General features: G+C 36.4%; 2 protein-coding genes across 4 annotated transcripts; one reads left to right on the forward strand and one right to left on the reverse strand.

The window, feature by feature from the left end:
* Positions 1–12,340: 12,340 nt before the first annotated feature.
* On the forward strand, positions 12,341–27,737 carry Cyp303a1 (Probable cytochrome P450 303a1). 2 transcript variants are annotated; one of them, XM_028322516.1, is made up of 4 exons: positions 12,341–12,407; positions 19,436–20,493; positions 21,358–21,475; positions 26,487–27,737. In XM_028322516.1, the coding sequence occupies exons 2-4, from the start codon at positions 19,436–19,438 to the stop codon at positions 26,805–26,807; spliced, it is 1,497 nt and encodes a 498-aa protein (XP_028178317.1). In that variant the 5' UTR covers positions 12,341–12,407; the 3' UTR covers positions 26,808–27,737. The 2 variants fall into 2 exon arrangements, with proteins under 2 accessions (XP_028178317.1, XP_028178318.1); XM_028322517.1 differs by lacking the exon at positions 12,341–12,407 and adding an exon at positions 18,668–18,694.
* A 1,411-nt stretch (positions 27,738–29,148) lies between these two features.
* Positions 29,149–47,846, reverse strand: LOC114365831 (alpha-1,3-mannosyl-glycoprotein 4-beta-N-acetylglucosaminyltransferase A-like). Of its 2 annotated transcripts, XM_028322512.1 has the most exons (12): positions 47,644–47,846; positions 46,536–46,667; positions 45,149–45,231; positions 44,916–45,018; positions 42,139–42,341; positions 40,001–40,110; positions 37,988–38,216; positions 37,379–37,594; positions 33,622–33,729; positions 31,326–31,522; positions 30,856–31,084; positions 29,149–29,234 (listed from the first exon to the last, which is right to left on the reverse strand). In XM_028322512.1, the coding sequence occupies exons 2-12, from the start codon at positions 46,645–46,647 to the stop codon at positions 29,196–29,198; spliced, it is 1,629 nt and encodes a 542-aa protein (XP_028178313.1). In that variant the 5' UTR covers positions 46,648–46,667; positions 47,644–47,846; the 3' UTR covers positions 29,149–29,195. The 2 variants fall into 2 exon arrangements, with proteins under 2 accessions (XP_028178313.1, XP_028178314.1); XM_028322513.1 differs by lacking the exon at positions 33,622–33,729.
* Positions 47,847–60,595: the final 12,749 nt, after the last annotated feature.

Here is a 60,595-nt window from a genome sequence, read left to right on the forward strand (position 1 = left end):
TCCACGCTTGGCAGGCGGGTTGGAGATCGCAGTTTAAAAGATTGATGTTTTTCAGAGAGCGCTGCTGCCCATTCTCTGTTTGATGTGTAGTCCCTAAGTCGCCTCTTACGACACCCGCGGGAAGAGTAGGGGTTGGTGACAAATGTATTCTACTCTGCCGTCACCGTCACATGTTAAGTGTATTTCACGCAAAACAAATTAACTGAATTTAATAATAATAATTTGTAATAGCTACTATTTTGCAACATTTACAAATCTGATGTATGTAACCTGAAATTTTGTTCGACCTAAAGCTTTAACTACACCAACGCGTGCAGATCGCTATCGCCGGCGCGATCACGGCACGATCATAGGTCAATGACATAAATCGCGCGGACTGTCATTGGTCGCGCGACCTGTCATTGGCTTTTGATAGCGCCGGCGATGTCAACCTGTTTTTTTTTTTAATCCTTCCTGGCCTGGAGTACCATTGGCCGAATACTTGTAAGTTGTCAATATATTCTTTCATGTCGTTAAAATAAAATGTTTGCTTCCAGTTTGCTTCTGTGGTTTGCTTCTTCTTACACAGTTTTAAAGTTGTCCTTTTTATAAATGTCCAACTGTAGTGATTACATATTTATATAAATATTCATAAGTACTAGGTTTTGATGTGGCGGGGTATTACATTAACTTCTGTAGGTATCTGCTTCTGATCTGCACGCGTTGGTGTGGCCTACGAAATTCGTAGGCAACTGCACGCAGCAGCAGCATACGACGTGGTGTAGCCGCGACACGTCAGTCACTTTAAGTAATTTTATGAAATACTTCCAGTCGCTTACTATGAATGGTATTTCATAGAAATACATATTATAGACACCAGTAGTGTCGCGGCGTAATGTCGTCTGCTGCTGCTGTGTGCAGTCGGCTACGATTACGAACTTGCACCGTAATAAGTTATGGCGAGAGCGGGTGATGGAACCATTTTGTAAATCGCGGCCACATATCGCAGTGTGAATGTATTTTACGCCAACTTCAAAAAAGGAGGTTATCAATTGGACTGTGTTTTTTTTTTCGATTAACATGTCCAATGGACAATAATGTCCATAGCAATCAAACCCGGCAATCAATTCCTATAAACAAATTAATATCCATGTGGATAAACGTTTCAAAGTCGCTAGAAATGTTTAAAAGTCATATTTTAAAAAAATATAGAAACTAAACTTCTCGTTTCATAATTAAACAAACCCGCAATTCCAGAAACTGAGTTTTTCTCGGAAAAGCTAACTCATATTTAATATTTACAGTTTTCACCAGTAAAACTATTTCCCGAATTGAATCAGTTAATTCAAATATCAGTTTCACCTGTTTTAGACACCCGCAATTTGGTCAGCTGAAATATCCTAGATTTTTGGTTTAAATAATTTTAACAGCATAATTATGGCACGATTTAACAACCAAATTACCTCGAACTGTTATTTTTCAACTTCGGTATTTCGATTAACTACGAGGGCTGCACTAAAAGTATCGGGAATTGAATATTTCCACTGTTCCTGTCATATTAAAATCTATTTAATTGCAAACTCCAGGGTTTTTAAAATCGTATACCATTAATTTATTTAAAAAAAGATTCTCGGTCGTATCACAAGGTCTTGTCAAACTTGTTTAGTCGTTGAGAAAATGGATTGACTCGAGAAAATTCAAGAGCGATGATTTATTATGACTTTTGAAGTGGTTTAACACAAAAACAGTGTGTTGACCGGATGATTTCTGCATTTGGTAATGAAGCCCCATCCAAAACCACAATTTATCGCTGGTTTCCTGAATTTCAACGTGGACGTGTCAAGTTCAGTGATGATCCCCGTCAAGGTCGTCCAAAAACTGCAGTCAACTAAGAAAACGTTGATGCTGTGCGTAAGCTGATTGAAGAAGATCGACATGTGATATACCGCGAAATTCAGGCAACTTTAGACATTGGCATGAGTCAAATACAAATAATCTTGCATGAACAATTAGGTGTAAAAAAGTTGTTTTCCCGATGGATACCGCATTCGCTCTGTGAAGAGCAAAAAGCGGCTCGCGTTACTTGGTGCGTCAGAACTCTCGGGAGATTACATGCAGGATCCTCAAATGCTGTATACAACATCGTATCAGGTGACGAATCCTGGATATACGCGTACGAACCCGAAACAAAAAACCAGTCACGAGTTTGGGTGTTCGAAAATGAGTTAAAGCCAACAAAAATTGTTCGTTCATGGAGTGTTGCAAAAAAAATGGTGGCCACGTTTGTCTCCAAAACCGGCCATGTTGCGACTATTCCTCTTGGGGGACAAAGAACGGTTAATGCAGATTAGTATGCTAGCATTTGTTTGCCACAGGTCGTTTCTGAACTCCGTAAAGAGAACTGCAACCGCCGCATCATCCTCCATCACGACAATGCGAGTTCTCACACCGCGCACTGAACAAAAGAGTTTTTAGAGCAAGAAAACATAGAATTATTAGTCCATCCGCCGTACAGCCCCGACCTAAGCCCTAATGATTTCTATACTTTCCCTAAAATAAAGAATAAATTGCGTGGTCAGAGATTTTCATCACCTGAAGAAGCTGTGGACGCCTACAAAACGGTCATTTTGGAGACCCAAACTTCCGAATGCAATGGTTGCTTCAATAATTGGTTTCGTGTATGGAAAAAATGTGTCAAATTTCGCGGAGAATACTTTAAAAAGCAATAAATACATTTTTAAATAGTAATGTTGTTTCACTTCCTTGATTCCCGAAATTTTCAGTGCCGCCCTCGTACTGATTTAGGCAGGCCTACTTATCTAAATGGCGAACTTTTAGACATTAAATACTTACCTTACTTGTAAATTGAGCTAAAATCATAATTTCTCTAGAATTTATCCTTATTTCTCTTGCCTTTGTAATAATCTTAATAAGGACGTAAAGGGGTGTTTTTTCCAATTACTTCCAACAGTCCTTTCACTGGTAGATTTCCTAGTTTCCTACCCTTTGTGTTATCAAAGTAGTATCTACATAATATAACTTTGAAGTATCTACATAATATAACTGTAAATGCAGTGCTCAATTTTCAATATCAATGCCTAGTCACGTCGCCATTAATTTAGGCAACCTGGAAAATGGAAAATTGATTGTTCTCTGATTGAGTATAGTGGTTTTATACGAATCGATGTTCATGTTCGTAGGCAAAACTGGGGCTTGTGGTATAGTTCACAAAGAAGGAACAGTTTTACTTATTCTTTTATTAAACTCGTAGATTTAACGGCATCTTTGATCGTTAAGCTGCTATTTTTTCCGATCGTAGAATATTGATCTTAATTTTGGTTCTCCTAGTTATTTGTTTTAAATGAGTATTCGTTTTTTTTTTTTACCTTTAAATCACGATTTTTTGTGTGATCATCCGGTATTTTCATTTAGTAGTACCTACGAAAAAAAAGAGAGCAAAAAGGCTTAAGGCGATTAGAGTCCTCAATCCGCGCCAAATGGGCATTTTGTAACGCCTACTCCTCTTTTACTGCTGGATAGAAATAGTTGAAAAAAATATATGTTATACAACAGTTCAAGGACTACATTTGTGACGTTTGAATTTTCGCTACGTCTCTTTGTTTTGGATTAAAAAAATAAATACGGGACATCGATTTTTTACTTAAATTCCCTACTCCTCCAAAACGGCTATGTTAATTTAAAAGATTTTTGCACGAATAGATTAGGAATTCTTTAATCTTTAAATGACACGTTGCGTTTTTCAATCGAACATTACTTTCATTCATAAATTTTACTTTTGATAAATTCCGAACGTTTTGCTGTTGAGGGGGCCTTCGCGGGGTGCGGGCGGCAGTCGGCCGCTGGCCTTCAGACGGGGAGGTTGTGTCACTCGCTACAAACTGACATTAGCGATCAAAATGAATTTTTTCTTTGGATGAGTTGCACCACCTGATGTGACCTAACTTTGACCGTAGCTTTGGCGATAACCGGTGTTTTTTGTATGGAGTTAGACAGACTTTTGACGCTTGTCAAAGTTGAAGTAAGATGGTGCAACCCAGCTTTTCTTCGACAATAGATTTTATGTCAGAATTGTTCATAGAGTACGTGAAGTCAGACGATACAATTGAATTATGACGCGCTCAGACGCTATTTTCTACCTGAATAGAATCTATTAGTGTAAAAAAACTATAATTGACTCCAAAACAACTGCACTAGATAAATACAAGTAGAAAAATTATTACGTTATTTATTTACTAGGCCTTTGCAATCAGTATCCAAATTAGGAGCTAGTCAGAATCTGTAACTTAATCGATTTACGTGAAGAAAACAATTTATATTTTTCATACTTATTAGAATTAGATTTTAAATATGTTTCTTCGCGAAAATACCACAATTAAAAATAACACCTGTAACGCCCCTGGGTCTGCGGGTGTCTATGGGTGACGGTAATCATTTACCAACAGGTGATCCGTTTGCTCGTTTGCCTCCTGTCAGCGGACAAATAATTGAAATTTTGTCATCTAGCCTAGTTGTCGTCAGGAAGTTGGTCTAACTAATTCAGCTTGCAAGATTCCACCCGAACAAACATTTATGTAATTACCTACATACAACATAAATTGCAAGCTAAATAAAAGCTTGTAATAAAGTCGGGTTTGTTCAAATTTCGAGAACGACTGAACCGACAAAAGCATTAGAAAACTTACGAAAAATAAAATACAATTTTATCCCGTACAAAATCTTCATGGATTTTGTTATTTTTATTAAATACCTTTACGCCTGAGTTAAATGACACCGACATCAAGGTTCATCAATTTAAGTTTAAAATAATAGGCAGTAATGTATGAAGAAAAAGCTTCTATTCTGTATCTACCTATGCCCGTGTATTTTTGATCGGTGTCAAATCGGAGTTTTTGGTGCGGGGTACGCGGGTGTTGCTCGCGGCGTGAAGGTCAAACGCCCAAGGTCATTGAGGACTCTAATCGCCTTAAATTTAATGAAAGCCGCAATTGCTCTTTCACAGCAAATACATAGTACTTATTTAATTTACCACTGATGATCGACACAACATTATAAAACAAAGCCCTCTCACTCATTTGTCTATCCAAAACAATTACTACTGGATTTTCGTGGGGTTTTCATCAATAGTAGTCTACTTCGTATCTACTTTTTCCTGCTCCTGCACCAATAGTTAAATTAGCTCTCGAGTTCAGTTTTTGGTGCAATCGCCACTAAGATCTGAATATTCATTATTCTGGCACATTAATCGTGGTAAATAAATCAAAGCAATATTTTGAGAAATATTTTGTTGTTTTTATATTATTGTAACAGCAAGTTTCTAATTTACATTGTAAAAAAATATATTTAAAATTAATACAAAAATATAAATAAAGAAATAATAATAGCCTTTAATCAGACAGTAACAAATGTTACAATAACACTACACAGAACGCTTTCATGCACGCATCGAATAGTCGATTCCATAGAGATGAACTACACCGTGTGCTTTCCATGAGTTTACGTTAGGTGTGCTCGCTAGCGAGTACGTCAAAAAATCTATGAACATTTTATTTCTCAGCAGCGCCCCTAACGGCTACTTTCATCGTTATGTCATACATTTAATGTAATTTTTTTACGCAGTCACTAGCGAGCACACCTAACGACTCATGGTTAGCACACTGAACTGTCCCACCAAACTCATTGACAGAGAGGCGCCACCATCCTTCAACTTTATAGTTTTCAACATGGCAAAAATCGGAACCAGCGATCCGGTATTGACGGTGGCGCCCCCCTGTCACTGATGGGACGGTTCGTTGTATTAGGTACAGTCTAATTTTTTAGAAATCAGCAGAAATGTCATCAAAAATGGCCAACTGACATAAAAATATTTTTAGTCTGTGAACTAGTGATGCGACAAAACCTCTCGTTAATCGCGAGGTGAAATTATTGTAGTACTTGCGTATCATCGCCGGGTGATCGTCAAAATACCTACTAAAAATATGCAACAAGGTCGCAACATTGAATGTGAACTGATTATGAAATTTTCGAGAACAGGAAACAAACTGTATGCACAGATGTAATCAAAAAACACACTGGACAGTAAAACAATCAATGATATCCGTAAAGTTATTAAACTTCAAATAGTTGCAAAAAGTTCTGTTTGACAGTGTTGCTACTAGTGACATCTCGCTCGCTTAGTTCTTTGTTGCTCTATTCCGCTAGGGAGCTAATTTAAGATGCTATCAATGAGGGGTTTCGCGATTAAAAAATCCGCCAGATGGCAATACGTAGACGCGAGGTCCAAATGCTGCATGGTTATTTTTGACATGACATTGACAGATATTTTATGTCAAAATCCAATAATCACGCAGCATTTGGACCTCGCGTCTACGTATTGCCATCTGGCGGATTTTTCAATCGCGAAAACCCTCATTGAAAGAAGATTTTTATTTTCTTTTATTTTATTTACTTATATAGGAAAATAAGCAATGGAACAATACGTAAGCATAATTGCATAAATAAGTAAAATAATTTCGTTTAAATAAAACCGACTAAAAATTAAACTGACTCCGAAAAAGTAGAAAAATATTTTTTACGTTATCTCCAATATCGTCGAAGTTATCGCTGGAAAACTAAACAAAGTATCGTATATTTTTTTATTTAAAATTAATCAGTAATCGAGATAAGTGAATACTTAAAATAATATCGATTAAATTTACATATTATTGTCTATGACTCACAGGTTACAGCACTGATGTGTCAGATACAAGTCATAGACAATATGGAGATAACACATGATTTTAAACGTCAAGTCAATTTGACAAGTCTCACAAATTTTCATCGTCCACGTATTTTGCTAAAATAATTTGTTTCAAAGATTGATTTCAAACTTGTATAAACGTGAAAATAAAGTTGGTTTCATGGGCTTGTTAAATAATGTGTATGATATTATGAAGACGTAAGTGATTATGGTGTAATTGTGTATGAAAGTGTATGTTTACATCTCTGCTGGATTCTAAAAAATCAAGGTATAGTACTTATTATTATTCTGTGGTATTAGTTCCAAAATACTGAACTGTCCTATCCATGACATTGACAGTGGGGCGCCACCGTCAATACCGGATCGCTGGTTCCGATTTTTGCCATGTTGGAAACCATATATGTAGTTGAACGATGGTAGCGCCCCCCTGTCATTGAGTTTGGTGGGAAAGTTCAGCGTGGATCATCTATAGTCTTGTAGTTGTTGGACAATACTTCTGTATGTCACTCATTTGACAACTGGCCTCATCCAACTGCCGCCATAGTTTAGTGTCAATCAAATAGTAGGTAAATGGATACTGTACTGATTCTAGATGTCTCCATTTCAGACGAGCTTACTGTTCTTTTGCGACTAAGTGCACTGAACTGAAGCATTCGTAATTGGCATTATTTGCAATCGCCATTTAATCCGTGTAAACACACTGACCCCATTGTGATAACAGTGCACAGTCGCTATCGATCCCCTTTCATAACTCCTGATAACATTGTACGCGAATTCAAATGCAAAACATCCAATTTTGATTCCTATGTTGTTGAATATAAGGGTATTATTACAAATTAAACTGAAAGTCGCAAATGTGTAATGCTTTTAAAATATTAAGTGGCATGCAACCCACGCACGCGCAGGGCTGAAATAATTAAGAAAATGAGGTTATAAAAGTTTGACGCCTGATATTATCTTTCAGCAAAATTCCCTTTGATGAGTAATTGCTCAGTCAGTTTTCTTTATTGAAAAATGCTGCGTCAAAATTCCTTCGTGTATCTTTTTTGTAGCCACTATCTCGTTATTAATTAATGATATGAGGCGATAATGTTTCCTTATAATGAATAGAAAGGTGTTGATGGAGATTTCTACCGCAGTTAATGGTAGCTAAAACCACAGCAAAATATTACAAGCTGGCAAAATTGTTGCCAAGAGAATTAAAATATTAAGTTCTACTTTTAGTGCCGCTGCCAATTTAGTGGGCTTAAGTGATTTTATAAGTGGTCCTGTGGTTTGAGACATGGATGAGAAGTAGATTGACCGAAAGAAAAAACTGTGCTCTGAAGTTTTGGGAATAGCATTATTTAAAGGATCTACATAATAAAAATGGATGCGGGCAGCGCAGGACCGTTCATTGTGGAAAACCTTGGGGGAGGCCTTTGTCCAGCTGTGGACGTCATTTGGCTGAAACGAACGAACGAACGAACATAATAATGGGGGCCTGAGGCAGAGGGAAAGAACCCACTAGGTACTTATAGCTTAAGGGTTTCATGTTGTTCTTTATTTTATTACAAACGATACCCGATTGATAAAGAAGTTCTTCAACTCTTAAACATTTATTTAATTGAGTAATCATACAACCGTGGCAGTGACTTAAATCTTTACAGCTCACATTTTAATAAATACGAGCATTTTTGCAAACTCTCTTTGAAAAGGTTTTTCAATAAGTTATAAAAGCAGTTGATTCATTCATTCACTTTTCAATGGGAAATTCATGCCGAAGTTGAATAATTGAAAGTTCAGACTTTATTTCGAAAGTTGGGAGCAAGTAGCTTGAACTTTGTTACGGAGCACAAAGTTTCGAATGCAGGAGGTGCAACCGTGTAGGTTGCCAGATTTCTGCAGCTGATATTTATTTTAAGAGTTTAAAAGACGTAAGTATCCCTCCTTACCTTTTTGGTAATTGGGACTAAGATCATTTTTGAATGTGCAATAGATTGGTTAACCCTAACCTATTAGGTATTAATAGCATTTCTATCTACGTTCTATAGTACTTATTATTATTCTGGTTCTACTTCAAAAATTGACACTGTATTCCAAGAATTGTTCACATTTAGTGTTTTAAAAGGTTAGGTACCAAAAGATAGACTTTTAGTTAATAGACAAGTTTCGTGATGTTGAAAACATTAGATTTCACCTAATAGGATTAAAATATAGACCAAAACTAAAAAGCTGGTGAAGTTATTTTTGAAATCCATCAAGAAATGGCTGATAAATTAATTATTTAAATTACCTCCGTATTTTCGCGTGGAATTTAAGGTGGTGCCGTAACGTCTGGCCACCTGTTCAAGTTTCAATCACAATGCTTATAGTTCCAAAATACTGGACTGTCCTGTCGATGACATTGACAGTGGGGCGCCACCGTCAATACCGGATCGCTGGTTCAGATTTTTGTCATGTTGGAAACCATATAGTTGAACGATGGTAGCGCCCCCCTGTCATTGAGTTTGGTGGGACAGTTCAGCGTGGGTCATCTATACCACCCCTAACGCATTGTCGAGAATGACACTATAATGTCAAAGTCTTCTTTTTCTTTTCAAATATGGTCAGGTCTTGGATATGTCAAAAAAGATTACACAATTTTACCAGGCCTGTTCATCTCCGCGAGTTTACATCGAAAACAAAACACGCACGATGGCCCACCTACAGGATACTATTCGACAAGGCCTCACATTGACTCACGCACGCGTATTCTTGTGTATGATGGAACAAAATAAAGAAAATGGTGTACTAAATACTGTGCAGTATTTAACTGCCTAAATAATAATAAAAACACAGAATGTTCTTTTTTAAGTTGCCTCAAGACACTGAGAGGTAAATAAGTAGTTAATATTATTCATGATAATTAATTTTCAATCATGTATTTCCTCCGCCATTTTCCGCAGTTTGGCACCTCACGTCACATCATTTTACCGAAGTCAGCCCTATAGCTTCGGCGCAGTGCCGATCACTGACGTTTGTCAACAAAATGGTGCTTGACTCTTGAGACAGGCTAAATTACACCATATTGTTAATGACATTGAGCATACATTTTTTTAAATACCTTCGCGAAGTAAAACTTCTGTACGTAGTATAGCCTGACCAGGAACATAAAAACCCTCGCCATGTTGCGGAAAACTAATGGTACTAATTTCTTTTAATGGCAACAGTAACTGAAAACTTCATTGACATGTCACCTTGCATGTCAGTCTATTGTTGTCAAAGTGTAAACAAACTTTATTTTAAATGTGTGCAATTGATTTTGTGAATTAAATTGCTAAAATATTTTTATAGTCGTGAAAGAAAAGTGGTTCACAATGTGTTAATGTATTTGTCGAAGAGAAATACTAACGGTTCGGACAATATTTTCATTGAATAATGTTTCCGACAAAGGTTGTCAAATTGACTGACATGTTTATCGTATAGTACAGTCCACTATGAAAATTAGCTGTAGTCTGTTTCAACTACCTATTTTAAAGTTTTTTGTCACTTTCTAAGTTTTGAATTTTATGGAATTGGGAAAGAAGTACCGAGTTTGAAGCGTTCATGAGCAGACATTGCAGTTGAATATTCAAGTTCTGAATTTGATTATTGATGAATAATAAAATAAATCCTACTAGCTCGATTGATGGTTTCATTTAATTTATTTAAACCAGGTTACCTTTAATAATATTTTTTCGGTAATTTATGAAAATATCAAATTAGCCCGTAATCCTGAATCCTGATACATAAATTTAGCCTATTAATTTAACACATGTACGACTGTACTTAGTGTTGCACTATCAAATGCAATTGAGGCGCCTCTATGCCAGGGTTTTTATGTTCCTGGTCAGGCTATACTTATTATTATTCTGTGATTTTACTAAGAAAGAATATTGAGTGACCCTGGCTGAAAAATTAAAAACACTAGATTAAAAAAAATGGATCTGTCAACAGCACTGGACCAGCCCCCCTAGACAAAATTCACTTTTTGATCGAATCGAAAATCGAATCCGTCAAAACTCCATACAAAAAAGGGGCTTTTCGACCACTTTTCGACTGGTTTGCGATTATAATTTGCACTTTGTCTAGACCCACAGGGGTGATTTACTGTTTGTACTTCGAATGACTGTCGTGACTATTTCGAATCAAAATGGCGCGAATTTTGTTATGCACAACTTTAGGGCCCTGTAACCTTTGTATTTGTAGACATATTTTCATACTTCTTTCACAATTATTATTAGTTTTACTTATATTTTCAAGTTTTATTAAAAGAAAAAAATTGGAAACTTGTCCATTGAAATGTAAAGGATTTTTAAGTAGGTACCTAAATGATAAAATTTTACATTAAATGTCAAGTCAAAAAAGTCAAGGACGTGACATTTAATTTTAGTTACCATTAAGTAGGTATTTTAATTTCTATTTCACATTCATTTGTGATTTACGTTAAGCTTGCTGACATTTACACAGGTTGCAGTGTCCCCAAATAGACAATGTTTAAAGTTTGACCTGTTTTGAGCATATTATTATCTCATGTTACTGTGTGTACAAATTATTTTTCTTGTCAAATGCTCTCTTTTCCGTAATTTATCACGTTCTTTTTGGGACAACCTGTATAATATCGACATGTGAACCTTTATGTCGAGTGTTTTTATTTATTGTACAGTATATTGTCTTAATGATAATTGCATGATCATCACATCGTTCGTTCGGTCGTTCGTTTCAGCCGAAAGACGTCCACTGCTGGACAAAGGCCTCCCCCAAGGATTTCCACAAACACCGGTCCTGCGCCGCTCGCATCCAGGTGCTTCCCGCGACGATCATCACATAAAATTAAAATAATTGTGGCACATGCAATGCGCTTGCGACAGAATTTAGAATCAGTGCTTTTTTTTCCTGTGTATGTGACGCGTGCGAATCTGATCCGCATGCGGGCTGCCCGCAAATCATTATTTATTTTGATACATGTTTTTCCTATTATGCGGGCTACACGCACGTAAATTACACAAATATTATTATTAATAATTAGTTTTATTGGCATAGGTACTACTTGTATTTCTAGCAGGCATTATAAACTTTCTGTATTAGCTATCTTAAGAAACGAGCTGTTTAATTGTATTATTACAATGTAACCAACTTAAGTACCTACCTACCTACACAAACAAAATCTTTTAAGCATAAATCCTCAAAGACACCGAAGTGAATGTGCAGTAACTTTGCTCGATGACGGACTACTGTTCTGTAACATTACAATGAAAATTATTATTTTACTAATAACAACCAAAGCTCTAATGACGTTTGACACATGTAAAAGGTTAAAAAAAAAGAAATAACATCTCGCTTGATTGTCATTTATTTATTTATATTACGGAGTAAGGTTAACTTAAGTATAGCTACAAATGTGCACACAATTTTCAAATTCTTAGCATTATGTAAAATTATTCACTAATTTGTAAATCACTTTCCATTTCGGTGCAATATTTTTGATTTTATGCAGTCGCGGTGTGAGCAAGCAAAGCTCATTCATGCGAGCACAGTTCGCAACCGCGTGGTTACGCAGCAGTGTATATGGCGGCCAGACCGACTTCGCGATGGCGGGGCTCCGATATTATGCCCAGCACTTCCGGACCCTCGCCAGTGAGAGCAGCCGCCGCGGACGCGACTATCAAAGGTGAATATTGTTAATTATTACGCGACCGTGTGATGGGAGGACTTTCCCTTTTCGCTTGTGTTTATAGTGCGCTCTTATGGCGAAATCATTTGTGCCCTATATTTCTACTCACACTTTATTGATGAACTTTAGTTTTTGTTAACTAATGTGAATCTTCATCAATTATTTCACAAACAAACCTTTTTACATACTGGTCTTGCTATATTTTTATGCAATGTGAAAATACTTTTAAATATTACCTCCTCCTTTTTTGGAAATAAATAAATCAACAGATTATTCATTTTGTTAATAATTGGAAAATTAAATTAATATCATTAATTAACCTTAAATCTGTCGTATTACAGAGTTAAAAATCAAGTTACTGTTTATATTTTATATATTTTAAGAATTATATTTTATCAGCATATTAAGTGTGAGTAGAAATACCTACGGCACTATTTTGTTGAAAGTTTTGACCGACTAGAATTAAAATTCTCAATTTTCCAAAAAACTAACCCTGATCATACTTTTTATATAATATTTTAACTGTCAAGTCCTTTAATTGGAGAGTCCATTTTCGTCACAGAAACATTTTAAAGTGAGATTAGACTCGTTATTTATATTTATGTATTTGTAATGTACCTATAAATTACTGCTTTGCGAACTGCATGCGTTTATTTGTAGTAGAGCTACGTGCTCGCGACTCTACACAATAACTAACTGTTTCTCTTTACATTTATTTCAGGTTAAGTGTCATTAACGAGCTAAAAAATAATTTAATTGTGAAATATATTATATTAGCAATTCCTTAAACAAATCGTACTTATGACCCCAATGCTAACTCATAATAACAGAATACCTGTTTCGGTCTGCAATACATAATAAGGTCTATTACGAAATGTGGGTATAATTTTATCATTTTCGGCCCGCGAACGAGCTGTAGGCAAAAAGTTAAGAACGTATATGAATATTTTGTAACGCATGTCCATTCGTGCACAAAGTTATTCAATGGTTGTGTAATGTGTTACCTAACAGTTGCTCGCCGGCTCCGCAAAGCGTTGAACTGAAAGCCGGGTTCACATTATTTGTATAAGTATTGTTTAATAATGATATTTTGTAGATATTGCAAATGTACTTATCTTTATCTTTTTCAAACTAAGCTAGGCCACTTTGCCGTCGCGTGTGAAGGCTCCTTATGGTCAACCCATTGATATGTACTTTAGTATTTGTAAGTACTTCTTCAGTGCCTTTTTTCATTTGGAGTCGGTCTTCAAGTCACCAAGACAGTCTTTCTCGGCAGATATTTCAGATTATTCTTTTTAATAACTAAGCTAGGTCCGTTTTTCGCCGCGTGTAAAAGTTCCTGAAGGCCAAACCCATAATTTGATGTATTTTTTAAGTTCCTGTTCTGCGTTTTTTCCCTTTCGGGGTCGCTCCTCCTCGTCCAAGCGCCAAGATACTTTGTCTTAGGTTGTCTGGCCGTTGATCTGAGCTCGTTCCAAATCCCTTGAAACTTTATAGTTATACAGGGTGGCCAGGGAGTTGACGTTCAAAGCCTAAATTTAGATTTCTTACATCAAGGTGTATCTAAATCACCACCATGTTCTACAATTTTGCTTAGTTTAGGAGATAGAGTTAATTTTGTATTTTTTTCCTTTCACCTATGTATGGTTTTTAATGTTTTTCTCACTCTGGCGAGAACTTGTAGTTTGTTATTATTAACTTAAGTTAGGGAAATTTCCAGTGAAGATCAACTTTCAAAGCTTCACGGTTGTTTCTCACCAAGTTCTAAATCACAAAATTTACTGTATCTCCTAAATTAAGCTGTATCGTAGAACATACATGGGGGTGATTTAGATACACCTTAATGTAAGAAATCCAAATTTTAGCTTTGGACGTCAACTCCCTGGCCATCCTGTATTTACTTTTTAACATCTATGTATAAACTTAGTGACATCCAATTTAAATAGGTATCATTTTTAACGAGACAGATTTAACATAAGCATAACTTAGGTAAATATTCATAAACTGTTTCACTTTCTCAAGTGTCAAGTCTTGATATTTTGTAACTACCAAACTATGTGTGATTCCTTGAACGCACTTGATCGCAAGCGCAGTTACAAACTTCCAAACTTAACACCCTACGTGAGTTCCTGTAGTAAACGCTTAGTTTGCGGCACCAAGTTACTTGTATGTATATTATATGAGAACGTCACATTTAAAGTTATCTAAGCCTTATTAAGTTGTAATAGGGACCATTTTGTGTGGCTTGAGCGCCCGCACGGGTACCTACCTCTCCTTCCGTTTCGTGCAGGTATTGACCGGGCACGGATGCTTCGGCTCATACCTGCACCGCATCGGAAGGGAGGACACGCCGTCCTGCCACGAGTGTCGCAGAGGACACGGCGCACCATACCATTGCGGTGTGTTAGGGCGTGGGCATCGCAGAGCAGTACACTAATCGCGGTAGTGGGCCAGGACCTGGTGTTGCCCAGTATAGTTGAAGCTATGCTGGACAGCAGCGAGGCCTGGGCGGCAATGGCCTCCTTCTGCGAAGATGTGATATCACAGAAGGAGGCCGCGGAGCGAGAGCGCGAAGATGATCCAAACGCGCCCTCGCTCCGGCGACGGCGGAGGGGTCAGAAGAGGCGACAGTATGATCGCCTCCAGTTTCCTCTCCTCGGTGATGGCCAGCGGGCCGGGGGCGTGGGGGCGCCCTCGCCTGCATTGCACAGGCCACCACCACCGTCGGACGGGAACAGCTGTGTGCTCCCAGCTGCTCCCGTCGCTCCCCGTCCTGGGGGGCCTTGTAGGCCCCTCATCCTGGGGGGTCTGTAGGGCCCGCCGTGTAGGCGGGCAATCGCCGGAAGGGACTGTGGTAGTGAAGGCTTTGTCCGGAATCCCACACAGTTTCTTCCTACTTAAGGCGAATGACGGAGCACCGGGGCCGGTCTTTTTAGTGGGTATGCCTTTGTCCTTCTGAATTTCTCTCTAGAGAAGTTGCAGTGAGAATGGGAAATACGAATTAATGTAAGGGACAATACCTCTAAGAAATAAATACTTTTTTACTTTACTTAAATAGTATTTTATTATTTTCACGATGTTTAGTCGTGATACACGTATGGGGTACGTAAATACTTAATCATTATTTTATTTCAGTCACGACATTTTAATGTAAGTAGTTATGTACGAATAAATACATTGTTTTTTTCCTCGATATTTGCACTTTAAACACAATGCAATACACACGTTTTAATGTAATTATTAGGCATTTTTTATAACTTAAAACAATAATAGTGACGAGTTTAGAGACCTTACAGTAAATAAATTAAGAGACAAGTCTAAATCCTATTAGCGGTAGTGTTGCCACAGGAAAAAAGCAGCGAGTTATTTTTTTAAAACAGCAAACATTTTTAGTCCAGTCAATGAATGCCTTAACGACGGTGTAGAGAGAAATCCGTGGAACACAATTTCTGACCTCGGGACTTTATTTAGCCTAGTTAGGTAGTGAACATTGCAAAAGTCCCCGCCCTTAGCCCTTGAGCCGGCGGGGAGAGGGGGTTTTAAAGGTACCACTTTTCGGTTTTTCGCTTAATCCTCGGAAACTATGCGTCCTAGTGACATGACTACTATGAACCAAAAAAAGCTTATTCAATTTGATACAGATGAGACCGTCAAGTTTTGCTATATCTTGTATAGTTTTCGTGGCATCTGCTCTAGAAGGTCTGTAATATTGGAAATTTTATTTTTGTCTTACATGTTCCTTTCAGGAGAAAATCGACTAAATCAATATTGAGCAAACACTATAGACATGCGGGAGCATGATAAGCCTAGTTCCATGGAGGGGACTGCACCGTGCGTATATTTAGACGAACCACTTTGAGCCACTTTTGACTCCTCATCACTCAAAAACTACTGTGCATTAACACTTCAACATTGGCTCATGTATTGAGACTTGCAAGATATATATCAACTTCAAATTTCATAAATATACCTCAAACGGTTATTTAGGTATTGACGTTCAATGGACTATTTAGACAAACTGTGATAGAAACTTGTACAAAATCCACATAATATTAGTACGAAAATGTTACTACCGACATTCATTTATGAGTTCAACTGTTTACTGTGAAATTTTGATGTTTGTTACGTTAATGTTTGTTTTCGACCATGAATGGGTTTGGAGCTTTCGTTAATTATTTGCCACACGTTATTCATTAGTGGACAAAATTACAGCTCAAATCATTGCATACTAGACACGTTTGAGTTTAATTTTCCACCATTACAAATACCAAACTAAATTCTAAACTGATAACGAATATCGGCTAATTGCGAGCCCATACATGTTACATCTTCTTCTTCGTCGCTACACTCTTGCCAGAGTGGTCGTGGTCGTCAAATCTGGTGAGGTGGCAAGCTTCATAATTCGTCGCCATTCCTCCCACATTGCAGCCTTTCTTGAACTCTCGTGGAGTGGACCATTGAGTGCGGTTTTGACCTGATCAGTCAAGCGCACGGGCGACCTGCCGCGCGCTCTTGTGCCTTCAACCTTCTTCTCACTCTTCGTGATCTTAATAACTCAGAAAATAAAGCTGTTATCAATTTTAAGTCTTCAAATTAAATATTAATTTATGGAATTTCCCCTTTAGCTCCTTATGTTGTACGCTTGTTTCGTACTAGATTTCGATTGTAGGGCTGAGTAGTTAATAATTAAACTTTAAAGCTCCACAGGCTCACGAGAAAAAGGGTCTTGATAGACATAGACACAAACAGACATGACCTAAAAGGGCTCGTTTCGAGTTACGGAATTCCAAACAGAACTAATTACGAGAGCGGTATTATTTGATCGTCGTCGTATTTGCATGAGCAGCTTCAATGAGAGCCTCGGTAGTTCTATCCCGGTAGCATAGCCTGGAATTCCCGGAGTTCAGAAAATTGCCCTTGTTACGTTACGAACTGGCGCCGTAAACTTTCCAGCGCTCTCTCGTATGCTTAAACTAGTGATTTTACAAAACAGGTTAACTACTTCATAAAGTATTGGATTTTCTCCCGTTCGACAGAGGAGTGCAAACGTGCAACCTACTTGAGAAAATACGTCAGAGTTAAAATTATTAAGGAGTTGTGAGGCAAAGTTACGAAGTAGTAAATTAAAGTTCAAAGAATTAATGTAGTAGACTATCAGCTAGGATACAATTCCCAAGTCTACCTCATACCTACTTACTACATACTTGTTATGATCTACTAATGGTCTACAGAGACATTATGTAGATCTATTAATCAAAAACTGTTTGATATTGAAGAAGGCAGTCACTGGTACTTAATCATTCTTTTGCTGTCACTATTTTGGTAAGGCTTACCTCAGGTGACCCTGTACCCCCTCTTTGTATAAAAATAATAAATACCAATGAATATAAATGTAATAAAATTCCATCCCATAAAAGTAAATCTATTGAAAAATGAAAAACAAATTAGAGCATGATCAGAAATAAATTTTAATACGATTAACGTTTTAAATATTCATGGATTCTATATTCATTTTAAATTGCTTCGTTTTTAATTTTCCTGCGTCCAATCCAAATCAAATTAATTTTCAATAATTTAGTTTGTTCAGAATAGTCACTTGCGCGTGGGCTGTGGTTCAAAGCAAAAGCTTATTTCTATTTTAGTGTTTTCCAATTTGAACAAATATTGGAACAGTTCAATCATGTAAAGCTCCAAAGCTTTTAACTAACTAGTAGCGTAAACAATTTAGAAGATGAAGCTATTACTGTTGCTATTTATTACGCTTTTAACTTTTGACGCTGAACTCGGAATCTGAGGGTTGTTCCAACTGTTTTGTGACGTAACACAAAGCAATATCGTGGCAGAAGTTTAGTGACACACTTTTGATTATGGAAAGTTACCTGTAGGTAACTCCCATTTCCCATTTTAATGTTTTAAAATCTGAGGTGTACCTACCAAAAACTACCCGCTGAGATTGTCACCGTTCGTTTGCTGTTACAAAAACTTAATCATAAAAATTCAAACCTACCTTGTAAACTGAAAAACTACGCAACCTTTTTAACCGCAAACCTTTATATATATTTCCAAAATACTGGACTGTCCTGTCGATGACATTGACAGTGGGGCGCCACCGTCAATACCGGATCGCTGGTTCAGATTTTTGCCATGTTGGAAACCATATAGTTGAACGATGGTAGCGCCCCCCTGTCATTGAGTTTGGTGGGACAGTTCAGCGTGGGTCATCTATACCTTGCATCTTACATCGCATTATACGTCTGCATACCTCAAGATATTTCATCTATAATGTTAGTTACTTTATTACTTATACTTGTATTCGAATAGGTACTTAGTCTAACTCTTCATTCGTCCATCGTTAATATCGATTAGAAACTCAATACAGTTCCATCCACGTTTGCAGCGTCAAGATCTATTAGCTCATCGATAATTAGATCCTGGAGCTGGGAATATTGTACAAGTAATTCAATAACGTTAATCGATATACCTTAATAGTGTTACATATTATGCGTACCTATGTGCTAGCTAAACCAGGCACGTCGAGATCTCCCCACCGCGCTGCAGGATGAACAATTATCCTGCCATGGCTGGACGCCATAATCCTATTACGACATTACGTCCACTTGCGCAGTTTAGGATTAGCCTAATTATGCTTGAAACATCGCTTTGTCTCTATAAATTTCAAAGCGTCCATGGAATTGTGGTTGTGTAACATGACGCATGAAACTTGGAGAGGTATTTGGAACAGGTAGAGCGAACGAGATCAATTCTTTGTCAATGTAAACATCAACAAGACTTTTGTAACCGTTAGACTAGATTTTTAATATTATGGCTATATTTATTGCCTTTCTTTTCAAGATATGGGTCGTATGCATAATTCTCGATTGGCATCAAATGGAAACAGGAATAAAATGATTGACTTTGCTTTGCAAATTTTGCCCAAGTTTTTTGTAATTGTGACACTACCTATCTACATATTGTACCAAGATATCTCGCGTGCTTATTCACAATACATTTTCTTTTTGTTTCAGATGTGGTTAGCAGTACTAGCCGCAGTGCTAGTGGTCTGCATTCTACTTTATCTGGACACCATAAAGCCAAAAAAATTCCCACCAGGCCCCAAGTGGGTACCAATTTTGGGTAGCGCAGCCGAAGTGTATAAACTTCGAGAAAAAACTGGATACCTGTATAAAGCAGTAAAGGAACTATCAAGAACTTACTGCAAAGATGGAGCTGCACTTGGTCTCAAGATAGGAAAAGACAGAATAGTAATGGTCAATACCCTAGAAGCCAACAAAGAAATGTTGTACAATGAAGACTTGGACGGAAGGCCTAAAGGGATCTTCTACCAGACCCGAACTTGGGGAGAGAGACGCGGTGTTCTTTTGACAGATGGAGAACTTTGGAAAGAACAAAGACGTTTTTTGGTAAAACATTTGAAAGAATTTGGCTTCGGAAGGAAGGGTATGGGTAACACAGCTTGTTCTGAAGCTGCACACATGATCAATGATGTTCTGATTACATTAGGCGATAGTAGGCAAGGTGTAATACAGATGCATAATTTCTTCAACACGTACATATTGAATACTCTGTGGTCTATGATGGCAGGAATAAGGTATAACCCGAAGGAACCTCAAATGCAGGTACTCCAAGACCTTCTTTTTGACTTATTCTCTGCTATTGATATGGTAGGTACGGCTTTCAGTCATTTTCCAATATTGACTATCTTAGCTCCAACTATGTCTGGGTACAGAGGCTTCGTGAGAACTCACAAAAGAATCTGGAAGTTCTTGCGGGAAGAAATTGGAAGGCACGAAGAGAGTTTCGACCCTGAGAGAGAGGATAGAGACTTCATGGATGTGTACATTAGGATACTGAGGGAACATGGTGAAGTGAATACATACTCAAAGGGACAGTTGGTCGCAATGTGTATGGACATGTTCATGGCTGGAACAGAGACGACTAGCAAGAGTATGAGCTTCGCATTCAGTTATTTGGTGAGGGAGCAAGAAGTCCAAAAGAAGGCACAAGAGGAGATTGACCGCGTCGTTGGGAGGGATCGCATGCCGTGTTTGGATGACCGGGATCAGTAAGTGTTTGATCATAATTACTGTTTTCCATTAATACTATTGTGCATATTTCAATACCGGTAATCAGTTTTTTGATGTGGGTCAATTCCTTCTACGTACGGTGTGTACACTTATCATAATATTGTTACGATATCCGTCACAGTACGCCGGGCAATTGGACCTAGGAATAAATTGTTTCAAATCAACTTCACATAGTGGAAACGGTTCAAGAGCCGCGTAAACACATTAAGTGGCGGTTTTAGTCCAACGTTCGAGTTTAGAGTGGACGTTTGAAATCCAACTAACTAATACGTTCTGGATCGACCAATTAAGGCAGTTCTGTTCCGACGGAATTTCAACGGAAAAGCACCGTTATTGCCTTATTGCGACGTCTCTATTGCTTTCAAATGGATATATTGAATGGCGAATTAGTTAAATATTGACGATTTGATATTTGAATAATATTAAGTTAGTTAATTTGGGTTTAATCAATAGGTATGATAAATGAAGAAACTTGAGATAGAAGAAAATAGAAAGTAATTTATAATTAACTAGCTTTTTGCCCGCGGTTTCGCCCGCGTGGAATTTTGTTTGTCACAGAAAAACTTTATCGCACGCGTCTATCAACTATCCTATGCCCTTTCCCGGGACTCAAACTATCTCTATGCCAAATTTCATCAAAATCGGTTGAGTGGTTTAGGCGTGAAAGCAAAACAGACAGACAGACAGACAGAGTAACTTTCGCATTTATAATATTAATATAGATAGATTGCAGAGCTTAAAGATATTAATTGTTCATGTGGCTCACACTTCTTTTAAGAGCCTGACTCGCTCTTGACAAATAAGTATGAAATCTTAATTTTTTAATTTTTTACTTTTTTCAGAATGCCGTACTGCAGTGCCATTGTCCACGAGAGCGTCCGACACTTCATGGGACGTACATTCGGTGTCCCACATCGGGCTCTAAGGGACACCACGCTTCAGGGCTACAGGATACCAGAGGTAAGGACAAGTTAACAAAACATTCTCATATCCATACCGCCCGCCTCCATTTCCTTAATAAACGGAAGTGCAGGCAGAGCTGTCTGCGCACAAACGAGTTACATTTTCTCTGATAGTGGAGCAAATATTGTTTACCCGCAATTTCTATTTACTGCCTTGCTTCTAAATTAGAAAATTTTTTTCGCAAAAAGATTAATAATACTAGTCCGTTCCAGTAGTAGGTAGAAAGTTTGATCTCCGATCCGACGGTACAAGGATCTGTCTATGGTCAAAAGTTACCGGAACTAATAATTAGATTTGTTCCAATTCAAAAAACCATTCATCATCATCATTATTTATTAAGGTACAGCAACAGATTGCAAATCATGGCTTAAAAATAAAGTACATTGAACAAAGATTAACAATTAATTTGCACTCCGATTGTAGCTGAACACAACATTCGTTTTAGTCTAGCTTTGATTTAAGTGATACAGTAATTCTAATAAATACATGCATGTTAATTTACAATTTGCACCTACACAATTTAAGAAAAGATGCACGAGAAAGTGAGAAAACATCTAGATCCTTGCTAATTTCATTGTAAGCTCTACACATTCGGAACACTGGATTGTTGTACCTTACATTATTCTGACATTTTGGCAGGGAAAAAAGTTTTTGCGTTCTTTTACTACCACCTATCTTAAGTGAAAAATGGCTCAACAGTTCACTGCAGTCACATTCGGAATTCAAGATCTTATAGAGCGTAGCCATGCCAGCAATGCCTCTCCTAGATTGAAGGGTGCTCACCCTAAAAAAGTCGAGTCTGGACTCGTAGGTACCCAGCCTACGCCTCAGACCGAATTTTGCACTCAGACAACGGAGGAAACGTCTCTGCACAGCCTCTATTCTATCTATGTGGACATCATAATATGGTGACCACACCACCGAGCAGTATTCCAAAACACTTCTGACCAAGGCGTAGAATCATCGTCCTTTATTCTCGTCACATGAACGTACTTCAATCACTAGATATGACACTTGATACACGCTGGCTGAATCTTATATTTCGCCCGTTCTCTTCCAACCAGAAGCAACATAGAATCATTAAAAAAATATTTTGTTTACGGATCCACAGAAAATTATCCTGTTTCCTTGTCCTGCAAAAATCACTCACAATCATGGCTCACAATCCTTCACGACCGGAGCAATAAAGTGTCGATAAAACGGAAATAATTTCGCACAATGCCAGGTACGCTCCCGGTATTGACGGAGAAATGCACGCTCTATTCTATAGCATTGCAGCTTCGTTCGTCGGGGATCGTTGCGAGACATGCGACACAGTTCGGTTTGTGGACATACCCGAGCCGGTATTTGGTCAATTGAATCGCTTGTAACTTTAGAATGGTAGATATTTTATCTTCGGCTGTTTACTATTTGTATTTAGACAATTTTGAAAGAAACTAAAAACCATATTATTAAATGAAAAGCAAATGTGATTCACTAGGTTTCCGTTTATAAATATCAATAATTTTCAGTCGCGATGTTAATAAGTTCCTAAGAACCGTATTAAGTAAGCGTAAAAATACTTAAGTATGAATCTAAGACATGAGAATAAACTCATGCTAACATGGTCGTGGCTAGTCTGTAATCAGTCTAAAAATTTTCAACATGAAATGCTTAAACGAATTTTGAGCGCTATTTGAAAATATAAATACGCCGGTAAGAGCACTTTTATGCACACAAAACTTTGCTCGGGGCGTGTAGCAGTTAGCAAAATCGTACGTATGAAATGTTATGTTTATAGTAAAAAATAGTTCGCAACACGTCTTTGTTACAATTTTTTTTTTAAATATTTTTACCAATTTGTATTGCCCAAATTACTAATAGTCCCATTAGCCCCTCGTGTTAAGCTAAATAAGCTTGTGTTAAGAGTGGGCTCACCACAATAGTCGAGCGGCGGTGGGATTCGAACCCGCGTTCCTCGTATCTCGAGTCGGCCACTCCGACCCCTTCACCGTTCGGCTATCGTGGCTATAATTGGAATCAGGTTGTGTTGTCAACTTTTTGGCCACTTAGGGTGTCACGGACTAAGTATTTATTTGACTGTACACGACTCAGTATTTCACAGACTAAGTATTTATTTTGCTGACTGTACACGAACGTATATTTTATAGATAATATCTCTCTATAATTTCATAGTCAAAATTGGCGTCGAATAGTTTCATCTCTATACTTCACACCATTCCAACGAGAAAACCCTATTAATTCGGTATTTCGAGAAATATCACCAACCGACCAAGCTGACCAAGGAAATTCTTATGAAAGCCACAACTGTGTTTGTATTCACAGTGCAGTTCTAGAAACACCATTTTAGATTTTAATTCTCTACACTGCAATTATTAGAAAAATCACTTTCTGAATCTTTTCCTGCTTATACTTAGTGCTTTTATAAAAGAGGCCTTTACTAAGAGCGGTTTGTTCAAGTAGCTTTACCCTGACTCCTATTTAGTGCTACATTAAACACAATCTAACTTCTCGGAATTCACTTTGTGAAAAGTTTTTTTTCCTAGACGTAAATTGACATAGTTTAAATAACATTTTAAAGTAATAAATTTAATGTATTCAAAGTTGTATGCCGTAATTTCGGTGTATTTAAAATTCAGGGAAATTGAGTTATAGCCTGACCAGGAACATAAAAACCCTGGCATAGAGGCGCGTCAATTGCATTTGATAGTGCAACACTGAGTACAGTCGTACCTGTGTTAAATTAATAGGCTAACTTTATGTATCAGGATTCAGGATTACGGGCAAATTTGATATTTTCATAAATTAACCAAAAAATATTATTATAGGTAACCTAAATTAAATGAAACCATCAATCGAGCTAGTAGAATTTATTTTATTATTCATCAATAATCAAATTCAGAACTTGAATATTCAACTGCAATGTCTGCTCATGAACGCTTCAAACTCGGTACTTCTTTCCCAATCCCATAAAATTCAACACTTAGAAAGTGACAAAAAATTTTAAAATAGGTAGTTGAAACAAACCACAGCTAATTTTCATAGTGGACTGTACTATACGATAAACATGTCAGTCAATTTGACAACCTTTGTCGGAAACATTATTCAATGAAAATATTGTCCGAACTAGGGCATGCAAACCGGTTAACCGGATAACCGAAAAACCGGATAACCGACACAATTTGGAACTCGGTTTTTGTCAGTTATAAAACCGGGTTTTTCGGTTATTTCGGTTTTTCTTCTACGATTTTAGATAATTTAATAACTCATACAAGAACATGCTTCTTTAGTCATATCAATAAAAACAATTATTGTAATGCAATGTGAATGAGTAGAGTATAGTCTATGACTATGGTATTGAACTAAAGTACCATGTATCTTCTAGCTAAAGCTACACTTGCGAGCAAAAGTATGGAATCACTTACATGAAGTTGTTTCCACGCGATCTTGTGTACTAACCAATTTGTTAGTAACAAAAAAAGTAGCACCATTTTAAAGATTAAACTTTTAACTTTAAATTGATACCAAATTCATTTAAATCACACCAGTATTTAAAAAGATATCCCGGCTGATGTGAAGAAGTAAGGAAAAAGACATGTATCAACTGTTTGATACGTCGCGAGTTGCGGCCTATTTACCCCCCATAAAAGCAAGTGTTNTTTAATTAAGCATAACTATTACCAAATGTTCTTCTTCTTTTTTGATGATGTTGGCAATACACGTCGAGGTCGACTTGATTTGTGCCATTTTCCAGTATATAAGTGATACGAGTTACAAAATGAGATCAAGTAATGATATAATGAAGGATGATAGATGATACCCTTTCCCACCCTTTGAGTCTCAGTAAAGTTGTGGTGCTTTACTGAGACCTCCTATGGACAACTTGAGAGAACCAGAAGAATCACGATGCACTGTTTTGCTTCACTTGCCCACACCCATGGACGTTCACGAACACTCAATGGTTAATAATCCACCATTATTACACATAAATAGTCGCCCACACACGAATTTGAGAAAATAAAACAAAATCTTGTCAAACTAGAATATAAAAGAAATAAAATGATTTTTATTATAATTTGCAGCATTTTTATTTACTTACAAACAGTCGCCCCAAAAAACCCGAAAAAACCGGTTTAGTTCGGTTTTTAAAAATAAAAACCGAAAAAACCGGTTTTTCCAAACCGCTCGGTTTTTGCATGCCCTAGTCCGAACCCTTAGTATTTCTCTTCGACAAATACTTTAACACATTGTGAACCACTTTTCTTTCACGACTATAAAAATATTTTAGCAATTTAATTCATAAAACCAATTGCGCACATTTAAAATAAAGTTTGTTTACACTTTGACAGCAATAAACTGACATGCAAGGTGACATGTCAATGAAGTTTTCAGTTACTGTTGCCATTAAAAGAAATTAGTACCATTAGTTTTCCGCAACATGGCGAGGGTTTTTATGTTCGTGGTCAGGCTATAATAGCCTCGTTAGTGGTAAATTTTATTTAATGCAATGCAAGGAATTATGAATTATTTGATGATAATGGAATATTTGATCATAATAAATTGAGTCATATTCACATAATCACATTTTCAACTGAGTGGCCTTTTTGTACAAAATTATCAGTTATTATTAAACTTTAATTAAAATTATAATTCGTGCAATTATGGGAATATGCGAGTATTTCGAAGAATACAATAATTCAAGTTTTCCGTTTTATTTGCTACTTGTTTATATGAAAATTTGTTAAATGCTGGGATTCATAATACATATTATTATCTCTGTCTGTCTGTCTTGTCTTCACGCCTAAACCACTGAACCGATTTTAATTAAATTAGGCACAGTTTGGGTCCCGGGAAAGGACATGGGATAGTTTTTATCCCGACTTTTGAAACAGGGACGCGCGCAATAAAGTTTTTCTGTGACAGACAAAATTACACGCGGGCGAAGCTCCGGGCGGAAAGCTAGTTTATAATAATAGGAACCGAGGTAATCTTATTAACTTTTTTTCAGGACACGATGATAGTCTCCAACTACACCAACATATTGATGGACGAGAACCTTTATCCGGACCCGTATGCTTTCAAGCCTGAGCGATTCATGTGCGAGGGCAAAGTCAAGCTGCCCGACCATTACTTCCCATTCGGCCTCTTCAAGCACAGATGCATGGGAGATGTGTTGGCCAAGTGCAACATATTTATATTCTCCACAACAATGCTGCAGAGGTTCTCGTTCTTGCCAGTTCCAGGGGAACCTTTGCCCTCATTGGATCATGTTGACGGTGCAACGCCGTCTGCTGCACCCTTCAAAGCATTAGTGGTACCACGGCAGTGATTGACTTTTTTGTTTTTATCAGCATACTTAAAGCGTAATACACATTGAGCCCGCCGGGCCGCCGACATATGTCGGCAACTTTTTGTCGGCGGTCTAGTTGGCGGCTTCACTTATTACAAGTCGAAAAATTTGGTCGGCGGCATGTCGGCGGCTTGAGATGAGAAATTTATTTGGAAGTCAGCATACAAGCACGTCACTACAGGTCGAGAGTCGCCGGGCAACTGAGCGCAGGCGTACCCAAGCCGCCAACATGTCGGCGGGTAACACGCGCGGGCGCATGTTGCCGACATAATTCTTTTCATACAGGCTGCCGGGTTGTGTAGCCGGGCTTTGTCGGCGGCCCGGCGGGCATAGTGTGTATTGCGCTTAAGTACTTAAGTGCGTGTTTTAAGTTTCAACCATCCAGTCGATGCCTTTAAAGGACCGTGTAGGTAGAGTTTCTATCATTTACCAGAATCGTAAGTACTATTAAATCAATTTGTTAATTGTAAATAATAGGTAGGTGGAAACACTTGGCTTTTCGATTCGAGTTACCTATTCAGTTTTTCATTCATGCTAGTTTAATCAAAATTATAGTGGATTGATCCTGTTTAGGTAATTGAAGACAATTTTAAATAATGATATTCAACTCAAAACTATGTATAATAGCATGAAAACTATGTATAATAGCACGAAAATGAAAAGTAATTGGTATTGAATTTAGTATGTTAATTTACCTTATGACGCAAACGCTAAGGCTTTTCATCAATTTATAAATAGGAGCAATGTTGGATTCGATTTTCCTCTCAATTGGATGAGTTGCTTCGGCGTAAATACAAGTTAGTTGTAGATATTAAGCATACATATATCAAAATAGAAAACACTTTGATGTCTACATCTTGCTAATGTGGGAGAGATGTACCAAACTGAACTTTAAACATCAAACAAAATTGTCACAAAATAAGTGAATCAAGCGCATTTGAGTTACGTAATATCTAACCTTTTGTGAGTAGTCCTTAAGTTTTTAGACTGATTCGTTTTAATCACATCATTACCTGATATTGTAAAAGTAGTTCGCATATGTGGTGTATTGAATAAAAATCTGTTGTAACCTTATAAAAGTGTTTTAATCTGCTTTGTAACTTTATTCCATATTGCTCATACGATGTTTACTGGCTTAAAATATAATTATACCATAATCACTCCTTTTGATCGTCAACTTATTCCCTGGAGTACCTACCAAAATACTAATTATGATCTTACCTTGAAAAGCAAGGTTAAAAATAGATTTCGATAGCCAAATGAAGAAAACACTTGAAAGCTTTTCTCTTCTTGGAAAGTCATTTTAATTGGCATGTAAACATCCCACTTACCTAATAATTATTTTGTAAGACTCGTATCATGAAACGAAGTTTAAATTTAGACTCTGAATTAAGGATAGAGACAATCTTGTGATTTCCATTATCAAAACATTCTCAGTCGTTTCGGTTTTTAATCATCATCAGTTTTTCTTCTCAGTCTTAATTGACCAGAGTAAAATGGAAAATTTGGCCTACACACCACGTCGGTCAGATGGGTTGGGGAGGACAGAGGCATTCTGTACTTAGGAACACAAATCCGAAAAAAATATTGAAAGGAGCCGAATGAAGGATAGGTATTCTTATAAAAAATATTTGTCTAAGTTCTAACTGAAAAATTACAAAAAAAAAAATAAAGTCAGGCGATTATCACACTGCGCCGCGCGCGGTCCGCGTGATTTCATTTAAAAAATCCCGCGCGCAGACGCGTAGTCTGTGTGTTGTGCCGCGCGTGTTTTCTATACAAACTGAGGTACTTGCATACAATGATTAAATCTGTCGTCTCGCGTACCGCGGCGGAGCGCGGCGCACTGTGATAATCGCCATAATGTCCTACCAGAATAATTTACATTGGTGTCGCACATGATTAATTTATTAATCACCCAATAATTAATGCGTGTCATAGTAATTACGGCCGATTAGATTAGCACCTCACATCTTATGTAGGTATGCAACTGGCTACAGTAGTGTCATGACCAATATTTCCGTATTGTCACTAATCGAATATTAAGCTGTGTGGCTTGATTGAAGGTAATCTTAATTGGAGCGATGTTACATAAAGCAATAACATAAGCTGAAAACTTACCTACTTTTATAATTTTCGTTATCAAACGTTAATAAAGATTTTAAGTAGGTATATTGGATTAGGTTATTTTAGCTATAAGAGATGAATTCCAAATTTATATTGACTACAATACCTATACACTTTTTGCCTATATTTAGGTCTATTTCAAAAACTAGCAATATCTAAAATGAAAAGCATACGTATTTGGTGCAATCACCGTTTTATTAGTATTTTTATTACTCTATTTATTTCTAAAATTTTATACTTTCAGACGAAATCTTTGTCATCCAAAGGCACGAGCATGATCTGTAATAAAAAAGTGAATGTTTTATTTGATGCTTGGTTATTTATTAGTTACTAGCAGCCGCCCGCGACTTCGTACGCGTGGATCCCGTTTTACCCCCTTCATCGATCTTACGTGGTTTAGATTTTTTCATACAAATGTTTTGTCCCGCTAACTCCCGTTCCTGTGAGAATTTTGCAATATCCTGTTGTAACTAAGCTTTAAGTTTACTAAGGTACCTGCATACCAAATTTCAAGCGTTTAACTTAAGCGGTTTAGATTTTTCATACAAAAGGATTTTCCCGCTAATTCCCGTTCCCGTGGGAATTTTGCAATATCCTGTTGTAACTAAGCTTTAAGTTTACTAAGGTACCTGCATGCCAAATTTCAAGCGTCTAACTTAAGCGGTTAAGATTTTTAATACATAAGGATTTTCCCGCTCATTCCCGTTCCCGTGGGAATTCCTAAGTATATTATAATCTGCCCAGGAGTATGAAGAATAATTGTACCAAGTTTCGTTAAAATCCATCGAGTAGTTTTTGTTTCTATAAGGAACATACAGACAGACAGACAGACAAAAATTTTACTGATTTCATTTTTAGGGTTCCGTACCTCAAAAGGAAAAAACGGAACCCTTATAGGATCACTTTGTTGTCCGTCCGTCCGTCTGTCAAGACCCTTTATCTCAAGAACGCGTGAACGTATCAAGCTGAAATTCACATGAAATACTCAGGTCTATTGTCCCTTTAAGCTGTGAAAATATCAAACTTCTAAGCCAAGCCAATCAAAAGATACAGCCGATTATATATTACGATACAAATTTTCGACACTCGCAAAGGAATCAAAACCTACAGGATACTTCCCGTAAACTCAGAATCTTGAAATTTGGCATAAAGCATTGTCATATAATGCAAATATAGGAAAAATTGCGAAAATTACATTTTTTTAGTTATATAATATAATTCGGTGCGCGAGTCCGACTCGCACTTGGCCGGTTTTTGGCATCAGTATCGATCACTAATCACCCCCTGATAGTTATTTTGAAAATATATTTCATGTACAGAATTGACCTCTCTACAGATTTATTATAAGTATAGATTAGCGTGAAAGCCTTAAAGATCTCCTACAGGAGATGGCGTTAAGATTTACTTGGTTGCCACACAAGTTTAGTTTGTCTGTGTGATACAAACTAATACAAGCTGAAACTATCTGGTTCAAGTGACTGATACCAAACCAAAAACCACAGTGTTTCGCCCGCTTTTGACAGACTAAGTGTTCGCAGCGAGCGATTGTGCAGTTTCAAACGAACACTCGCGAACATACTAGAATTTCGTTACTGTATCTGGTTAGTTACAGTTACAACTTGCTAATGAGTGCAAGCGAAATTGCGCCCCGTGTTCACAGAGAGCTGAGATCATTTGAGGCGTATAGACTGAAACTTTGTTAGTATGTAGTGAGTACATTTTGCTCGCGTGTGCTTAGCTTGATATTTAGTCATTAAAACATAGGCATTAAAGTTAACAAATAAGGAGTTATTCACGAAAAAAGTTTTCTGTTTTGTTAGTATAAATTCATTGTTTAAATGACTGAATATCAACATATTTTTCTTTTTTTTCGGGAAAACGTAAGCAAATTGCGACTTACCTCACTAATCACTACTCTCCCTGTATCTGTGGGTCCATAATCAATGACTTTCAGCCTTATTGCTTCAAGTGGACCAAATCTTGCCAAATCCCCTTTTACGTAGCCGAATTCGTCAAAACTACCAACTTTAGTAAAATTGTACATCAGTCCACCAAGCGGCAATACTTCCACATCTGCTTTTTTCAGCAAGTCCTTTGTATTCTGATAGTTACCACTTTGAAATACGAAGCTGAAATTCGTCAAAGACTAGAATAAATAAATAAGATTATTTATTTCATTATCTTGTCTTGTAAGGAAATAATCACGTGAAAACTAAGTACTTACTAGTCAAAACAGGGATTTAAATGTAAGCTGTAAGTCGTATTTAAAAATATTTGCAACACTACTACGACCTAAACAATATCAATTAATATTAAGCATAGGTACATCAAAGTTCTTTACGTATATACTGTTTTTGAAAATGCTGGTACCTTTTTAAAACAGTAGGTTTTGCAAACCAATACTCAATGGTGTCGCCAGGTTTCGGATTTACACCTAAAAATAAGTATTCTCCGTTGTAGGCCATCTTCGCTGTATGGAATGGGACCTCTAGTATGTCACAATAAACTCGTTTTAGGGGTGGATTTTTATGGGGGAAGAATGCGCTGCCTGCGAATGCTGAAGCTTCCTGTAACAAAAATATATTTGGAACTTTATTTTGTATTTACAAATAACGTTCAGTCAACTTACAGTGTAAAAGGGCAATAATGTTTTCTATGGAGTGGGCACAACGAAAAGGAGTCATCAACAGACAGGTACCATGAATAGATTTTATTTTGCAAATATTGTGTATTTTCACAGAAAAATCGACTGTAAAATAATTTTCTGTTGGTACACTCGGGTCTGAAAATTCCCTGCAGCTTTAGTTCCAGCACAGATAATAATATAATACTAGTTCTAGTAAAATATTTTTTCTAAAGGATACCACTGCATTCGTTTCTCTGAATAGAGCCACAGCACAGCACACATGCTACTTTATCATAGGCGATTTAGGCGCTTTTTAGAAACTGAATGTAGCGACCACACATTCTACACCGCACACTAAGGCTGAGTTGCACCAAGTTACTTTAACAATAACCGGTGTTTTTGTATGGAGTTAGACAGATTTTTGACATTGGTTAAAGTGAAAGATGGTGCAACTCTGCATTAAAAACGCCAAATTCAGCGATAGAGTCGCTAAAACGCGCGATTCCTATACCGCGTCCGAACGGAGGAAGTCGCTAAATCGCGATGCTGAATCGGTACACTCGCAAAATAGCCGATAGCCAATGCTAAAAGTAGTATATCTACTGTGGTCCTTAAATGCTCACGATATAACCTCCTCCTTTTTTGAAGTCGGTTAAAAAGCAAAGCTGTTACTAACGAAGGGATTTTAACTATTAATATTCTGATAAAAGTGCGGTACACTGATTATCCCTGTGAGGTAACAGAAACTCTAATTAATGTGAAATTCATATAAAAGTGTATATTTTTGTGATTAAAAATTGAGCACATTGTTGACAAAAGTTGTCCAACAGGTATAGCTGTGGTAGGAATAGTGGCTTTAACCCTTAACCACTGACGTACGTACGTGGTACGTCGGTCAAACGGTTTTTCATTCAAAACTTCATTTTGTGCGGGAATTTTTCCGTGTCCTTTTTGGTAGTTTCCTAGTGGCCAGAGATGCGTGTGCGACGGGAGAAAATTGATAGGTAGCACGTCCCTAAGTAGGAGAGCTAGACCACCCGACGTATGTGGTACGTAACGTCAGTGTTAGTGTAACTTTTTCAACATCGCTTTTGTATGTTGGTACATAGATAAAATTAATTGTTAGCAGTCTAATTTATTTACTTGGCCGTCTGTATATAAAAAACCTTATTTACGCCAAAAAAATATTACAAATGACGAAGAAATTAGCAAAAAATCCAGTGGATGAAAATTTTTATACTAGTTGCTGTTTTCGAGGATAATCATCATGATGGTGAAGGAGCTTTAGTTCGTGGCTTTGGATTTGACTTCTTCTGAAGATTGTATAGGTACCGTATTTTCATATTTCCTAGCTAGTTTGAAGCACGGCAAACTTTTGACCAGGTCATCAAACAAAGAAAGACTATAGAAAATAGCCTTCCTAAATGAACTGTATTAAAAAGTGACTTAATTTGTGAATTATTGCTATTGTGATTTTTTTCTGATTAAAACTGTTATTTATCTTTAATATGGCCAAAATAGAAGTTCCTAGTGTTATCGGATATTTTTGTGTTGATTTTTTAAAAATGCCTGTGGAACTTTTATTACGTCTGGAGGATTTCACCAATATCATACTATTCTATTAATGTTACTATGTTTTTTTTTACTATCTCTGTTTAATATAAACATGTGTTAATAATTTAAATTCAAATATCACCAAAGTTACACTCTATTGATACATCAGGAGGTCTTCAAAGTTACGTACGTATGCCGTACGTACGTCAGTGTTAGTGTAACAAAATGACACGTCAGTGGTTAAGGGTTAAATAATTTAAATTAATAATGAAGAAGAGAAAACATCACTACAAAATTTTACATGAAATGAAAATAAAGGTGTGAATTTTTAATGTGAGTAAGTAAAACGCGTCTGTTTAGAAATAAAATGCCACGAAAATTTACTTCACAATATCAGGATATTGCAAAATTTCACAGGTAAAAGCGTCGACAATTTATTATAAACACGATTAAGGTTCTAAGTTCTAATTAGTTAAAAAACCGTACCTCTACTTTCATAATTTTTCCAGGGAGAGAAGAATATAGCCCGACGTGCAAAAACAAGGAAACTGGATACTTAAGTCTGATTTTATTCACACTGATGAAACAACTTTCCTGAAAATTTATAAGTGTTGATGTAATATAGAATAAAGAGGCTGGATTCTGAGATGTAATCCAACTCTCTCAAAAATATTAATAAACTATCGAAGCTGCTAAGTACTCAAAGTTTTTTTTAATTTTCCGTTTGTTTTACAGAACTAACTTAGTTAGGTGTCAGGTAACAAAAATTATTCAAAACATTTCTACGGATAGGTACTTCGTTGCGATAATATTGATAGAAATATCTTTTTTCAGCTGTACTTACGAGTTCAGGGCCCCAATTGCGGTAAAAAATTTCAACTGCAATGCGATATTCGAAAACGAAAATCAGCTGTTAGAATGAATCCGAATCGCGGGGTCGTTTTCACAGCTAGTTCAAATGAAGCGCCTTTGCGTAAAAGCTGTCAGAAAGTTACTTTTATTCAAACGCTTTTCAAACATTTGCTGTGTTTTATTAATTTTAGTTTAAAAATTATGATGATCCGATTTAATGAAAAGTACATTATCCGTCGTATTGTCTTTGTTTGCGTATGAAGTTTACCGCAATACCGAATTGTATATCTGCTGGAATGAAAATGGAGCGTGACTGGAGATGAAGCGCAAATGAATTGATATTACAAATTACCGCAATCGGGGCCCTGTTATCTCCGGCATTTTCCGGAAATATGCAGCAGCCTGGAAAGGCTAGCTTTTTGGAATGGCAGGGTTGGTTGGAGTTCCAAGAAATACAAGTCACGTACCTACAATGACCTAATCAAGTATAAGTGCGGTACATGCCCAGCTAAACTTAACTAATACTAAACTATAGGTATAAATAGGGTACAATCTCAGAATCGTGCCCGTAATCATATTTCTTGGATATTATGGGTACTATTTACAGTGTGTCATCACTAATAGCACAGTGTATAAGTATCCAGCTAGCCAACTAACTCCCTTGGTTTCGCGGAAGTCGTCCTGACTGACCATTTTAGGGTAATTTAAGGAACACTGCTGGTGGCATTTTGAAGCGGTTTTAACTGTCTGTATACATTGTAAGTGATTTTTTGGTATTCTAAGGCGGTTATCACACTGCGCCGCGCTCCGCCGCGGAGCGCGGGGCGACAGATTTAATTATTGTATGCAAGTACCTCAGTTTGTATAGAAAACACGCGCGGCACTTCACACTGACAACGCGTCCGCGCGCGTGATTTTTTATATGAAAACGCGACGCAGTGTGATAACCGCCTAAATGCAAGCTAAAAGTAAAATTGAATATAGATAAATGCGCTCTAATTATGTAAACTCGGACGGAGTCGGATTGGTAATTAATGAATTTTAGTTTTTGTCAAAAAATTCAGTTTTGGCGGGCACGTTTTTGGGTGCATTTTTGTCGATAAAATTGACATAATAACATCGTCATAAATTATCGCTAGCCCTATCCTAAACACACTGTATAACATTCACAAGATTGTTATACAGGGTGTTTGGCGGAAGGTTAAACATACTTCATGGGTGTATAGGTAAGGTCATTTTAAGAATACAAGTTCGCCCATTTGACCCCAAGTGAGCTACTTTTTTTTAATTGATGTTTTTGTTTTTATTTAATATTTTTCCGAAATTTGACCTAAAAACTGCTTAATTTTTGTTTCTCGCTTGATTTCAACCGATGTTTATATTTGATACTAGTATCGAATAAGCCTTTAGTCAAATAAAATAAATTTCAGATCCTGATAATGATCGGATAGCTAGTTACGAGCCGCCAAAGTCTAACAAAAGTACAAACCACGATAAAAAATTCAACTTAGAATTCGATTTAAAAAATAAATAATGGTGAAAATGGATTGCCAATGATCTTAAAAACATCTCTAGCTTCTCTTCTTTCCAATGATATATCACTCGTAGTAATTAGATATTCAATGTATTTCAAAGGCTTCTTAGTAAGATCGCTCGTTGAAAGTTTTGAAAATACAGAAATATTTCCTTTCAAGTTTCTACGAATAAGATTCATGACAATCCTTTTGTCGGTGCATTTGTGGTCGTCAAATAAATATTGTAGAAAATTCTTCGGGAACTGAAATTTTCAGATAAAAGAATAAGGTAGCCTTTGACCGTAAATAGTGGAGCTTTATGTGGAGAAAATAATTCGAAATCGGATCAGTGGCTCGAAGCGAACTAGCCTTTCCCCTGAGCACCAAAAGCATACTTAGTCTTGGTTTTGTCACTCTTCCTAATTCACTAGGGGGTGGGTATTTTCGTATTTTCAGGATAAAAACTAACGGATCCAATAACATTTGGCTACCATTTGGCTTTTTATCAGTGAAATACATTTCAGAATCAGGGAAGAGTTTCCAGAAATTCCCTCTGTTACCTGCACTCACACACACACAATAAATATTAATAAATCCAAATAAAATCATAGATGTATGTTTTAGTCTGTAGTACGTATTAGTCCATTAAATAGTCAAGTCAAATTACATAAGATGTTACAGTGTGCTGTAGTAAGTACTTTGTGCAATAACCTTTAAATAAATATACAAATTCTTAGAGTTGACCACCGGACAGTTGAATGAAAACAGTCGATTTCACCGCAAACATTGACCTCGTTTAGACGAGTTTATTTACTTAAACGCGCCTACCTACACATTTACTCGATTTTCGACTATCGTAGTTGTGACTCGATAGTATTCGGTGTCAGTCCCTCAGCTATTAAGAGATTAGCTTGATCTTTAATTACTCTCTTTAATTAAAATCATTGTTAAAATAAATTACAAAGTCAGCTGTTCTTTTTATCGATATAATTGCAGTATAAGTAATTCTATGATCGATAAAACTACTAACAGCGGCAAAAAACGATGATCGTACATGTTAACTCGATTGTTGACGGTTAAAATCGAGTAAAACTCGTATTTACGATATGACGTAAGTTAACTCGCTCGACAGAATCGAGTGCAGCGTGGTGCTCGTGTTAACTAATTGGTTTAGTTGACGTGCCATATAAAAAGTGTTTTGTGAAAAATATCAGCGAACTCAAAAAAGGATTAAAAGGTCGATGGTATTTTTTCAATATCCCCAAACAATAATGATATCTCATAAAAAACTGAACATTATTTTTCTTATTTTGTCAATTTGAAACCTTGTGTATAAATAAATATGTACTTACGCCCGTATTCACAAACATTACTATGAGGTCTCACAGTGCGCGTGGACGTACAGGGCACCCTGCAGGGTGACACACGAACCAATCACAGAGCTCTATTCAACGCTGTGCGTTCTATTTTCTGCTTCACTTAAGCAAGCATCGTTTGAGAATACGGCCGTGAGTTTACTCGTATACATTTAGCGGTAATCTAACTGGACTTTTAAAAAATGTTGGTACATCACTGTCTGGGCATTCAAAAATTGATAACTTTCAAAAATCGTACTCCGGAATTTCAGACGGAGATGAAATAAAATCCGCTCAGCAGATTTCAAGTCATAATGTAAATAAATCAAGACAAAAATTCTTATGGTATATTTTAGCGATGGAAACGCCGTCAGCTAACTGTTAACTTAATAACAAACTGTGCTACAGGTGATAACATTTTGTAAAAAAGAACAAAACCAAGTCGGCAACTTCTAATGCAGCACCAATCGAGTTAAAATCAACTGGGAACTTTAAAAAGTTTTAAATGCAAATTATTCTCACCGTATTCTTCAATCTGCCGCAGGCCTTGTCTTCCAGGTAGTTTTCAAGGAGGAAGTCAAGAGGCATATTGTAGTAGAACAGTTGCAGATAAATAATGAAATGCCCGACATCTGTGGATCTGAATAGTTTTCCGAGACTCCCGAAATAGTGGGAGAATTCTATGACAAGCCAGTCCGGGTGGTTTTTCGTACAAAACGAGATATACGACTTGACGCCCTGAAAATACAGTGAATAGATTGTGACAGGGTCCCTAAAAAGTAAATACCTACCTAAGTATCTACGTCTACTTATGATAACGTTTTAATATAACTGAACCCTAGAAAACGAAATTCTTATGGAGAATATTGTCGTTATTTACTCTTCTTAAGAAATACGTAATGTATGACAAAAATAGTGTTATGGAATTTAGGTAACCTTACAAAACTTTTGCACACGCTCGTTCGTTCTAGCCAAATGACGTCCAAAAGGTTTTCCCCAAGAATTTCTACTACGCTCCCCGCATCCAGGTGTGCCCACGAATACCCCAAGTGCCGAAGACGTGCTGAAGTTACGGTGTAACATAAAGTTTTAAAACAATACGGCCAATAAAAGTACAAATCTAAAACTTACCTTGACGTACGTCTTCCTAGCCACAACATCATCTTCCATCATCAAATAGAAACTGCCCTTGTTCAAACCGTAGGCCATGATGAATACTCGGTCCAGAACTTGCTTCGCTCTCCACCGAGTACGCTGTTTCGAGTCTCCTAGAGTTGGTGGAATGGATTTCATATCGGGATAATAGGACGAAGAAGGTGCTATGATTTGAATCATTCCACATTGAACTTCGCTGGGAAATCTAGAATTGTTTTAAAAAATATAAGCAGTCTGATAAGGACTACATATTTTATAAGATCTATTAATGAAAACTGACACAGTCCTTCATCGGTTATCAATAAAACATTTCATTGGCTCTTTTTTTCTCTCAGCGAAAGAAACTAACCACGCTGCGATATTATGTCAAGGAGTCGTTTGAAATCTTATGGGTATACCTAAAAATCATCTGCGTTGACATCCTACAAAGACAGTGTTGCCAATTTGAAACGTTTATAAATAACTGCATACAGTAAACAATTACCGTAGACTTCATTTTTGTTGTAAAGTAGCATAAATAAATACCTAAACAATTACTTAAGATTTAGTCCAGTGTTAACACACATGGGGGTACATCAAGCTTAAGCTTGATGTACCCCCATTAATACATAGAACCATGCAGTAGTTAACGTTTTTCAGCAGTTGTGGTCTACCTTCGTATTTAACTTTTGGCTCTTGTCCTTTATTACATCTACATAATACAGGGTGACAAGGATACTCGACCTATTTCTTGAAAGAGGTTAAATACTAAAGGTCATCATTAGCAACAAATTAATTCCAGTGAACCAGGAGTCAATACTGGATTTACTGGTCTTAAATTTTTTAGAAAAGTTCAATTGTGAGTAAACTACTCCAGCCTTAACATTGAATTCATACTTTTCTGATTATTTTGAAAAAATTAGACAGTATAAATAAAATTATTATCTGTAAGTTTTTTTTTGGCTGGACATAGCTTGTTGCTAACGATCTCTAGTATAACCCCTTTCAAGAAATAGGTCGAGTATCCCCTTTTGTACCCTTTGCACCACCGGCCTGCACCACTGGTGGTGCAAAGGGTATTTTTAAATCCCTCTTGCACCACCAACAAATAGTGCTGTGCTACCATCGACTGTAAAACTAGTAGTATACTGTAAAATACTTAATAATTTAATTGTTATAAATAAACCAAAACCTACCTAAAAGTTTTAATTTGTGTGTGTGTAAGTGCCTATTTAAACATTTCACTTCAGACCCACGATACCCCGGGCCTACATCCTACATACAACGAATAAAGTACCAGGGCAACATAACCATAAAGGAGCTATTTTATGATACATGATGTTTATTTCTCGGGTCAACCAAGAAGAATTTGATATAGCTCCTTTATGATTATGTTGCCCTGGTACTTTAGGAATTATTCGTTGTATGTAGGTATGAATGGTTGTTATTAATTTTTATGTTATGTTGTCAAATCTGTCCAGTAGTTTCGGAGCCTATTCAGTACAAACAAACAATCAAATCTTTCCTCTTTATAATATTAATATTATATGATTATCGATAATCGTTTTACAGTTAATGGTAGGGCGGCACTATTGGTGGTGCAAAAGGGATTAAAAAATACCCTTTGCACCACCAGTGGTGCAGGCCGGTGGTGCAAAGGGTACAAAAGGGAGTATCCCTGTCACCCTGTATACGTATACATTTTGCGATGTAAGTCCCACAACGAACACGTCACACATAAACTTAGCGGGCGGACGCGTAAAATACCTGGCGATGGGGTACGAAAAGGGAGTTTATGGGCTGCTGCAGAACTTTTACGTACCCACATCAAATAATATAAGTAGTCTACATATCCAGCGTATTTTTATTGCAAAGTCACACTTATTAAACTACATTAGTGTTCAGTTTTGCGTTTTCAAACAAAGGTGATACTGATATTGATATGTGTAAGTCACGATCAAATTGATAGATTTGTTACTGTATAAAGAATTAATCAATAAATAAACTAACTGTTTTTCAATGGCCCAAGCTGTATCTAGTACGAATTTCAAGTCGGTTTCAGCAATCATTACGATTATAAGTATTGTTGTTATATCATCCACGACTCCATTCACTAGATCCTGAAATTAGAAGTACTTAGCGGGTATTATACGGGTGACTTTGAAATCGTTGGCATCCTTTTAATATAAGACTACTCATGACACATAGTGCATTCCCCAAATATGAGACAAATCCAATGAGATTCTTTGTCATTATTTTAACTATATAAAATATGTATTTGTATTAGTGTGCTATTGTACAGTCAACAGCACATCATCCTATACATTTTCTATACATTTTGTTGCAAAATAACAATACATTGAAATAAGATGCCACAGTGTGAAGATTAATGTGCTGTCGTCTGTACAAGATTTCAAATATTGAAATTTTAATTCATTTGATATGACTCATATTTGGGTATGTGATGTACTATGTATCATGAGTAGAGTCTTATTTTAAAAGGATGCCAACGATTTCAGCCACCCCTGTAGGTCTAGCATAACTCGGTCAGTGCCTAAGTTATGGGAGTGGCATGGGAGGGTGTTTTGTCAGTGACACTTCAGATTTGTATGCCCTGTCACGTCATAATTATGTCAATGTCACCCCTCCCGTGCCGCTCCCATATCTCAGGCACTAACTCAGTCTGAGTACGAATATTTCAAATATAATGTTACGTTTGTGAAGTACTACCACAGAATATTAATAAGTACTACGTACAGAAGTTTTACTTCGCGAAGGTATTTAAAAAAATGTATGCTCAATGTCATTAACAATATGGTGTAATCTGGGGGCACGGCAGTGCCCCCACCAAGTCGAGCAAAAAAGCGGCACGGCCGTACCATCCTTTTCTCGAAGCAATTCAGGCCATTTTCGACCGCCTGTAACTTCGTTGTGGATAAAACTAGAAGGCTGAATTTTCATTAGCTATGCAGGAATTGTAAAGACACGGTATATTTAAAATTTCATTCAATTTGAACCAGTAGTTTAAGAATTATAACGGGTCAAAGTTACTTAATTTTGTCACTCACTGACTTGTAATTTAGCTTGTCTCAAGAGTCAAGCAAGTTTGTCAGAAGTTTTGTTGACAAACGTCAGTGATCGGTACTGCGCCGAAGCTATAGGGCTGACTTCGGTAAAATGATGTGACGTGAGGTGCCAATCTGCAGAAAATGGCGGAGGAAATACATGATTTAGCATGAATTATCATGAATAATATTAACTACTTATTTACCTCTCAGTGTCTTGAGGCAACTTAAAAAAGTACATTCTGTGTTTTTATTATTATTTAGGCAGTTAAATACTGCACAGTATTTAGTACACCATTTTCTTTATTTTTTTCCATCATACACAAGAATACGCGTGCGTGAGTCAATGTTCGCTCGTATGTGAGGCCTTGTCGAATAGTACTCTTGTAGGGGGCAATCGTGCGTGTTTTGTTTTGGATGTAAACTCGCGGAGATGAACAGGCCTGGTGACACTTCAGATTTGTATGCTCTGTCACGTCATAATTATGTCAATGTCACCCCTCCCGTGCCGCTCACATATCTCAGGCACTAACTCAGTCTGAGTTCGAATATTTCAAATATAATGTTACGTTTGTGAAGTACTACTCACTAAAGACCATTGTTTTGGAAACCCAAAGCTCTGCACCTCTCAGACATTTTAACTACTCGTAGTTACAAATTAAGTGCAACACGCGACGCTTTGAAACATTTGCGAACGTAGCAGAAAACTAAATACTTATGTGTACGGAAAGTTTGTAATTTTGTGTACAATGCCAAATGTTATGCAAAGTTGTCATAGCCTTCTAAATACGAGTGAATTTCATAAGAGGTGTGAAGATATTTAACTACAAATTGTAATATCTATCTAGTGATAAGGTCTCAGGTTTGGCTCCCGATGGAAACAGAATTTTCTGTTGTTATTGTTGGCGGACCGACAACCTCAAGGTAGCAGAAAGGCGCTGCAGGTCATTATGGAAATCGTTGGGGGAGACCTATGTTCAGCAGTGGACGTCCTATGGCTGAAATGATGATGATGATGAAGACATTTTAAGACAGGGCAAATTACGTGGACTACTCCAGGGCAGATTAACACGATTACCTTACCTGCAATGTGTTATTCAGATAATATCCTTTCTCTCGTTTTGCAGTGGTAAGTCCAATCACAATGTCCACCAAAGTCCCAGGCATTTTCCTATTCACGTAGTATGCCGGCTTAAGTCCATCGATATTCGCCTGGAGATGCGGCAGGATAAAGTTAGTTGACGGCAGAGGCTCCAGATTTTTAAACCCTGTAGCGGCTATAGAACCTGCAAAACGAAACTGCTACTAAGAAACTAAAAGGTTTTTTTTAATTATTCGGTTTGCGTATCGAGCTCGTATCAAATTTATAATTATTAAAGTAAAATCAGGCCTGTCCATCTCCGCGAGTTTAATTCGAAAACAAATACGCACGATATGGCCCCCTATAGGATACTATTCGACAAGGCCTCACATACGAGCGAGCATTGACACGCACGCGTATTCTTGTGTATGATGGAAAAAAATAAAGAAAATGGTATACTAAATACTGTGCAGTATTTAACTGCCTAAATAATAATAAAAACACCTACCTACCTAATACACAGACATGTAAAAATTATCACAGAAAATTAAACAAAACTGACATTCATGATGTTTTCCCACCAAGAAACCCCAAATGAAAAGTGGTAAAACGTATTTTTAGAAACTATTTTAGGCTATGGTCTCGTATAAACGCCATAAGCCACGTGTAGCACACGTGCAGCGTCACGCCGTAGGCCACGTCACAACAATGCTTACTATAGAAATGTTAGACGTCGAGGTACTATCGGGGACTCGGACGCCTTGACACCTTTTAAGGGCCTAAATTGTTTGCACACACACGCTCGATTATGCTACGCCCCCATTCATTCATGTTTCGGGTCTAAGCAGCGTCGGCGCACCACTGTAGATGTTTACCCTTGCAAACCAAGCTCTATGTAAAGCGTTTAGGATTGAGTATTGCTTATTACCCGCATCCGTAGCGCTCGTTTGGCAACGTCGCATTTTAGTCAATTTGAAACCCAATAAAGAATCGCTACAAAATATTATATGGGGCTTCGTGTAAAATTTGAACTAGCGATTGCCCGCTCGGGTCACAAAATTGGTATCGCACATTCCGAGGTAACTGTGCAATTTCCTGAGAAAAAAGTAGCCCTTTCTATAATTATTGTTGATATTAAGATTAAGAGTGTAAATCTCGTGATATTAGTTTAGCTAGTTAAGGCGAGAAATACAAAATCATACAGTTTGTTACTTTCGAATTTTACTTATTTAATAGGTATTTAATTTATTCGGAACTTATAATTTATAAACAATATTATGTTATTGAATTAATTAGTAAAGAGTTAAGGAATATTTGTGGCTTAAAAACAATTATTGTAAGATAACTTCATAATAACTTTCTTAAATCCTTGAATGTAAATAAAAAAACCTATAATAGGTTTCTATTTATTTTTAATACATTAGCAACTTTTGTTTTCCGTTTTAAAGAAACACTTATCTAACTACGTTATTACAATTTAATACAAATATTGCACTAGGTAGCAATGATCCAGGTAATTGGTTATCGTAAATATTATAATATTAAGTTAGTTTTATTTCAAATACATTTTTTTATTGCACATTAAGTGTCTTTACACAAGGTCTTAAATCAATAACAATTAAACTTCAAACTAAATAATACTTAAACAGTTAACAATGTTTATTGTAGACAAGTTTGTAAGTAAATATAAGAATTAAGAATTATTTTGAGAGGCATGGTTCAGTAATCGCGCGGAGTTCAATAAAAAGGCAATCAAACAGTCCAATTAATAGCACGGGTCAACACAAAACAAAATCAATCGGTTACTGATCACAAAACTTAGTCCGATTTTTAATTCGACGGAATTCTGACAGCTGTCATTTTTTGACAATTCAGATGTAATAAGCCTTTTTTGCTTTGAATTAATAATAAATAATATGAAATGAAATTTCATCAAGTACAACTTACAAGAAAGAACTATTGTTTGTATTGTGAATTCAATGTACACTAATTATTATGTGCATTTTAGAGATTAAATAGGAAAAAACGTGTTTTTAACACAGTAAAACAACATATTAACGTAAACGAAAATATGTATTGATCATCAATTATCATTGTCGTCTTCATAATCAACTTGGATTATAAAATTGGCATCTTGTTAAATTGATTATTTTATGAAGCTAAGATTTTATTAACAAAAGGATTTTCATAAAAAAGGTTTGTAACCCATGGATTATTGGCCAGGGAGTCCAGTAATAGAAAAATAATTTCCCAATTTTTTTTGTAACTTCCAAAATATGATAATAAAAATTCAAATAACCATTTTGAAATGATCAGTACATTTTTAAACCTTAGATTTTCAAGTGAAATCTTAAATTCAAGAAAGGATTATTTTTTAATTTGTGAAAATGCTCTCCATTCTTAAGGTTCGGCCAAACCAACGCGATCAACCGGCGTGCAGCGATGGCGATCAATGCATTTAGGTCTGGTCGCCATCGCTGCACGCCGGCTGATCGCGGTGTGATCGCGTTGGTTTGTCCGAACCCTAAGTGGGAATGTTTCAATGTTGACAACACTTATGAAATGTCAAAATTCCGTCGAATTAAAAATCAGAGTTTAGTAAAAAGTATTTTTAGAAAGGACTTTTCGTATACTTTTCTGAATTGGTTAGGCAAAAATGTTAGCTATCTCCCTGTGACAAAATCATGACTTCAATATGCTTCAATACCTATAAGGCTTAGGTTAAGGTTATGGTAACTTATTATTTTAGTTAGTACGTGTATGTACCTACTTTACTTACCATTCATTTTATTCAGTTGTTGTAATACATTAGCGGGCAATGGCTTCGGTAATTTTAAAAATTGTTCCAATTGATTGCTCGGTGGTGGCAATTTACGATCATCCTATAAGAAAACACATTATTAATATAAGTTTAATTTGGCAAAATATAAATCCTATGCTGTCAATTATTATCAAAATATCTATTTAATTCAGATGAATATTCATAAGATTAATATTTTCTTTATTAGATACCTTAACAGTTTTTAGTTTTTCTTGACAAGATTCGTACAGAAATTGAATTCTATTAATTTCTTCGCGGCTTTCTAGAACTTGTACTGAAAAAAGCATAATATCCCTACTTTTATTATGACACTATGTTTTGTTATAATAAAATGAACCTATGACTGGTCAAATATTAAGGCGTACGCTGTATTTTCCGTAGAATGTAGTAACCAAACAAAACTATTCGTAGTATCCGTACAGCTGAATATGGCTGGTTCGTTAAGCTCAATTCACACACATCGATGAAGCCACAGTTCCGTCACAGTGTCCGCTCAGTTCAATATCAGTGCTACAGTGTTGCGTCAGTGAAATATTTTGAATATTTTAAAATGTCAGAGAGTTGTTTTAATATTCTTGTTCAGAAACTATGAAGTACCTACCTAAGTTATTTTGTTTTTGATGCCGGGGCGGCATCCGTGATCCGACAAAAAATATCGTCGTCAACGAATACGTCCGTGATTGCCGGTGTCGGCACTGACACTGAGAGCACTGTGTCGTCACTGACACTGATAAGTGGGGATGCGTTCATAGAAACTGTATGGCGGTTATCACACTGCGCCGCGCTCCGCCGCGGAGCGCGTGATTTTCATATAAAAAATCACGCGCGCGGACGCGTTGTCAGTGTGAAGTGCCGCGCGTGTTTTCTATACAAACTGAGGTACTTGCATACAATAATTAAATCTGTCGCCCCGCGCTCAGCGGCGGAGCGCGGCGCAGTGTGATAACCGCCTATGAAAGAATATTTCGCACTGTGCCTGACCTGTGACTTCACTGATATGTGTGAATCGGCCTTAAATGTGCATTTGTACTGATACATCTGAACAATGCCGTAATTAGCCCGGGCACGATACAATAGCTTTGGTCAGTTCGTACCTGCTTTGAGTTCAGGAACATTGTTAATACTCAACGCGTTTCACGCGAATATTGCATTGTGCAGTCCACAGCAGTATCAGACTAAACATTTCTGTTGCAATATCGCCCCTGCTCCAACTACATAAGATCCCATAGATAAGATTGATGTGATTTTGTCACATACGACGGCAATTTAAGCTAAACAATGTGACTTTTGATGTACTTGTGATAGGGGTGACTTTGTAATAGAAATATATTGTCACCCGTATCTACATGTCTTACTAAAGAATGTTTCACGTTAGTGGCTGTATGAAACTGTAATGAAACAGACGTGTGAATTCGGGTACATTCAAGTTAGTTATGAAATACTTTCAATGACATTTCACCATGAAAATATGACGTCGCAAATGAAATTAAAGAGTAATTGATTACCCATTGCATTGAGATCTTTGTAAGACTTTTCCTGAAAAGGGAGGTAGATATTATGAAGTAAGAGTGTAGTTACCTGTCTTGAAGAATAATATGGAAAACAGTCCAATACAGAAAAAAAGACTTAATAAAAGCCGTTTGCGTAAACTGGAATGCATGAAGAGATATCTATCACCAACGTAATGCATCTCTGTAGGATGATGTTTATCTGAAAAAGTTAATCAGTGTTAATGTCAGTAGGCTTGATCGTTTGCAATCGCATTACTGGCATTGTACGAGTATATTGGTGACAACAACATACTAATTATAAGATGTATCTCAGCCAACAGGGAATATGCATCGACTTAATCGGTTAAAAATCACTGCAGTTAAATCCTGGAATTACAGTAGGATAAGTTTTGAAATCTGACTGGAAACAAAAAAGATGGGCTTATTACAAACCGTTAAACGGGCGTTGAAAACTTTACATTAAGTATGGAAATAACATTTTAAACACGTGTTTAACGTCTAGCAAAGACTACTATTATATACCTACGTCTAGTTAAGTTTCTTGCATTGCAAGCGTTTAAATTTTGTGAGGAAATAGTCGAGCGTGACGTCAATTATAGTATACACGTTCATAGTAACTTTAATGGATTCTGCGTGTTGTTCTATAACGTGACCATCGTCATAAGATTTCCAATACCTACCTTTAACTTAAATTACTTTTTTCAGATTTTTGTGAAAAGCACTGAATAATGAACAATACTACTGAAATTTGAGAAATTAAAATACCTTGCATGTTCCCTATTGTTGGACATAAGCCTCCCAAAAGCAGTGGAACAAAATGTCGATTTGCTGCTTTTTTCAGTCTGGCACTTTAGTCCATTCCTAGGCGTGGACACTAGATCCCTTTTACCCCTCTTTTTATCGGTTGTGTGACATATATGGCCAAATAGATGGTTTGATGATACTCATTCCTCGTCCGACCTCTTTCGGTCTTTTCTTCTCGACGGGATTGCTACCATGTAGGCCTACATAGACATTGTAGCAATCTCGTCAAAAATAATTATTCCGCCAGCTGTTACCGCAACCAGATCAGGCAAATGTTGATCAGGCCCATTTATGGTCATATCAGGATCAGTGTCCATCACGTCTGTGTGTGACCTAATTGGGGTGACAGTTAGAGCACGTTAATTCCTTACCTGGAATTAGAAGCCACCGTCCTAGATTCCTCTTCGGGGAATCGTCTGATAGTCCTGTAACTTAAGACTTCTCTAGTAAATAATGAGGGACTAAATGTCCCGCACACATTAAGATTTCAGAAGATTAAACATTGAGTAGCAAAATAATTTTGAATGGGTTATAAAATCACATTTTAAAACTTGTGGAAAATTCTTCAAAAGAAGAGAAAATGTAAGAATTGACAGTATTGTATTGATTTTGTCAATGTCGTTCGCAATTTTAGTTTTTCAAAGATAGCATTGAGGCCATTCTATGAGGCCATAGAGGAATTTGGAGAAGAATTATGTAACTATGATAATGGGAGAAGTCGTGTTTATATCCTGAACATAGAATTCTGATCCGTACTGTACAAAATCGTATAATAATCATTGAGTTATAATGTACTACGAAGTAATATTACTTCAATGATAAAAAATGGTAGCTAGTACAAACCAAAAACTTTGCTAATTAGAATTTTTAGCTAAGTATTTTAGTTTTAGTTGATGATACCAATGATACGCATGGTTGAATTTAAATGGAAAGGAAAGCATTTTCACGTCTTATCCTTCCTATTTCACAGTAGTAAGTATTTGCTATCAATATCAGAAGATGGATTGGGAATATTGGGATAAGTGGGTGGGGATCGCTATACTAGGAAAATCCTGTTAGCGACATCTAACAGAAAACAGGATAGTACGCGTGGTACTCATTTTCAATGCTTTATTTATACGAAGCTTAAGAACTCGACAACCACAACCATTGCGTTGCTTTTTCCGAAACATTATAGTTTTCATGGAGCGGCACAGATGGCAATGTTTGGAAACTTGGATGAAGAACTAATAAAATAATATCGTAAAGAATTTAATAGTATAGGAGAGAATAAGTATTATGAAAGTTTAATAAGTTGCAGCTTAATTTAAAGCATTTTAGTTTTAGTTGATGATGCCAACGATACGCATGCTTTAATTGAAATGGAAAGCATTTTCACGCAGTTATGCTTACGTACCTAGGTATTTCACGGAAAGATAATAAATACGCATACTAAGTAGGTATTTGTCATCGATAACAGAAGAAAGGATTGGGAATATTGGGATGTTTTTAAAGGTGGATGGGGGAATGGGAATCGTTTAACTAAAATAATTAACTTTTTAAAAAAATAAAACCGACTTCAAATGCGTGAACACAAAAAAAAAACTAAAAATTGAAAATATTGCGTATAAAAAAGTTCATCCCCAATTTTCCACCCTTGGGGGTGAAATATTTTCTTCAAATTCGCATGAAACCACCCTTTTGATAATACCTATTCAACAAAAAAATAATCGTTCAAATTGATTTATAATCGGCGGAGATATTGCGTATAAAAAAGTTCATCCCCAATTTTCCACCCTTGGGGGTTGTTTTTTCTATTATTAAATTTAAATGGGACCACCCTTGAGGTATTACCTATACGCAGAAAAAAGATTTGTTCAAATCGGTTCATAATTGGCGGAGTTATCGCGTAACAAACATAGAAAAAAAAAAACATACGGGTCGAATTGAGAACCTCCTCCTTTTTTTGAAGTCGGTTGATAAGTCTTTCCCAAAGTGGGCGATAACGCCCCCTTGTGGGCGCTGCAGGCTTAAAGGGGGGCGGTAAGAGACCCAGAAAAAAAAATTGGGACGTTGTGTAGAGACTTGGGAGGCGTCATCTACTAGGAGGACTCTTAGACATCGACTGAGCTCGACTCTTTGACTACAAAAATGGGGGGCGCTAAAAATAATTTATTCTCAAAGTGGGCAGTAGACTAAATCAGTTTGGGAACCGCTGAACTAAATCCTTCTAGCGACATCTAACAGAAACAGGATAGAACGCGTGTTACAAATTTTCAATGCTTTATTTATACGAAGCTTTAGAACTCTACAACCACAACCATTGCGTTGCATTTTCCGAAACATTATAGTTTTCATGGAGGGGCACAGATGGCAGTGTTTGGAAACTTGGATGTAGAAAAAATAATATTATAGCAGCACTAAATTAACCTGTAGAATGTATTATTTATTAATTTACCAATACATTTTAATATTGCCATTTGTTATTTTAACGTAAACGTGGTAAATCAACGTGTAAGCTTACGGCTTAAAACTAAGGGTTTATTCCCGAAGGTCCACGACTCTATTGTTCTTATTTCCATCCATATAGAAAATACTTTTTAATGTTTAATGTCGAGGACCCGTTGGAACCGTATAAACTAAACAGTAGAGCTAAAACTAAGATTAGGTAAATTTATTAATTTCAGCATAGCGTGGGCAGGCCTCCTACTAGGTGGACCGACAATCTGGTGTAGGTCGCGGAAAGAGCCATAATGCGGGCAGCGCAGGACCGTTCATTATGGAAAACCTTGGGGGAGGCCTTTGTCCAGCAGTGGACGTCATTTGGCTGAAACGACGACGACGATGACGACGACGATTAATTTCAACTGAAGAAATCCTGAAACCTGTCGTATTTATACTATACCTACTATACAGTGTGTCTTGATAAAGTGCGCATATAAACAAAAAAGGTAAAAAAATATCTAAGATTTTTAGCCCTTTTATGTTGATAAAAATAGGTCTAGTTTCACCTATTTTCATAATGTGCACTTTATTAAGACTCCCACCGTATTATTATTGCGATTGCCTTTGACTACTACTACTACTACTACTAGACTTGCTTATTGCATTGTCCTGTTGTTTTTCTTAAATAACTCTATCCAGACTTAGAAAATGGGTAAAATTGAAACAACATAATATTTTAATACCATTTAATGAACATTAATACACCACAATAAGATTAAATACTTACATCACTATAAATGCAATAGAACGAGTCTGCTTTGATGAAACTTAACCTTAGGGATGCTGCGGATGTTAAATTTCTAATCCGCGTAGGCGGATGCATATAAATGTTCGGCAGTGTGTATGCTATAATAAAAATGCGGATGATCCGCTAGTAAATATAATTGGACGCTGATGCCCGCAACATCCCTTAGAATGCATCCTCCTGTTATATGAATAAATAAATTTATCGGCAGCCAACAACTCAATAAGGTAGGTGTTGTTATTATTTCACAAGTATTGTCTTTGGAACATTAATTTATGAATTAATGAAAGTTGTGACGATTATTAGCTGCACCGGAATATTTTAAATATCTTATCCTAAAACAATAAATTGAGATCATTCATCAAATTATTTATTAAATCGTATAAACTTGACTTTTTTCTGTCGTCTTTGCATTTCCGTGTCGTCATCCAGTTTTGGGTTGTAATTTTGTTTGTACGATTTGATAATTAACATGAAAATTTAATATCTATCTACGTTATGTATAATGTATATAATAATACGATTATAATCATAGAAATCTTAATCTATCTGACATCCTCGTTTCACTTAGATGTTAACCAGAAAGCCCCATAGATACCTACTATAACGCTAGTTGTGCTTTTCTCAGTCGTTTTAAGTACACCATTTATGGCTGTTTCCTGTATCCTGGGGTAGCCAAACCTGTCAGAAAAAAAGAATTGTGCTCTCTATATGCCTTTCATCTTATATTAGGGTTAAATAAATGTACACTGTACTAATCTTCCTTGAAGTTGAAACTTAACTTCGAACTCCTCCTATGTTCTTCTGATTAATTTCAATTTATCTTTCCCCGGGGACGAGCTTGACCATCACTAGTTGTTTTTTTATTCGCGGTCAAGCTGTAGATCCTGGCTACATAGGAGTTACAGTGGTGGGCTGGGAACGAGAGGTGGGAATAGTTCCGTAATCATCCTTTCTGTTACTTTGCTTTTACTGGTTTTCAGGCGTTCAGAATACGCTCATATTTTTCCCTTTTGGAGATTTTGATTTTTTTCTTTTTAAGTAGGTATTGTATTACACATTAACTGCTTATAAGGTGCTCAGAAGATAGATTAGAACAATTTACACTTATCAGGAAAACCCTCTATAAGTAACTTTTTAAATGTAGGATGTTTAATTGTGTGAATAATTGAGAATTAAATAAATATGACTTACAATCAATCACGACATCAATACAAACATCAATATACAATAATATTAATACAAGTTTGAAATCAATTTGAATATAATAATGACGTATAATAATAATATCGAATAATAGCCATAATAAACGTTTTAAAACAATTTTGAAGTAAATTCTATTCCAATCATGAACTACAAAAAAAGGAATTTAATAAAAGTAATAATAGATTGAGGAGAAGAAACAATTCCTATCGATATAACCTGAATTTCAAAACGGCAAAATGTTTTAAATAGGTAAGGAACATTTTACATAGCTCCCGAAACATACATATTCTAGGGTATACACGTACTTAGAAACTATGAAAAAATTACGCTATAATTATTATCAATTACGTTCGTCGCCACAAGCTAATCATGATAACGCTACTTGAGCATTAGCTTAAGAATCTCAGATCACCAGCACTGAAGCATTCATCCTAAAAGAAAATATTTTTTTGGCTTAAATGGAACTAATAAAATGTATAATATTTTATGTTTAAATAATCTGAAAACTGCTTCAAATGCTGGTGATAGCTATTATTCTAATCAAATCCGTGGTTGCGTCAATACGTTTATAATATCAACGCGATAAGCCTAAAAGTTATTTTATAAGGCAATTGTTGTTATTCTGGCAGTTTGTTTCCTCACTAAAGGAATTCCAGTATCACTGCGTCGTGTCTTAGTAGGTCAAGATTGAAAGTGAATCAAACACCGCACGCGACCGATTCCATGGCGTGGCTTACTGGTAGTATGGGATGTACTACACTCCAGCACTTAACCGCATGGGCATAAATAACACACAGTAAACATAATTATTAACATATTATCCACTGTGTGCCATCCAATGTTCTATGCGAACCGACACCACGAAGAATCTCAGTACGGCAATTTTATTGAGGTAGTCCCAAGTGCAGTTGTCTGAATGTCGCAACACTTGATTCACTCACAATACAGCGTATATCCAGTGGTGTAACTGTGTTTTACATCTTTGATAAACATCTAACAAGTTTAATAACAACGTTTAAGATGGGTGGCTAAGCCCGAATGATACACGATGGTGGTGAAGAAGCTATGTTACCCTCTTACGGTTTAGCAGCTAAAAGAACTATTTACAGAAAGGACAGCGAGCACAGTGTTTATCCGTACAAATACAAGATCTGAAGAAAAGCTTGTAACTTAAAAAATAATATTCCTTTATTGAGCATTGTTTTCGGTGTGTCTAAGAAAGAACTAAAAAACCAATTAGGTACATTTGGACAGTGTGTTTAACTACAAATTTAGAGTGTCGGACTGAATAATATTGAAGATTTTGAAGTGGTTTGCTGTGAACTAAACAGGTACTTCAATGTGCACAATAGGTAAAGTGAAGAGGTGTTATCGAGTGCTTTATACTGATAAAAACTGTCCAAACACTACGTACGCCAAATGGAAGACTGTCCGATTACCTATAAACTAAGGATCATCTGTCCTGTTGCCTTAACTAATTTAGTAAATGCAGTACTTAGCTGGCGGTCCAGCGGCGGGCATCTAAAGCCAGGTTTACGCAGAAGCAAATAGCCGTCGCCAATGAATCTGAACTCAATTTTCGTATACATCGCGTGCACCCAAAGAGCGCTATATCGACACATGAGAAAATTCGATTTAGTTCCAACGAGACACAATTTCAACGGGACACATTTTCAATCAGACACATTCCCACGTGGACACATCAATTATTGTACCGCAGCTGTTTACTATTTTTGCGAACACAACCGTTTTGAAAACAAAGCGATAGCTCGCTGCCTAGTAAACCCAGCGATCGGAAGCGTCGGCTCTATTCTATGCATACCTGCCCTTAGATTAAACTTAAAACAAATATCTACTCTAACGCCCGTATTCACAAACATTACTACACATTACTAGTCTCACAGTGCGCGTAGACGCACAAGGTTTCACACGAACTAACCACAGAGCTGTATTCAACGCTGCGTTCACTTAAGCAAGCATCTTTTGTGAATACGGGCGTATGACTACTAACTAAGTAAGGCAGGCGAACAGCACAGCGAGGCAGTAGCATAATGGCCGAACCAAAATACTTTAACGTGCCAAGCTTTAGCTAGACGTCGCCTACCTTCAGTGAGAGATTAGATGTTGACTCTCTATTCCAGTAATTTCATCGTGAATATTTTTATGCATCGTTGTTTTTTTTCCCCGTTGTTTTCCCGAGCCACGGTAAGCTAACGTTTTAATGACCACCACCAGTGTCCACAACTTGTATTGATTTTATCAACATAGGCCTGGGCCCTGAGGCAGCCAGTTAAAGGGTAGATTACCCCGGCCTTAATCCTAAATTAATACTACCTTAATTAATATTATACAAGCAAGCTTTCAAACAGTAAGCGACCGTCGCGTAACATCGCATTCGGCTTTCTGTTAAGAGCTTAAAAGCTTAAAATTAATACATTACATAACTTACCTAATTCTCAGTATAGTCATTCATATTTCAATTCCTTGTGCATAATTAATCTACTAGGAATCACTCACCATTTCAGAAAACAAAATAAACGTAAATACTTGGAATCTTGCATGAAAAGGTAAAAAAATGTGTAATTTAAAGAACTAATATAAAACGTGTAATTAAAAGAATATGGAAAATGTCAAAAAATATTTAATAGGTAAATAAAAATTTCATAAAACCAAATGTAAGAAAAATAAACAAGAACTGAAATATATAATAAAATTATCAAAAGTGTATGCGAAGAGGATACTCACGGATGGCTAACATTTTTCGAACATTCGTTGCGCGTGAAATTTAGAGCAAGTGAATTTAGACTCGAATGCGTATCTGCCTAGTGTTTAGATTTACTTTAGGTAACTAAATCTGTTCGGTTCGCGAAAGAATGTGATTGCGTAACCAACGAACGAGCACGAATCTTCGAAATATGATGATTCCAGTGGTTTATTCCCGCTGTCCCCATCAGTGGAATTAAATAATTAAAATGTATTATTTTGTTAATTCCCGTTGTCCCCACTCCGGTCAATCCGGTCAACGCGGGGACAATGGGAATAAAATATATAAATTTTAATTATTTAATTAAATTCCCACCAGTACGGACAAGCCTGGTGGGGACAATGTAAATAAACCCTTCCATTGAGTACCTCCTGTTGTCCGGACTTATACAATAATCTCTCTCTTAATATCAAACGCAACACTCTTCATTTAACTTCTAACAGGAATAGAAATAAATGAATTAACAACCTATATAATTTATAAAATAAGTAAGTCGGAACTATGTACACTTAAAAGTACATAAAACCTTAATATCAAGAAAATAATAAACGAAAACTTAAAAGCAATAGAGCTATTTTAATTATTGGGTCCCAAAACATTTATCTAATTAATTTTATCAAATGCAGAGTGTTACGTTCGTACTTATACATTAAATTCCTGTAATTTACTAGATAACAACAATAAATCAAGGTCCTATTTTATTGGTTACTTAATAACAGGTTAATTCTACTACTCCAGAGTCAGATACACGTATCAAAATCTAAGAAATAAAATCACAATAAATTGCCGATCAGATCTTACAGGCCAAATTGCGATAAACTTTTTTCTTGAGATTTTGATATGAGTCCTGTAAAGAAAATAAGAAGTTTAAAAAAAATAGCAGAAGAATTATCCTAAAAATATATAACAAATGAAATAGGACCTTTACGAAGAAATGATTTTTAAGACGGCGCTTAAGGACTGGCGGCCAACTATTTCATTCGTGGTATGTAAGCATTACACGGCCACTCCACGCGACCAAGTTTCGTTTAAGGTTCAGCCAAACCAACGCGATCAGCCGGCGTGCAGCGATGGCGATCAGACGCACGCGGCCGTCTGATCGTATTGGTTTGGCTGAACATTTATTTCGTTGTCCGCAGCGACCTGGCGACGCGGCCTGGTCGCCTAATGCATGGGGGCCTTTACTCTTGTAGCTGCAGATAAAAGTTTTTACAAGACGGTTGCTAAATTTTTGAAGATAGGTGCAGATCACAGATTTTGTAGTGACTATTTTCTTGCTACTACTACTATTATTGTCCCACAGCAGTGTATGGGGTATTATTTGGGGGATTTCACACGTCACGTGAGAAAGTGCTTTAAAACTATAAACTAAACTGTTTCTGAATGTTATAACGCGACGGTGAAAAAACAGTCTCATAATGTTTTCATTGGCAGCCTCTGCGACGTCTTGAAAATCCATCCATCATGTATACAAGCAAAAAATGTAGAACAAGAGCATTGTTTCAATCATTATCACTTTTTTGAAGAATTAGTTGACACTTTGACAGTTTTTGTTTCCAAAATATGCCAAAACATTAACTTAATTCTACAGGGTTGGAAATAAGTGGAGTAGCCGTTAAGGGGAGGTAGTCTAGGGTTATTTTGACAGATATCACTATGAGACCTACCGTCCTTATTTACGTTTTTGTTTAGCAGTTTTTGCATAAAACAATGACAGTTACAAATATTTAACAATTAATATTATTTATTTTATTTAGAATATCTTTGTTGCAAAACAAAACAAAGTAGGCCAAAATCACATTTATTAGGATTTATTACTATTTGAAAATTTTTGAACGATTTTTTGGTTACACTTTTTAAGTAAAAATATCTTGGAAAAGGTTAAATAAGGACGGTAGGTTATATCTGTCAGAATAACCCTAGACTACCTCCCTTTAACGGCTCCGCCACTAATTTCCAGTCACGAAGAAAGTTAATTGCAATTGAAAGTAATGCCCTTCTAACAGTAAAAAGCTTGTAAATAAAAATTAAAACTGAAAAGTGTAGACTCTGAATTTGAGAATACACAAATTAAATAAATCATAGGAAAATTAAAATCATTCAACGAGTACAAAATTATAAAAATAGACATTACCGCTACATAACTTAATATTTACAGATGACAATATGGAAGCGAACGTGAGTTGATTTTCGTCTATATTTACAGACTTAACGTTCTTATTATCTACCTCCAGTTTTTAATTGAAGTCAGTGAAGTGTCATTTAAATAATTAAACCACTGGGTATCGCCTTAATGGCATTTTGGTTAAAGGTCCACAATGTATGAGCATTCACGTGTGTACCTATCATGTAAGATTCGATTTTGAGCTTTATGTCGAAACATTAAGCTCGAAATGGTAACTTCGGCCCGTATTCTTAAATGACGCTCAAGTTAGAATCTACACTCAAGAATAGATTGAATTTTGTGTGGTCAAATTGATTCAACCAATCGCAGGCTTGAATCTGTGCTCGAGTATCTGTGCTTTAGGCCGGCTCCACATGTTGGCCCCAACATGGGTCCCAACACCACTCGTTCAAACGCGTGGATCTTAAAATATGTAGTATTGGCGCCAATGTTGGGACAAGCTATTTTCCAGAACCACACGCGGAACACGATAAGTGGCGTTGGAATCAACATATGGGCCAATGTGTAGAGCTGGCCTTATGCAACACGTGTGTAATGCTGATAAATGTGCACCTTTTGAGATCTTAGAGGGCATGTCAAATGTCTTATTACTAATTCCAATGAAAAACTGGAGTTAATGGTCGCCTCTCCACCGACTAGCACCGAGGCGACATTTGTGCGTGTTTCCACAATGTTTTGCCAAATGTGCAAACAAACCAGTGTTTTTGAAATAAAAAGCTGTATTTTTGCAGTAAAACAAGGTTGAAAAACTATTTCTGTAACTTACTCGTAAATAAATGGCCGCCTACAACGAAATTAAACTTGTCCGGAAAGTTATTGGTTAAGAAAATGTGATAGGTATAATCAGCGGTTCGCCGGTGGTTTTGCTTACAATTTGGACAAAACCTACACTTATTGACTAGGTTAGTCTGCCCCTGCAGTAAAGCTGCGACAGATATACTTATTAATAAAAGCGTGTTTAAAACAGCGTTTATATCGGTCGGTATACGATAGTCATACCGAAATTGGTCTAGTCTCTGCCTTAATGGCGCCAATTATCCTCATAAACGCCTAACTTATGATGGGTTACGTATGCAAAAAAAAAATAGTTGCAAGACTAACGGATATTATTGGGAGAAAAAAATATGTTGCGTAAAATTATGAGTACTTACAGCAGGAGGAATGGTCAAATTAAATTAACTCTAACAACTTACACTACAATTAAACCTACTTAATTAATATTTACATCCCCATTGGCTATCTATGAATTACATTACCTACACACTATGCATCAAGAATTCAAATCCATCAGTCTCATTCCTTTTATTATTACCTAATCATTTGTGCGAACATTTGTGCGATCTGACAGCGGTTAGGTACCTGGAAGTACTTGGAATTTTAAAAATTGATATGTTCATAGATATTGACGTACTATTGTACGATTTCTACTTTGCCATTCGCAGCAAGGTAAAAATCATACAAAAGATCTGCAAAATCTATACACATACCATTTACTGAAACTCCTGGTAGGTATACTTTTCAGGTACGACTCTTCCAAATGACTGGACAATACGCCATCTCCTTGCACGCGATAAATAGACAAAAGTTTCACCAACTTTATGTCAATGTAATCCTTAAAATAGGTCCCACTCAAACAAAAACTAAGCATGTACCAGTAGCACTGAAACGGCGTTTCTTTGGAATGTTACGTAGGATTTTAAACAACTCTTAAGTACATTAAACCCAAATACTAAAATAAGGAGACTCAGATGCAAATGTGCTTTCATTAATTCATGTTAAGTGTAAGTACGCCTGATTGCTGTATAACACCACATTGAAATCTGTCTTTAAGTAGATACTTAGAGACAGAGTTCGATAAAGTATGTGCTCTTATAAAGCGAAAAAAGTGTACCAATACCAATCGTAAAATAATGAAGTACGCACCTACGCAGCTACTCCTCAATGACAAAAAAAAATTGTGTAATTTAAAAAAATAAAATTAATGATTCTTAGATTAAAGAAAATGAAATATAAAAATAAACGTATAAACGTGATAAAGTAAATGTAATCAGAAACCTTACTTCGTCCGAAAATGTCGTCATGGAATGGTGAATATCTATCAATAATCCCCACTATAATAAATTACAATGACTCGAATGTTTATTTACCAACAAAAATAGACATCAACAAGGATGGCAATGGATAGAGTGAGGGAATGTCCAGAGTTTAAAGCAAATAATAAAACTTTTTCCGAGAATGCTAAATAAACCCTGCTTTATTTATCCACAACGAAGCTCTAGGTCTGCATCTCAACTAGTGGAAAGTGAGGATTGGCCTGAAAATGAAAGCGAGCTTCTTCTGGGATACTTTTTTTGCGGTTTTTTTTTTGTAATAATTATAACAAATTGTTATTTTTTCTGATTGAGGTTGTTTAATCACGTATTACAAAACAACGAAAAAACTCGTTTTAGTTTCAGTCATAGATTCTGTTTTGTGACTGGTCTCAAAATCGAACCACCAACCAATCAAACCATCAAACCAACTCCAAAAACCAATCAATAGTCGAAATCTATGCTTGAAAATGTATCGAATTTTTTAAGGCGCATTCAGATTTGAGGCGTGAGGAAGCGCTACAGTGGCGCTACTAGTTTTCATACAATTTCTAGAATGGCACGACTTTGTCACGGTAGTGGCGGGGCAACTGCGCTTCTAGAAATTGTATTAAAAATATTAGTAGCGTGACAAGCGCACCACACTAGCACCACTGTAGCGCTTCCTGACACCTCTAATTTGATGGGGCCATGTTTTTCTGTAATATGAATTAATGTTGATTTTCTGGAACATACACCTATTGATGTCTCGTTCTTCGTGCCAAACCTTAATACCTTTCAAGCCTTCGAATGGTGGGTTTACCTAAATATAAAAAAAATTATCATAATTAAAGCGCAAAATATTGATAGCGAAATTGTTAATACTCGAAAGTAAAAGAAGATACATATAAATTAGTATAAATACTATAAAATAATGTTAAACAAGGTACATGATAGCATACCAGCTGACGCTCCTTTCTTTGGATGTTAACTTTGGTATATTTCTACCACATTTCACACATGAAAAACAACATAGTGAAGAAACGTTATTTTCAAAGTATAAAACTAATTCATGACTAGGCCTGCTATTTTTTCATAATATTTTCGAAAATCAATATGAATTTAAATATAATGATAAATTAATATAAAACAGACTAAAAATTTTAAACTGTTATTAAACACTAAAGATAATTAGCCAAAAGGTATAACTTTGAATTTAGGTACAAAAATACTACGGTGTTGATTTCCATGTGTGATAAATTTATTAAATTGTTGGGTTTTTAAATACGGGACTTAAAGTGAATTCGATCGGAAGCTTTTAATTTTGAAGGAACTAAGTATTGAACGATTTGTATGGAATTTAATCGACTTATCTATTATAGTCTTGATAAATCGATTAAGCGGTTTTCTATTTAGTTATTAATTATTCAAACGAGAATATTATAAATTTTGATTTATTGGTGAAAATTATTAAAATGGAAATTAAATTATTGCTTTAATTTTGAGAAAATGGTCAAAATTAAATGGTCAAGTAAAAGGTGGAATTTAATTCCGAAGCCTGTTTTTAAATCTGAATCGTTGAAGTATATTTTCATGTTGTTTCGTTTTTTTCGTAACCGCTTAATTTAGAACGCTTTAAAGATCAGAATGATGCATTTGCTGGACAAGTCAAAAACCAACAATCATCATTGTCATTCGTCGCCGCTAATTAAAAACAAAAGAAAACTAACGAAAATTACAATGCAGGCCCCTTACTTACCTACTTATATTACGATTCAACGTTTCATAAACATCTCCCTTAAATTACCAATAACATTGTTAAATCCTTTATATTTTTGTGGTTCTTTGGTTTGAACGGGCGGGAAGTAAC

This window comes from Ostrinia furnacalis, unplaced genomic scaffold (assembly GCF_004193835.3).
Source record: "Ostrinia furnacalis isolate ACB-3 unplaced genomic scaffold, ASM419383v2 OfSCF7657, whole genome shotgun sequence".
NCBI lineage: Eukaryota > Metazoa > Arthropoda > Insecta > Lepidoptera > Crambidae > Ostrinia > Ostrinia furnacalis.

What these genes read in the sequence shown, in the direction of transcription:
- Cyp303a1 (XM_028322516.1), top strand. Translation starts at nt 19,436, where the DNA reads ATGTGGTTAGCAGTACTAGCCGCAGTGCTAGTGGTCTGCATTCTACTT. An exon ending in TGTTTGGATGACCGGGATCA is followed by an intron (nt 20,494 to 21,357) that starts GTAAGTGTTTGA and finishes TACTTTTTTCAG; the next exon opens with AATGCCGTACTGCAGTGCCA. An exon ending in AGGGCTACAGGATACCAGAG is followed by an intron (nt 21,476 to 26,486) that starts GTAAGGACAAGT and finishes ACTTTTTTTCAG; the next exon opens with GACACGATGATAGTCTCCAA.
- LOC114365831 (XM_028322512.1), bottom strand. Translation starts at nt 46,647, where the DNA reads ATGCATTACGTTGGTGATAGATATCTCTTCATGCATTCCAGTTTACGC. An exon ending in CTAGGAAGACGTACGTCAAG is followed by an intron (nt 37,595 to 37,987) that starts GTAAGTTTTAGA and finishes CTGTATTTTCAG; the next exon opens with GGCGTCAAGTCGTATATCTC. An exon ending in GAAAAATTATGAAAGTAGAG is followed by an intron (nt 31,523 to 33,621) that starts GTACGGTTTTTT and finishes TTTTTGTTACAG; the next exon opens with GAAGCTTCAGCATTCGCAGG.